The sequence below is a fragment of the Prenolepis imparis genome, unplaced genomic scaffold (genome assembly GCF_030444845.1).
Source record: "Prenolepis imparis isolate NDT839.2.m4 unplaced genomic scaffold, iyPreImpa1.0 SCAF_216, whole genome shotgun sequence".
Taxonomy (NCBI): domain Eukaryota; kingdom Metazoa; phylum Arthropoda; class Insecta; order Hymenoptera; family Formicidae; genus Prenolepis; species Prenolepis imparis.
Genome location: NW_028141374.1, coordinates 1 through 60,729, shown reverse-complemented (window position 1 = coordinate 60,729; position 60,729 = coordinate 1). Strand labels below are relative to the sequence as shown.

Here is a 60,729-nt window from a genome sequence, read left to right as displayed (position 1 = left end):
AAGCAGTGGTATCAACGCAGAGTACTTCTCTCTCTCCCTCTCTCTCTCTCTCTCTCTCTCTCTCTCTCTCTCTCTCTCTCTCTCTCTCTCTCTCTCTCTCGCTCGTTAGGTGCGAATTGGGAAGGCAAGCGTGTTCCTAAACATACCGCCCGCCTCGAATGTTTTCATTCGAAATTAATGGTGATAACGTAGACTATAGACTGTACAATAATAATATATCGTTCATGATTCGATGTACATACAGATAGGCAGAAGTCGTTACAATGAATCGCAATAGATACGAACTCAACCTTTCGTGGCTTTCGATTCGGGTTTTTTTTTGAAGTTTGAATTTTAATTTGAAGTACCGCCCGCCGTGGTCGATTCCTTTTCGGTTTCGGTATTGATATTAACCGGAAGGAAACAAAGCTGCGCTATCGGACGCTTAAATTCGGAAGTCGCTGTCTTGACCGTTACAACGCGGATTAGATTATCAATGCCCGGATGACATGCAATGATGCGGCCGAGCGTCCAGTGACTCGGGGGGGCGTTGGAATTTCGCAACAGTACTATTTGTCCGATCTTAATCAATTTTTGGATAACTCGCCATTTCGGGCGTTGATGTAAAGTTTGCAAATAGTCATGTTTCCACGACCGCCAAAATCCTTCGCATAATCGCTGTATTAATTGCCAGCGAGATAAACGTTGTTCCGGAATTTCGAGGACGCTCGGTTCGGGGGGAGCGATTAGTGCGGTCCCGATTAAGAAATGCCCGGGGGTCAAAGCCCTGTAATCGTCTAAATTTTCGGAGACGGCAGCGGTCGGGAGTTAAGACACGCTTCGACGCGACATAATAAGGTGGTTAACTCCTCGAACGTAAGAGTATAAATTCCTATACATCTTTTCAAATGATATTTAACACTTCGAACGGCGGCTTCCCACAGTCCCGCGAAGTGGGGAGCGGCGGGAGGTATAAAGTGCCATGAGACACCTTCGCTCGCTACATGATTGATAAAATCGGGATTACGCACCGCAGCCTGATATGAAGATGTTAATTCGCGGTCGGCGCCTTGGAATGTCGTACCGTTGTCGGAATACATTGCGGTGGGCAATCCTCGACGAGCGACAAATCGATTGTAGGCAGCTATGAATGCGTTTGTAGAGTAATCGGATACAAGTTCGAGATGAAGGGCCCGTACGGTCATAGAGATAAAGAGAGCGATATATGCTTTATGGGATTTGTGACCGCGTCCGGACGCAACGCGAACCGTGATCGGACCCGCGTAATCGATTCCGGTATGCACAAATGCTCTCGCTACCTGATTCACGCGACATTTTGGAAGTTCACCCATGAGCTGCGACGGAACACTCGCTCTGGCCCGCGTACATTTAACGCAACGGTACAAAACTGATCGGACGGTGGCTCGCGCGCGTAATAGCCAGAATTCTTGTCGCATGCGTGCGAGCGTTAATTGAAGACCGGCGTGATGACCTTGGATATGAATGTCGGATATTAAGGATGTGACTAACGGATGTGAGCGCAAGACGACTGGGTGTTTTGCCGCTTCCGGCAAATCAGCGTTTTCCAGTCGTCCTCGCACACGAATAAGGCCGTCATTGTCGAGGTATGGACTGAGCGGAGTTAGCGAGCTTGATTTTGAGACGGGACGGGATCTTTGAAGATTCATGAGATCCTGCTGAAAAAGGTTGGCTTGTAGTGTTTTGAGCCAAAAAACCTTGGCGGAGTGGATTTCGTTGGGTTGCAAAATTAGCGGCGAATTGAGTTCTCTTTCATTCGAACTAAGAGTAGGATTCAATTTCTTACTTTGTAGACGGGAAGTAAATCGCATAACAAAGGCAGTTACGCGAAGTAATTTCACCCAGGATGAAAATCGAGATTGAAGGTTCCAGGGTTCGGAGACGTTTACAGAGGTAGCTTGAACAATAATTCGTTCCTCGAGCGAGATATCCTTGTTTAGTTGCAGAGAGAGGTTTGGCCACGACGTTGAGTCATGCTTTAACCACGCGGGTCCGGACCACCAGAGGTGATGCGTTAAAATCTCCTTAGGGTTGATGCCTCGTGAGGCGCAATCGATTGGGTTATCTGTCGTCGGAACGTGTTTCCACGTTGCGTTACCTACTAATTCTTGTATTTGAGCGACTCTATTTGCGACAAAAGTCTTCCACCGAGAGGGCGATTGACGTAACCAGGCTAGAACAATCATAGAATCGGTCCAACAATAACACTTTGCCGCGGGGCATTGTAAGGCTGAGCGCACGAAATATAGTAATCGGGCTAAAAGCAAGGCGGCACAGAGCTCAAGACGCGGCACGCTCACGGTTTTAATTGGAGCTACCTTTGATTTCGCGACGAGCAATGAAATGCTGGGTCGGCCGTCAACGGAGACAACGCGCATGTACACGGCCGCCGCTTTCGTGGAAGCGTCCGAGAATCCGTGGAATTCAAGGTGAATTACGTCAAGGCCGTATTCTGTCCATCGAGGAATTATAACTTTTTCGATTTTAGGTAGCTGCGAATAAAATTCAAACCATTTCTCAAAAACTTTAATAGGGACGATGTCGTCCCAATCGCATCTAAGCGACCACAGATGTTGTAGCAAAATTTTGGCTGTGATTATAATGGGTGTCATCCATCCGAGAGGATCGAAAAACTTCGCGATAGTTGACAGGATTTGACGCTTCGTATTCCCGGGGGTGCTTGTCATCGCAATACGGAACTGAAATGAGTCGCGATCGGGATGCCATGAAATTCCTAAAACTTTCAAAGACTCATCAATCTGTAAATCCTTACCACAGGCCAATCCGTGATTCGATGGATAAATGCCTTCTAATAAAGTGGAGCAATTACTGGCCCATTTCCGTAAATGGAAACCTCCTTTTGCGAGAAGCGATATGAGTTTTTCACGCGTTTGGCAAGCTAAAACTCGATCATCGGCACCGAATAAGCAATCGTCCACGTAAATTTGATGTTGTAAGACGGGGAGCGCTAACGGGAAGTTCGAACCTTCATCGATCGCAAGTTGATGTAACACGCGCAGTGCTAAAAATGGTGCGGATGTGGTGCCGTAGGTGACCGTAAGGAGTCGGTACTCCTCGACCGGAACGTCGAAGGAGGCTCTCCATAAAATTCGTTGATAATCGCAGTCACGCGGATCAATTAATATTTGCCGATACATCTTCGCGATATCTGCGGAAAAGACGTATCGAAACTGACGCCATTTCAATATGACGGCCGCGAGATCATTTTGTAGTTTTGGCCCGCATAACAGGTAATCATTTAACGAGGTGCCGTTTGAAGTGCAATTCGAGGCGTTAAAAACAACACGGATCTGTGATGTCGTACTGGTGTCACGAAATACCGCGTGATGAGGGATATAATATAGTTTCTTTGGATCCGGGGTTTGCGAACTCGAAAGTCTTTCCATATGTCCGAGGGTTTCATCGCGGAATTCATTCATTCGGGCTCGCTCGCTCGTTAGGTGCGAATTGGGAAGGCAAGCGTGTTCCTAAACAAATAATAATAATAACAATCATAACAGCAATTATTCTAGAAATAACAATTATAATCGAAATAATAATTATACTCATAATCCTAATAATTATAGTAATAATCAAAATAATAATAATAATTACAATAATAATAATGATTGAACAATAATAATTATGCAAATAACGTACCTTCGCAAAATACGGGAAACCGCTCAGGGGTCTCGAACAACGAGGTGACTCGAGGCCATGGCAAAGCCCTGTCAATAAATCATATGGAGAGCGACCCAGGTCCCTCCACATCCTTAGGGGAGACGACGGAACAGTACCAGCTGTCGAACTCGAATCTCCATCCTTCAGGGGACCCATAGCTTTTATGCTCGATACAGGAGCACAACCTAATATTATAAAAAAGGGATGTATTAACTCCGAAATTTATCAATAATAAAGATATAATTCAACTCACCGGTATCACTGAAAACATTGTCAATACTTTAGGCTCCATAGTAGCTCACATCTCTTACGCACCGGTGACGTTCCACGTTGTACCCGACGAATTTCCTATAATAACACAAGGAATTCTAGGATCAACATTTTTTACAGAACATAATGCATGTATAAATTACGGAAATGAATCAATTACATAGCATAATTGTTCTTTTCAATTTAAAATAAAAGAATCAGTAATCATACCTTCACGTACAAATTTAGGAATCACAATTCGCATCTCGAATTCTGAGATCAAAACAGGTTACATTCCTCGCATGAAAATGGATCACGATGGAGTCTACGCCGGAGAATCGGTTGTAACCTGCATAAATGATAAAGCATATATTAGGTTTATAAATACTTTAGACGACCCAATTGAATTTCCCATTCCTACAATTAAAATTTTAGAAATTGCGGAAATTAAAAAAAAAACCGCCTAGTAATAATAATAATAATAATAATAAAATTTCAGAAAATTTACCTCAACCTGCAGCAGAGACTGCCCCCAAACGCTGAATCCGCTACTGATACGCAAATCGTGTCCAATCAACCTAAAAACAATTATAAAGATAACTATAAAAATAATGCCAATCAATCACGCAGTAAAAAACAAACGCAAATTAATAAATGAATGCATTTCTCACCTTACTCCTTTTGGCGCGCAAACGCGAGCCGCTGATTTAAATCGACATCCCCACGGGCAGGAGCACTGTCTTCCTTCTGGCGCATCAAGGTGTATCGTCGACCCAGATCGACATCCCAAAAATACCTCCCCTCTCCTTGAATCCTTTCCTGAAACGAAAACGATTTCTCAATTAATAAATGTCTCTACACATGAAATTCCCTCTACTACTAATACTTACTCACGAAAAAGTGATCTCCCTATATCCACAAAAGATGGATCTCACATTTCTTCAGCAGACGACTCCGACGTATTCGCTCTGTTGCAACCTCTCTTACAAGGTGATGACCTGATGAAGCCAGGCACTCCTCTCACAAATTATTCTTCCCCCTCTCCCCCTCTCGCAATCGCGAATTATTCTTCATGTGTAGCTGAAACATATAAACAAAGAAATCAAATAATGGAAACAAATGAGAATTTGCAGACAAAGATAATTGTCGAGAATAAAACAATTTCTATTAGTACCAGCAAAAAGGATGACGATATAGAAAAAAATAAAAATTTTCGAAATAATAAAATTTCTTTCAGATACAATAATGCGTGCAACTATAACGAAATTTTGCGGAACAATAATAACAATGATAATAATGATATTATTAATAATTTCAGCGACATATTACGAAACGACGACACATACGACGACGAACATGCAAATCGAATAAAGGTTAATGAGTATTACGATAATCTTCATGACAAAAAAATTGAGATTACAAAATACGACTTAGACCCCGGTGAAAATATTAATATCAAAAGAATAGACGAGATTTTACAATTATCATGACTCGATCATCTTAATGGTATAGAGAAAGAAAATTTTGCCATCCTAGTGAAGCAGAACCGCGATGTATTCAAATTATCAAATAATAATTTAAAAGGGTACGATTATACAGTGACACACGAAACAGGCAGCTCTAACAAAAATGCAGATGCCTTATTGCGAAATCCAATATTTAACATTACTCACTTTTCAACATGTCCTGTCGTAAAACAATCCCGAAATTTTTTGAACCTGGAACACTTGAAGATTTCAACGACGATTCCAACGAAGAAACCTACGAAGAAGCTCTCGAACCGTCACCGAAATTTTCGACGAACAACCCTCCCGCGTTACGCCACGAAGATTCAGACGAAGACTCCGAGACATCAAAAGAAATACTTATGATTCCACGGGAACGACCGCCTGCTAAACCACCCGAAACAAAAGAAAATTGTTAGATTCGCCGAAACCGTTGATAAATAATAACAACTTCTAAGAATAGAAATGTAAAAATTCAATTAGGAAATACTATAAAAATTGTACACACGAATAGAATAAGAAAAGCGTACTATAACGAACCAGGATGATATCTTATTTGTTGCAGATGATTATCTCAATATATTTCGTCCTCTTGACTCGTTTCTGCGACGCTCTCATAGGATATGACTGCGAAGCGCCGTATGATAATGGCACCATCGTGTCGTTGCTCGAAGACGACACATGTCACTTAAACGAAGGAGACCTATCCCGCGATGTATATGTTGAATTGCTTTATCATCCCAGAGTCGCTACTGTAGATGTATTGACCTGCGGGATCGAAATAGAATACATTATAGATAATTCAGATTATGAAAATTCAGATCATAAAGATATCAATTTTGAAAACATGTTAAGAAACGAGCGACATTACGCACCTATTAACGTATCTTCATGCGCATATATACACGCACATAGAAGATTTCACTTCGGAAATTTCACCTTTCATGGCCTCTCCATAAACGACGTGAATAGCCGTTTAATTCCTTTAAATGATAATAATAAAAATGATATTCCGTCGGAGTACCTGAAAACAAAACAAAATATAAATATTTATATAATTTTTAAGTATTACTCTGTAAAAGTAGATTTATTAACTAACAAAATACTACTGCCCATAGGCACTACATGTATATATACTCACCTCGAATGTACAGATGAAGAGGGATATCAAAATTTTTGGTCCCCAGTATTTTTCAACGGATGTGAGAAATTATCACACTCTGTAGTTTATAGAGGCACTGCCAAGAAAATGCAATCCAAAGGACATCCTACTGCTTATGCGACGATGCATAGTAAAACGCAGATACTCCTCTTCATTCGCACTCCGCATTCCATTTGTAATGCTACCGTATTCCAAACGGAGCATTCACGAATCGTTATAAAGGAAATAAGCGACGAATATCTGAAAAATCAAAAATATGTCAATAAAATAAGATTTCTCGCTTATTCTAATACAAACAGTTATATAAATGTAATTACTAACAATAATTTAGATATTAGAAATGTTTATATGTCAAATAGCATAGATAAATGTATTAAAAAGGAAATGGAAATACGTACCTCAATAATAATGTCTCAAAAGAATCCATCATTACTCGCATACACACTCATGGGCATGCCTGGATACTCCACATATATAAGAGGCGAAGCTGCACAACTTTTCCGCTGTACCCCTTTTTTTTTGCGTGAGGGGAATCTGTTAAAGATTTCCCCATTCCCCGGGAAAGGAATGGGGGGTATGTGGGACTCCTTCTCATCCCAGGGAAGACCGAAGTCTTCCCCGTGATGGGGTGAAGTATACCGTACTAAACCCCTCACGGGTGTCTCATCTCGGGCGTTAGGTAGGGGACGCGGAGGATGCTGGAATCCCATGCCAACTCCGCGCCCCCCCCCGCCAAAACCTCTCAGGAGAGAGACTGCCCGAGAGCAATCCCTCCCCCCGCCATTGTGCGGCCACCGCGGTTGTGGCGCGGGAGGGACACCGCCTCCACGCCACGCCCTCTCAAAAAGTTTGAGGGGTGGGGTCACTGCTCGAGTATTCCCGCTCGAGTAGCGGCTCCCCGTTCTCCGAATTGTGGCTCCTTCCACTTCCTATAAGGAGTTTGGATTCGGCCATCAATCCGGGGAACCCTCACCGAAAGGCCTCCTCCAGAAGGGTGGAGACCTTTCTTACGGGTGTGGTGCCCTCATCCCGGCGCCCTTATGGCGAACCGGTAAGAGGGCCCCACCACCCGCATCGCCCTCCTGGGGGGGACCACGTGTAATGGATGCCAAGTTCTTGACTTGGTTTCCTGTGGTCCCCCCGAGCCCCCCTCGGCCGGGCCTTCCTCGCTCCCTTAAGAGTTGGAGGTCGGCTGACGGTCGAAGAGGGCAGCCGCTGAGATCTTCCCCAGGAGGAAGACCCCAGCCGGGAGAAGGGGCCGGTCGGTAGCTGACCCCGGGGACTAGCCCCGCGATCCGCGCCCGACCAACCCGCTCCTCCTTCCTCCTCGGGAGGGATAGCGTGCGATGGAACACCAAACAGGTTTGGCCTCCTGCTATCCTCCCGGGACCGGTGTCTATGGACTCTTCTCCACAGTCACCGGTCTCTCTTGGAGGAGGACACGTCAGGCACTACACCGACGTGCCCCCTCCCCTTCTGCCCCCATAAGGGGAAGGGAGTCGGACCTTCGCCGTGCGGCGATCCGTACCTCGGCCTTGATCGAGGGCAAACCGCCGGACCCCCAGCCCGGCTCCCTGTGCCCGGGGAGAAGTGTGCGAGCACACCCCCTTTTTTTCTCGCTGTGGAAACCTTCAGAAGGTACCCTTGCCCCCCCGGATAGAGAGCAAGGTTTATGTGGGATTCCTTCTCCTCGCCCCAGGGAGAACCGGAGTTTTCCCTGTGGCGAGGCACAGAAGGGGACCGCACTAAAACCACAGCGGGTGTCCTTCCCGGGCGTTTAGGTAGGGAGGATGCTGGTTGCCCATGCCGACTCCGGGGCCGCCGAGACGGAAAGGCGGGGGGGCCTTTCCGTCTCGGCGGAAGACCGCAGGAGCAGCCTTCCCCTCCGCCATCGTGCGGACTCCGCGGTTGCAACGCAGGGCGACACCAACCTCACGCTGCGCCCTCCCAAAGAGTTTGGGGGGCGGGGTCGCGGCTCGAGTATTCCCGCTCGAGCCGCGGCCCCCCGCCTCCAGGGCTGTCGCTCCCTCCGCTCCCCGAAGGGGACGCGGATTCGGCGGTCAGCCCTGGAGGCCCGCTCCATATGACCCCCCTCAGAAGGAAAGAGGTAATCTCTACAGCGGGAGAGCCCCCGCACCGGTGCACTAGGCTCCCGGTAGGAGGGCTCCCTTCGTTGCATCTCGTCCGTGAGGGGAGGCGCGCGCCTACCCGGGTGCCGGGCCCGAAGCCCCGACCCCCGAGCGCGCCCGCCCCCCCCCAGGCCCCCCCGGTTGCCGCTCCCACCGCCCCTCTGGGGGTTAGGCCTCGGCGACAACCGAGGGGGTTGCCCGTTCGGGGGCCGGGGAGAGGAGACCGCGCCCTAAGGCGCGGCCCAACCCCCGATTTCCCGAGAGATCACCGGGGGGATCTGGGGACTTAAGTGTCTCCGTCTCCCCCCTCCGGTGACCTCATCCCGCATCCTGACTGGATGCGGGTGTTAAGGGGACATCCCCCCGCCGCACCCCGACCACAGGTGAGCCCATGGCCAAGGGCGCAGAGGGGGGAACGCCCCCGACTGTCTCCTCCTTGTCACCCTCCTCCTCTTCCTACTCAAGCTCCACTCCTCATCCTCGCTGGTCTCTCGCCCCTCCATCTCTCTCTGTCTCCTATCCATCCTCTCTCGCTCTCTCTCCGCCTCCTGATGGATGGAAGGCGTTCTCCTCCTTCTGCAGCAACGTCATGCTGCAGAAGGAGGAGAACGCCTTCCATCCATCATCATTGTCTGTCACTGCCCGTATTATTGCGGGCAGTGAAAGATCCGTCCCAATTGTGGCCACGAGCTCTGATCTTTCGTCCGCCCAGGCAGCACATTCCGCTAGTGTGTGCTAGGCGGAGTCCAGCTCGTGATTGCAATGGTGGCATCGTGCCGTGCGCTCCTTCTGTATACGACCCAAGTACTCGCCAAAACAGCCGTGGCCTGTGAGCACCTGGATCATATGATATGTGACACCCCCGCGTGCCCTGTCTAGCCATTCTTCTAGACAGGGCAAGATGGCCCCGACGCTGCGCTGACCGGGTAATCGTGGTCGAGTAATCTTTCGCCCCACTCCCGGATCAGCGCCCGCCGTGTGTGGATCCGTAGGGCCCGCCGGACACCGTCCGTGACTGGAATGCCCGTCCGCTGATACTCCCGTGTACGCCAATAGACATCGGCGTACATGTGGGCGAGCAATTCCACGGGGGGTACTCCAGAGAGCACCCCCACAGCCGTCCAACTTACCGTACGGTACCCCCGGCAGACTCTGTTCGCCACCCGCTTTTGCAGCTGATGCAAAGCATCTTTTGCTCTGCGGGTGACGTCCAGTCTCTCCGCCCATACTGGGGCACCGTACAGAAGCATCGAGTGGACGGTGCCTGCGTACAAGCGGCGAACATTTCCGTCTGGACCCCCGAGATTGGGCAGCAATCGGCTAAGTGCCATCGCTGTCCGCTCTACTCTCGGGGCTATGCGACGGAAATGCTCGCCGAAGCTCCACTTGCCATCGAGGTGGAGACCCAAGTATTTAATTTGGGTCCCCACCTCCACAGGGGTGTCCTCCACGTAGATTTGGGCTCTTGGCGGCGCTCCACGGCGGCCGTTATGAATAAAAACGGCCTCCGTTTTCTGGGGCGCCACCCTGAGCCCAATCTGACTTATGAGCCGCACGGCACGAGCCACCGCAAGGTTGGCTCGCGCAGTCGCCTCTTCCCACGAGGACCCCCCGGCCATCACGATTGTGTCGTCTGCGTAGCAGACTGCGTGACAGGGGCAGGGCCGTCCGAAGAACGACGTCGTATGCGAGGTTCCACATTAGGGGTCCTAGCACTGACCCTTGTGGAACCCCGCATGTCATTCTTATGTGTCGCTCTTCGGCATTACCGTCCGTGTAAGCCAATTGCCTATCCCGGAAGTAGTCCCCGAGGATTGTGACCAGGTACGGGGGTACCCTATGGTATGTTAGAGCATCCCCGACCCGGCTCCAGGGCAGGGTGTTAAACGCGTTGGAGATATCCAACGATACCGCTAATAACACCCCGCCCCCTCTCGTTACGGCCTCCGCGATCGAGCGGATGCGCAAGATCGCGTCAATAGTCGACCGCCCGGCGCGGAAGGCGTATTGATCGTTGTTAAGATTGGGACCCTCCCGGGACAAATGATGGACGAGGCGATCGGCAATAATCCTTTCGAGGATTTTGCCCGCCTCGTCCAAAAGGCAGATTGGTCTATAGGCCGAGGGGGAATCCCCCGGCTAGCCCTGCTTGGGAAGGAGGACGATGTTAGCCTCCTTCCACTCTCGTGGGAATCGGCCCATGCGGAAGCACTCATTGTATAAGTGTCGCATGGGCTTGGCGAGACCCCGATGGGCTAAAGCCCTTTCCGTGGACGCCGTCAGGACCGGGGGCTTTACCCTTTTTTATTTTTCTAACGGCGTCTTTAAGTTCTCCTCCCGTGACCCCCATAGTCTCATCGTCCCACTCCCACTCCCGCGCAGGAATCGGGTCCACCTCTTCCTGTCTGCGCGGGAATAGTGCGTCGACAACTCGACTAACGAACTGGGGATCGAGAGATTCCGTCATCGGAGGCGCCCCGCCCCGCAGTTTGTTCAAGACTATCCGGTATGGGCGCCCCCACGGGTCCTTATCTAGGGAGGAGAGCAACTCCTTCCATGCCCGGGCTTTTGACTTCCTTATGAGGACGCGTAGGGCGTCCCGTCTGTGACGGTACGCGTCCCACGCGTCCTCGTAGCTCTCGGGGTCTGTCTGCGCGGACCGCTTCCTTCGCCGAAGGTGCCTTCTTGCGTGGTCGGAGGATCGCCGGGCCTCGGCGATTTCCTCCGACCACCAATATGCCTTCCGTGGGGACCTGGCCGTCACCTTGGGCATGGCTGCGTTGCACGCTTTTTCAATCGTGTCTTGCAGCCATCCCCGATGTTCGTCCAGGTCCCCCTTCATGTCCTCGCCATCGACCATGAGGACAGCTGTGGACAGGAACGCGTCCTGGTCCATCTTGCGTAGGGCCCACCTGTGAGAGGCAGCCTCCCGGAGTCGGCGGCGCTCCATGACTTCGCGGGGGTAGGCGTCGACGGAGAACCCTATATACCGATGATCGGAAAGGGTTTCTGCCTCCGTCAACACCCGCCACCCACGAACCATTCTCTGTGCGGAGCGGGCACCTATGTGAGATCCACAATTGACCCGCCCCGCATTCTAACGCAGGTGTTCTCGCTCCCTGTATTGCAAGGAGCGAGATCGCACCTCGCCGCCATCTCCAGGAGTTCACCGCCCCGCCAATCTTGGCGTGGGGAGCCTCAAACGCCAGATTTGGCGTTGAAGTCCCCCGCCATAATCACGGGGGCGGGGCGACGGCTGTTGATCTGCCTCTCTAGGGCGCGTAACCTCTCGCCGTAAGTCTGTTTATCTGGGCGACTGGGTAGACTGGGCGAGAGGTACACGTCCACTACTACGATGGACCCCCACTGGGCCACCACGTGTCCCTCCCCGGCTTGTATGAACCTAAGTGGGGGAGACGTGGGCGCGTTCCTTCGGGTGATCGCAGCCAAGCCGTCCGTACTTTGCACCCAATTTGTCTTTTTGGGTACTCTGTACGGCTCGGCTACGATACCCAAGCCACAGTCTTTCTCCGCCAGATTATGGATGAAGAGGTCCTGGGCGTCCCTCGCGTGGTTGAGATTGGCCTGCAACACTTTACAGGCCATCTTGCCCTGTCCTCATGGCCTCCTTCTCCGCCGCGACCTCCATCGCGGTGGGGTTTCCTTCTCTGAGGTCTTCCCGCAGGCGCTGTTTTTTACTTCCGCCTGCGGGAAGCACCTTCTCTTCCATTCTCTTCGAGCGCGTCCGCGGAGTCCTCCTTTCCTTGGGCTCCTCCTGTGTGGGAGTTTCAGTGGAGAGGGGTGTCTCCTCGGGCGCGTTCTCCTTCTTCTTCTTGTTGGCAGTCGCCTCTTCCGCGTTTTTCTTCTGTGTCGCGGGAGCGGCTGTTGCAGGGGCAGAGGGGCTTCCGGTCACTCGGTTGAGTGGGACCCCTTACTTCCCTTTGTGCACCGGTGTGCACGACTTGCCGCCCGCGCGATGGTTAGCGGGCAGTCCTCTGTCGCTGCACACCGGGCACTTTACCTCCGCTGCACAGCGTACTGCTGTGTGTCCTTCTTGGCCGCAATGGTAACATCTACCGCTGCGGTCAACATTATTTGGGCACCGCGCGCGCACGTGCCCACCCTCCAGGCATTTGTAGCACTGAAGGGGGCGTGAGTCTAGTAACTCTACGCGCGCGAGTGCCCAGCCGATTTTTAATTGGCCCTCCTTTATAATCTTGTTTGCTGCCTTCAAAGGGCAGCGAACCCACACTACTCCCATTCCGCCTGGGGTCTTTTATCTCCCCCAGGCGGATTTCCTCTTCCTCGCACTCGCCCACTCGGGCGACTGCTTCTGAGATTTCGGGGGCTACAATAGATTCATCGAGCCCCCGAATCCTTATCTCTGCGTCCTTCTGGGGCCTTTGAACCCGGACCCCTTCTTTACCGGCAAGGGCCTGCCTCAGGCTGGTGGCCAGTTTGGTTTCAATCCTTGGCTACCCTTGCCGGGCACTTCGAACATGAGAGCTCCGGTAATAGCTCTCCGGATCTTGACTCCGGAGATACCGAGGCTCTCAAGTTTAACTTTTTGACGCGCCTCCCGAATGGTCTCCTCGTACCTTCCTGGGGGGCACGTCACAGTGACTGCAGCCAGCTGTGGCTCTTTCCTTGGTTTAGCTGGCTGTTGTCTCTTCTCCTTCTTCTTCGAAGGGGGTTTCTTGGCGGTTGTAGCCGCTGCTGGTGGTGCTGCTGCCGCCTTGCCCCCTTTTCCCGCCAATTGGGCTTTCTTGGCCTTTCGTGAGACCACTTCTGTCCACGTCTCCGCAGACGTTGTTGGTTGCTGTTGTTCCCCTTTTTGCGGGACAGCCTTCTTCGTCTGCAGAGGCGTGGTTTTATTTTTGGGAGGCTGCTGTTTCGCTGCCTCTGGTCCCTTTGCCTTTCCTCCTCCGCCAGTCACTTTACTCTGTATAAGTGTACGTGTGGTGGCTGGTCGCGCGGGGGGTTCAAGGTCGTGACAGGCATAACCTTTATTTTCTTGTCGGGAACCTCGACGCTCTTTATCTTGAGCTTTGTCGAGGCTCCCTTGCCCGCTGCTTCAGTGACCGGGGGGACACCTTAGCTGGGGCTTTAATGCTTGTTGGATGCGGGATGACTTTTGGCTGTTGGCGTTGCTGCTGCTGCTGCTGTTGTTGTTGTTGTTGCTGCTGCTGCGTCTTGGCCGCCTTCTCCGCCTCCTTCCTCTCTCTGTAAGAGGGGATGAGCTCCTAGTCTTTGGTCCAGGATGCGCTCTACTATCCCCTCTAATTTCGCAATAAATGCGATCTCCCTTTCTCGGTCCTCGTCCTCTTTTCTGGTCGTTCCGGGGGGAACTATTAATTCAGTTCTACCCTGGACGATGTGGAGGGTTCCTCTTTCCTCCCTTGTTGAGGCCTTACTTGGTTTGAGAGGGGGGAAGTTCTTTTCAGTAAAATCAAGTTCTCCCCCCTCTACATCAACGTCCATTTCCTCGTCCCTTGTCCTGTCTTCCTCCTTGGCTGTTGAGGTCTCCCCACTCAAGGGTGGGTATGAGATTTCATCAGCCGTTTCCATGGTCGACGGGGCCTCCCCATCTTCTGGTGGAAGCGAGGCCCCGTTGACCCAATCCCTGGTCCTCTTCTTTTTCCTGTCGAGTGATACTCTCTCCTCGCCGAGCGGTTTGCTAAGAGGGGGGGCTATCTCTGCCATCTCCTCTTCCCTTTCCCCATCTGTTTTCTTCGACCTTTTCTTTCTTCTCTCCAACGTTTGACGCAGCTCCTGATTCTCCATTTTCAGCAGCTGCATCTCTCGGCGGATTTCCTCTAGCTGCTTGTCCAGGGGTACATCCTTAGGGTTCTGGGCTTTTATGGCCAGGATTGTGGCCGCCGCGCACATATCCGCGGCGGAGTCCCTGGCCATTTTACTCAAGGAACCCTTCATGGTGCCCGAGCTGACGGCTACCTTATATAAGTTGGTCGTCCTCTCGGACACCACCGCCTCCAAATTCGAGATTGGACTATTCTCGAATTCGTCCTCTTTGTCCTTAATCCTCTCCAAGAACAACTTTTACGATTTTGACAGAGCTGGCTCGATGAGACGATCAAGGATTTCCCTCTCACTCTCACTCCTCTCCTCCTCCTCTTTGGCTTCCTTCGCCATTCTCTCTTTCTTCTTGTCCCACTCCCCGGTAGTAGTGGGACATCCCGGCCTCCTTTTTACCGGGATGGAAGGAAGCCCTTCTTCCTCCTCTCCCTCCTTTACTGACATCTTCCGCGATCTTTCTATATCGGGGGAGAAATCCATGAGGACAGTGGCTATCGTGTCCTAATGGATCCAGCTTCGCCTCCGACCTAGAAATTCCTCTCTTCTCCGCGAGTATGTTGTTCCTCGCGGCGGACCTATCTGCCCTGGTTTGGCGTACACGCCTCTCCAGCCTATTTGGTCCTCCCTCGCTGGCAGCTCTCTCCGAATATGCTGAGGAGAGGCTGTTGTTTGAGTCGACGCGTACTAGATTTATTACTGGTTGGCGTACAACTCTCTGCGAGGTACTAGCGTCTGCGTTGACAGTGCAGGCACTGTTATTCTTCTCTGCGCGTGATGCAGAGGCCTCCCTTCTGCGTGTGTTGCGCGCTCCTCCCTCCTCTGTAATCTTGTTTTGTGAGATCTTCATTTTAATTTATCCCACTGTCCCTGCGGAGCTCCGCCAGCCGGCATATCTCCCACCGGCCAGGGGATGACCCGAAACATGACCGGCATCATCCCCTAACCGGGCCCTGGGTATCTCCGGGGAGCTGGCTTATGTCACAGGATTGTGGGGAATACGCGCACCCCCACCACTGGACTCCGAGCCCCCTACTCACCATAGGCTTTCAGGGGTCCCCTGCCTCCGACAACAGGGGCACTCCGCAGGGTGGCGCCACGCGGGGGGCCCCACGGACGATTGGGGCTGGGTCGCCGTTCCCCGGCCCAGCCTTACCCGCCGTGGCGGCCAGCACGTCCCTCCCGCCATATGGCTTTAGGAGGGACTAGCGCCTTTTCCGGCCGGTCGGTTCGGAAAGGGTAACGGTCCCGACCGGCCGGAAATATTTCTCGCGTCGCCGGGCCCCGCCTCGGAAAACGTCCGAGCGGCTCCGGCGACCAACCGGGGAAGGGCCTCCGGAGTCCGAGGACTCTCTTGGCTCCATGCTCCGGTCGTTAAGCCATCACCCCCCCTCCGACCCGAGCCCGGAATACGTCCGGGTGGCTCGAGGGTGAGGCCCGGACGGCGGATCCGGAGGCTTCCGGATGCCCGAATATCTTCGGACATATCTCCCCGCCGTCCTCCGTCCTCCTGGGATGAAGCGCCAATGAGAAGGACCACGTCCCCCTCACCGCCAGAGAAGATTTCCCCACTGTGGGACGCCGCTTCGCACCGAATGCCAGACCGCGAGCGACGGGAGATTTCCCGCCGCCCCAACCCCAGACACCCAGGCGACCGGCACCCACATCCTCTCCCGTCACCACGGCCGAAGCCGTGATGACTGGTGGGAAAGGACTGGTGCAGCAGCGCCGTGCAGTGTCCTTCCCACCAAATCCTCCCGCCCCCCAGAAGGAGAACTGGTGCAGCAGCACCGTGCAAGTTCTCCCCTATCGGCTCTGAGCCAGCCGGGCGTTTGAATTCCGGGTCGCCATCCCTTACCTACGGTCCATCCCCTCTCAACAAACGAGGGGAGGCCCCCTTTCGGGAAAGTGGGCCCCGTCCCTCCAAATAGGGAGGAGCCACCCCAGGCGCGGGTGGTCTTTCATGTACAGCCGAAGCCGTACGGGTCACTGTTAGCACCCCAATGCAGACTATCCTCTGCATTAGGGTGAGCCCTCTCACCACGACAAGGTCGTGACCCTCGAGAGGGTCTCCTATTCTCCTTCGTCTCTCGTCTCACCTCCTTTCTCCTTTTCCTTCTCGCTCTCCCTGTCTCCCTTCTTTCCTCCTTCCTTCATTCCTTTAACTCATCCTGTTCCCCCTCCTTTCATCGACTCCGTTTATCCTTTTCTTCCACCAGTTCCAAGCAGGCATATGGGGTGATTGGTTCGAACTGGATTCAAACCCGGGACCACCGCATGTCAGCCAGATACTGAACATGCGGGGCCACTTTTCACCCCTCGGTGATTCATTAATAATTATTTAATAAATATAATAAATTTTAATAAATAATTAATCTCTATATTTTGAAATGCAATTATAATTTAATATTTTTCGTAAATATATGTCATAGTACATAAAATGTTTCGGAAATATTTAGAAACAAATATATTTTGTTCGATGCTTTATTGTTCAATTTATCAAATATATCTAACAAGTATAATTCGGATTTAGAACGATCGTATCACAGGATCGAGTAAATAGAATAACAATAATGTACAAAATAATGAGAGGAATCAGTTAGTGTAAAGAAAACATAATTGTTTTTAAGAAAAAGTATGCAGCTGTTAGTTACATATTTTTGTAGAAGATATTTTTGAAGATCTAAATAATTCAGATTAAGAAAGCGCGCAGCAAAAATTTCGAATTGCAGGATCGATTTATTAATTATAATAAGGATAAGGATATTCGTGATATCGCAATTGTTTTATAAATAATTAATAATTAATCTATACTTTATATTGTTTGTATAATTTAATATTCCGTATATGCATATATAGATATATGTATGTCCAGGGGCAGTTTCCGGGACTTTTGACGTTTTGTATAAGCAGATTCCAAGACATTTGGCATTTTCCAGGACTGTCCTGGAAAAAATTTAGGTTCTACGACAGTTTCCAGGACGTTCTGGAATCTGCCGTATGATATACAAAGGCAGATTCCGGGTCTGTACATCCAGATGTACGTACATTTATATGTATTGTGACGTGGCCGTCACGACGCGAGTCACTCCGAAATCGCGGGGCAAGGGCCGAGCGGCCGCGCCACGCGAGAGAGAGAGCACGAGAGCCACCGATTTTCCCCGGAGAGACGGCTTGCGATACCGAAATCATATTATTAATTCGCGTTTATTTTTATTTTTTTTCGTACACGGAGCGTTGTCGAGAGGACCGAACGAAATAATACAGACAGCAGGACAAGGACATAAAAACCATCCGAAACAACACTATTGAAAAAAATTGGCATTTGGACGAATCAAGGGCACGGCCGTTACAGCGCGGATCACGCCAATCCTCAAAACAGGGCAATGACATCGCAGGGGCGATCAGTCGTGCGAAGCGATAATTGGGTCGCGCAACCCCTTTCGCGCAGGATTGAGTCCTGATATCGATTCGGGGCAGTAGATTCGACACTCTTGTGCTGCCTGTCCTACGTGGTGCGTGCCCGTTACCGAGCGTCAGCTGATCTCGAGGCTACCGAGATTCCGAAGTCCCGAAGACGCAAGGGTGCTCAGGAAGAGAGAGTATTTATCGGTGAGGTTACCCGTGTACGCTATATTAATTACGTTCATGTATGTCCGAGCCTTAGCCACTCTAGCGTCGTCGCGAGCTGTTCGTGTGACTATAGATTAAAGGAATTTGAGGGCTCGGCCCGACCTTTAGTGCTTTAGCGTTTGCGAGCGATCGACGTTAAGTGGCGAGAGTTTCCGAGACCGTCAGTCCGTCAATTAAAGTACGCGTAATTATCGTCTCTCCGGGATTCGGTCGGGTTTACGTATCGCGACTGTGCGTTGTCGCGTCGTAGTATAATTGTGTCGTGCGATTGAGTAAATGTCGTTGTAGCGTGAGGATTTCGTCGCGGAATTATTTATCGATCCGAGTGAAAAGCGTACGGAAAGAGAGTTCGTGTAACGTAGTTATGATAGCGAGAATACATAATATTCGCGACCATCGGCGAGAGAGCGCGAGCGTGAGAAAGAGCACGCGAAAGCGCGAACGCGAGAGTGAAAGAGAGCGAGATCTCGGCCACGGGCTGTCGGAAGGATAGCGGATGGCGCCGCGCGAGACTGTCTCCTGATTATTGTTAACCGGCTTTAGTTTGGCTTTTGATTTCGCCTGCGTAGCGTTGTTCTTATTACGAGTTGTTATTGTTCGTCCCGTGGTTCTATTATTATTTTTTTGTAAATCTCAGTTACCGTTAGTAATACTCGAAGCGAGGACTTCGTATTCTTTTCGCATTGTCATAACACGTTATTTTCGTCTCAATTTTGTATTATTTGTTAATTCGTATATTTCTTTATAATTCTTTATATTTCTTTTTATAATAAATTTCTGTTATCAATAGTATTAAATATATCAAGTCTATTTCGTGTCTCGTCTCGTCCCGTAGATTGTAACACTTGCGTTTAACATTCGCGATTTTACTATTCTCGAATCTATTGGTTTCGCTGCAACACCACTCTGCCCCTCTACCGTTAGGAGAGCTGACCGGCCCGTAGCGGGTTTTCGGCCAAGATTTCGCGTCGGATTATTTCGCAGATTGACGCGCGAAAGATCGCGTCTGACGCCCTAAGCATCGTTAGTAGTAATTACGGCCCTTGTCTCCGTTGCGGTACGCGCGGAGCGATCAACACCTTAGCTCACCCGCGCGAATTAATTAATAAATATATCTGTCTCGTTTTTGTAGACGACACGGCTCCATTCTTCCGATTTGCCGCGCACGAATCGGAAGAAAAAAGTCGTCGCAGTATATACATATGTATTTGGCGGATTTGATTACATATTATAAAATTATTGCACATAAAAAGGTGAATTATCCAAATATAGTTTACCTTTATATGTAAAGTTATAATAATTGATTTATTTTTGTAACTTATGCTTCAAACGTATATGACATAATGACAGTGAGAAAGACAGTAATGTTTCTATTCAAAACATGACAAAGTGACACAGACTAAATAAGTATATACAGGGTGTCGCAGAACTGGCGAAGAAGCTTTCAATGACAGATTCTTCATGAAATTCTAAGTCGAAAAGTTCTTTACAAAAATGTGATCCAATGAATAGAATTTGAATGGTGAGGCATTGAAGTTGACGTATGGGAGCGCATGAAATTCGCGCGGTCAGGAGCGTAACGGCCAAGCTCGGCACGGGTACAACTTATAACTCGTGTATCGCGCCGATGCGTGTTTATCGTTACTCTATAATATTCTGTTATTAATAATATGAATTAATTATTCTCATTAATAATAATATTTATCTTTATCAATTAATAATTTTGTGTACTTGACCTACTGGTTGAATATCCTTAAACTATGGGATATGCGAGATATTGATTAGACTAACTTAACAAATGACAAATTTAAAATAAATTAATAAATAACAAATTAATCATAATTTTATCAATTAATTAATTAATTACTCAAATAACTGAAATTAATAAATAATGAGTAAATAATAAATATTGAAAAATAGAAAAAAATAAATAAATAGTTAATGAATAATTAAATAATAGTGTAATATTGAAATAAAGTTTCAGAGAAGAATATAAAAAATTTCAAATAGTTTAAGGATATTCAACCAGTAGGTCAAGTACACAAAATTATTAATTGATAAAGATAAATATTATTATTAATGAGAATAATTAATTCATATTATTAATAACAGAATATTATAGAGTAACAATAAACACGCATCGGCGCGATACACGAGTTATATGTTGTACCCGTGCCGAGCTTGGCCGTTACGCTCCTGACCGCGCGAATTTCATGCGTTCCCATACGTCAACTTCAATGCCTCACCATTCAAATTCTATTCATTGGATCACATTTTTGTAAAGAACTTTTCGACTTAGAATTTCATGAAGAATCTGTCATTAAAAGCTTCTTCGCCAGTTCTGGGACACCCTGTATATATATATATATATATATATATATATATATATATATGTACTGCAAGATATAGCGCAAATTAAAAAATTTTGAGTGTATATCGAAAACAGGTCCTGGAACATGCCATATGTTCAAGAATGCAAATAAATTTGCAATATTCTAAACATAAGACTATATCGCTTTAATATGATGAAACAGCATAATATAAGAGAAACTTGAAAGCAATTGAAACTTAAAGCCTTAATTAAGGCTTTATTAAAGGCTTTAAAAGCTTAATTAAAAAGTCTTATTAAAATCAACTAATAACATCAAGTTTTATTAAAAAATAATAAAAATCTAATCATTCTAATCAATATCATTGATGTTTTTGTAATATCAAGAGAAAAGATAAATAAACTTTTTTGTTTTAATTCAAAGCTTTTAAAATCTAACTATATTATTAAAATATCGTTCCGAGGTAAGTATTTATTATACATAATTTAATATCTTATTATATTAATTCATTTCAATTTTGTTATTGCCGGTAAAATACAGGAAGCTGTATTCCATAATTTATTCCGATTTATTTTATGTGAAGATTTCTTGTGTGATAATTTGCAATTTTACAAAAAATATGAATAATAATTCATATTGATTTGATTGTTATTAACCAATAATATAGTAAACAAAAACATTCTTTATTAAACATTTATCACATTTTAAGCAATATCATACAGGACATGACTGGCTATCTTAGTTTCCTAAAAAAATTACACATTAGATAATATTTTAATGAATTAAATATATCTTGCGACAAAATAAAGAAAAGTACAATATTAAAAAAAAAAATTTTATCGGTTCTGAAAGATGCCACATATTCAAAAATGCAAACTTACTATATTGTAAAAATAAGAATATATCGCTTCAATTTGATAAAACAGAATATTATAAAAGAAAGATGAATGCTGCAGAAGCTTATTAGAAACTTTCTGAATATAAAATTGATATCAATTTTTAATAAAAAAAATAAAAATACAGTCAAATCAAAATCAGTGATATTATTATACATTATAATATTGCGAGAAGAAAAAAATAAACTTTTTGACTAAATAATCGTTTTAATCCAAAATTCGACTCTTAATATCTAATTATATAATTGAAATATCTTTTGAAGTAGTATTGGTTATAGTTTAGAATTATGATTTATAATAGATTGGCACTGTAAATTTAAAAAAATTACCGGTTCCGGAAACATACCGTATATTCAGCTACACCTTTGTTATAGCCCGAACTATAACCAGTAATTATTAGGAATAAGAATATTATAAAACATTTTTACTTATAAACGAGCGCTCTAGCCAAGCGCTCGTCGAACGAAAACGCTAACGCAGCGAAACACGCACGAAGCACGGAAATCGCGAGCTGCAAGCGAAGGCCAGGGACTTCGACCTGCTTCGCTTGCATTTAGACCAAAAACGCGTGAATATTATTAACCAATCGGGGACTTGTTTCCAAGGGCCTCGCCCGTTGAAAATCAAAGAACAAAAGAAGATATAAGACGGAGAGCCCGCCCGCGAAGGCAGTCTCGAATAAAACTCCTAAACACCAAAACGGAGTCGCTAATAAGAATCCGGAACATCAGGACGAGACTCACTAATAAAAATCTGAATCATTAAGAAGAATTACTAATAAACGCTCGCTAGCCAAACCTCGAATGTTACGCGAATATTTAATTAAAGAAATAACGAGAAATAAAGTGAAACCAAATTTAATCAGCAATAAAAGTGTATTTTAAGAGAAAGAAAAGAGTACAACACTCCTAACTTCCTACGAAGTCCTGCACCCAAGGATCCTCATCCTTAATTCGGCGCAACCCCAGTGCCTTGCTCGAGGCACACAACAATTTGGTGGCAGCGGTGGGATCGCGCCGACGGACCGCCAGGACCAGCAGGAACCTGAAGACCTGAAAAACAATACAACCAAAATTAGAAAAATCAGGCACGTCGAAATAATCGACGGACAACACAGAAAGCAGCATACTAAAAATTAAGACCCGCAATACACACATACACAACGTGTGGAAGCAGGCACGTCAGTTAGAAAAACAGCTGACGGAAATAAGCAGAAGCCACAGTGCAGTGTGAGAAGGACGGACAACGCAAGCAATACGAAGAGCGATAAGCAAGCAGCTGAGTATCGAGTAGGATCGCCAACGTCCCAAGGACAACGCCGACCTGCGACAATCTCACGGACAACGCGTCATCACGGAGCGACGACCTGCCGTGTCAAGCACGAGCATCGAGCCGCCAGCCGTTATCAGCCCACGAGCGATCGAGTTGCATTAGCAGCAGCCAAACCGTACCGAGCGATAAAGAGCGTAACGATGCGAACCGTAATACTGTAAGTCCGATCCTTATAATATTTCTGCGTGAAAGTCGGAAGGACACGAAACCTCCCGGCAACCGATATTAAACAAGTCGTGGATACATAGCGATTCCGCGAAGTGAGCGATTCAAGCGTTACCATTAACTTTAGAAAGACTCGAGCGAGTTCGTGAAAATTAGAGAGCGAATACTCAAACAGAAGCGAAGTTGAATTACCCGCGAACGTCACCGTTAAACGCAAGTTCCCTTTCGATAGTCTTGACGAAAGCGTACTAAAGGCACGAACTGACAGTAAGCGCGAAACTAACTATTATAAAAATACTCTTGTAAGGGAGAAACCCCTCTAGCGTCGAGAAATAAGCCCGAAGTTACTCAATGTCGGAACGACCTAAAAAACGCGTCTCATTTAAGCCACGATTCTGGAGCGGACCAGCTCAACTTAATCGTAGATTCGGTTCCGTAACACCCGTACAAGTAGCCGAGGAAGCGGTACGCGACATTCGCGATAACGTACGCACAAATTTAGATAGACGTTACTCGGACGCTAGCTCACCAGAATCAGGTGCCGAACCTATCGAGGAAAACGTACGTCCTTCTAATTTAGACGAAAGAAGACGTCCCTCGGATCGCGCGTCTTCCGAGCGAATTTCGGTTAGGAGAAACTATTCCCCCGTATCAGTCGACGATAGCGTTTTAGGCACGCAAAGCGAGGACGACATGAGACGAAACCCTCCGACGCGGAATGCCCCCCCTGAAGATGTCGACAGGGAAATCGAACACTTACGATCAATAATCGACGGTAATGCCGCCGCGTGTTATGCAGACGCCGGACGTCCAGTATCCGATCCGAATAACGCCCTACTCACTGAGCTCATACAAGAAATCCGGGAATTGAGAACAGAAGTAGATTCCTTACGCGACCAAATAAACGATCGCCCTGCAAATATGAGAGAAGTACGACAGACGCGATACGGGTACCGCCCCGAGGGAAACCGATACACGGATCGCCGCGAAACATACAACGACGACCCCAACGCAACGTACACGTACGGAAGATCCGAAAATGATATCAGGAACCGACGCAGTACCTCTTCGCGATATTTAACCCTGAAAGAAGCAAGGACAATGATCCCAGACTTCGACGGAACTTCGCAACAGAAGCTTCAAAAATTTTTAAACGCGTGCACATATGCCATGCAGAACATAAATCCCGCGGACGAAGAGTCATTAATTCAAGCAATATTATATACAAAATTAGACGGAAAGGCCATGCAAGATTTTGAAACGCATGATATCCAAACGTACGAAGAACTCAAACAACAATTAGAAGAATGTTACCAAACAAAACAGAGCACGATGCATCTACAATTAGAATTCAACTCGTTAAAACAAAAAACGAACGAAAACGCGCATGATTTCGGCCAACGCGTCGACCTATTGGCCATGAAGTTATACAATTCCATGATTGAAGGGAAAGACCACCCCCCCATGTTTAAACGCGCTATTCACCAAACAATCAAACACCAAGCATTGATTAACTTCCAAATCGGGCTCCGAAGCGACCTCAAAATTCTCGTTCGAGCGCAACGATATACGACACTGCAGGAAGCGATAACCGGCGCGGGCGAAGAAGAAAAACTTCTCGAAAACCCTCGGTCTCAGGACAAACATAAAGCCGAATCAAGTGACTCGCAACCAATTCCACGTACACAATGTTATAAATGCGGAAAATCGGGGCATTATGGACGCGATTGCCGCAACAGTACATACGCACTCCCCAAACCGGACAAGCCCCCTCGCGCAAATACCGTAGAGAAATTCTGCAATTATTGCAAAAAACGCGGACATAATCGCGACGAGTGTTGGACTTTAAATGGAAGGCCGGAAACAAATACACCGGACCGCGATAAGGGAACCGATAATAAAAAATCGCGAAGCATTAATAAAATTGAAAACCGTAAGAAACCGCAATCGCGAAAAAGAGATACCGAATCCGAGTATAGCAGTGACGAGGAAGAACAGCAAGAAGAAAAGAATAAAAAGACACGCGCGATAGAATATCAGGTAATACACGTGCGACAAATGTCTCGTGGAGCAGCAAGCCTGAACTTGATAACTCTACCTATATGCGAAGTAAAGAACGGCAAAATTAACATGCTCTACGACACTGGAGCTACTGTCTCTCTAATAAAGGTCAAACATTTAAAAGGCAAAACAGAGATATATAACGACAAAATTACTTTGATCGGCATAACCGGGCATAAAGCGCGAACAATAGGAAAATTTTACGCGACTATCGACCTAGGCAGCCGAAAAATCAAACACGCCATTTATGTCGTAAAGGACGACTTCCCAATGGAATACGAAGGGATCATAGGAATGGATTTTCTACAAAAACAAGTCGCGTGCGATTACAAAAAACAGGAGATTCAAATAGGAAATGCCATATTAAAATTACGACCGTACAATAAAATTCAATTAAAACCGCGTAGCGAAACAATAATACAAGCGGCAACGAATCGTAATAAGATAGGCGTGATAAAGGCCGAAGAAACAGCACCGGGAATATATATCGGACGAAGCCTGGTAAAACCAAAAAATTTTGTGTGCCCCGTCAGTATAATTAATATGACCGATGAAACGGTAGAGATTAGTACGCCGCTCGTAACCGTAGAAGACATATGTGAAGATAACGCACACAAAATATATACAATACACACGGGCGACACTCATGACTCAAACATGCGCGCCGACACCTCGCCCGTCAACGTAATTACCAAAAAAGAACTCCAACGTTAACTACATAGTAAAAAAGGGAAGAAAAGCAGTGTACATGCATGCGAATAGACTAAAACTAGTTATAGAAAACTAATACTTACTTCACCTGATAATAAAAATTGCGAACCAAAACCATTAAAGATAAAATTAACACTTAATATATTATCACAGGACACTCACACTATTAATCTGCAACGCTGCAGCATCGCTTAGAATTAACAAAGCCAAAGTACTAGATTTTAGAAATAAGAAACGATTATAATACTATAATGTAAACGGGAATTATAACTGTACGTAGCATTAGAAATAATCTTAACAAAAATAAGATAAGAAAGCGAAAAACTTCGTACCTCCGTTTTTCTTTTTTTTATGGGGGAGGGATGTTATAGCCCGAACTATAACCAGTAATTATTAGGAATAAGAATATTATAAAACATTTTTACTTATAAACGAGCGCTCTAGCCAAGCGCTCGTCGAACGAAAACGCTAACGCAGCGAAACACGCACGAAGCACGGAAATCGCGAGCTGCAAGTGAAGGCCAGGGACTTCGACCTGCTTCGCTTGCATTTAGACCAAAAACGCGTGAATATTATTAACCAATCGGGGACTTGTTTCCAAGGGCCTCGCCCGTTGAAAATCAAAGAACAAAAGAAGATATAAGACGGAGAGCCCGCCCGCGAAGGCAGTCTCGAATAAAACTCCTAAACACCAAGACGGAGTCGCTAATAAGAATCCGGAACATCAGGACGAGACTTACTAATAAAAATCTGAATCATTAAGAAGAATTACTAATAAACGCTCGCTAGCCAAACCTCGAATGTTACGCGAATATTTAATTAAAGAAATAACGAGAAATAAAGTGAAACCAAATTTAATCAGAAATAAAAGTGTATTTTAAGAGAAAGAAAAGAGTACAACACTCCTAACTTCCTACGAAGTCCTGCACGACCCGAGGATCCTCATCCTTAATTCGGCGCAACCCCAGTGCCTTGCTCGAGGCACACAACACCTTTAAAACACAATATATCGTTGTAATATAAAAATTATAATACGGATTAAATATATAATATTCAATATTGAACAATTCGAACAAGAGAGAGAGAGAAGGAGAGGGAGAGGGAGAGGGAGAGGGAGAGGAAGAGGGAGAGGGGGAGAGAGAGAGAGAGAGAGAGAGAGAGGGAGAGGGAGAGGGGGAGAGGGAGAGGGAGAGGGGGAGAGAGAGAGAGAGAGAGAGAGAGAGAGAGAGAGAGAGAGAGAGAGAGAGAGAGAGAGAGAGAGAGAGAGAGAGAGAGAGAGAGAGAGAGAGAGAGAGAGAGAGAGAGAGAGAGAGAGAGAGAGAGAGAGAGAGAGAGAGAGAGAGAGTCCACACTCACACATATTATATAATTTTATTTATTTTAACTTTTATAAAAACTTTTATAAAAAAACAAACATATTTGAGATGTTCAGCATAATATGAGAAAACCTTAAAAGATTGAGAAGTTTACAAAAGCTATATTAAAATAAAATATCATGTTTTAATAAAAAATTATTTAGCTCAAACGAGGCCTCCATTGATTTTACTAGAAATAAGAGTTATATATATAGAAGGATACAAATAATGAAAATTTAGTCAAACTAAAATTGTTGATTTGTTAAGAAAATATATGAGAGAAAGAGAAACAAATTAACTAATAATAAATTATTAATCTAACTATAAATAATAATTAAAATAATCTTCAAATCGTTTTAATACAGAGACTAACTCTTAACATATAATTATATAATTGAAATATCTTTCAAAGTAGTATTTATTTGTTTAGAATTAAGATTTATATAGAAAGATAGGCATCTCGATTTAAAAAAAATTTAAGTCATTGCGATTGACGAGTCGACCATACGATTTCCATCAATTGATGGATCGCGACATCGCGAGGCAATTATCGACAACACCCATCGAAATTTAATTCCGCGTGCGACCGCGATCGGCGTTCGACAGCGACAGAGACGTACCGCGATCGCTCTCTCGACACGTGATCACGAACGCTAGCGGACGTATGTCCGAAACGTCGTCTTTTGCTACGTATTAAACCAAAAGAATATCTCAGTTTGTGAGGGCGTTTATCATAGAGTTTTGCGACGACCGCTCGATGCCAAAACTGCTCCGTTATCCCACGAAAAGAGCAACGCCAAGCGGTCACGTAAATTGCACAGGTATCACAACGCGGCATGCGATTGACAATAGTGAGACACGTGGTAGTCGTCTCCAAAGCGCATAAAGGCTAATCCAACGCGAATCTCGTTTCTCCGACAAGTGTTCACTGAGGCAAGCCTTGTTACGATCGAAATCCTGCGATTAAACTTTGACAAACCATAAGCTTTACTCTTCCTTGTGAAATAAATAAAGTGAACGATGATAAGAAACAAAATCCGTGGTGCTTATTCTCGCCTGCCATTTCCGGAATCTGTGTGTTCGTCCTCCAAAAGCAACGATTGATCCGGCCACCTTGACGGGAACGTGCTTTCTCTGGAGGTGGTTGATGACCGTCGGACTTGACATTCATTCAATGACGAACATAAAATTGGTCCTTCGAGCCGGATAAATTTCTACGGTGAGTTGAGTACCCACTTCTTAACCGAGTTTCGGATCACTTTCTAATAATTGTGTGCTTATCTAATTTGAGAGAACGCGACGCGGCGAGTCTGGCAGAAGATATCCGCCGCTGTAAAGGGAAGATTCTCCGGGTCGACAAGATAATCCTCCTTAAATCAAGCAAGAATTTCCGGTCGTGTTGAAGACCAGACTTGCGCCAAGATTTCCGTTCGCTCGAGTTAACGATTCTACAAGGTAACGAGGGTTCGATTACATCGTCACAAGATGGAGGAACTCATCGAAAAACAGCTAGCTATTATGAATTCTATTGAGCGTGCTTTAATTAATTTTAAGAAGATCGGTAAGGCAAAATTATCCGCTGCTGCGGTAGAACAACGTATGATATTGTTAAAAACGTCTTTTAGTAAGAGTGAACAAAATCATGCACAACTTCTTGCTTCATCGACCCCAGAGCTTCGGAGCAAGAATACGTATTTTACCGAGGAACAGTTTTTGGATTGCGAGGAGCTCTTTTTCGAAGCCTTGGATTACATGGCGGACCGCCTTCAACAACTAACTCATCCAGCTCAAGGTTCATCACAAGACGGTTCAAATCGCAGCACTTCAACAACCACAGAAGCACGTGCCGCGCCGTCTCTTCCCCGCATCACCCTCCCCAAGTTCAGTGGCGAATTCATCGAGTGGGAGACGTTTCGAGACCACTTCACGTTCGTAGTGCTTAATAATGTCGATTTGTCCGACATTACGCGGATGCATTACCTCTTGTCATGCTTGAAAAGCGAAGCGAGCGATTTAGTTAAGACTTTACCAATTACGGAAGCTAATGTTAAGGTCGCGTGGAGAATCTTATCATCACGATATGATAATCAACGCCGGCTCGTCCACGAATATATAAACGCGTTGCATTTAATGCCGAGCATTACGACGGAGTCAGCATCGGAGCTGACCACCTTGCGTGATAAGACCTCAATGACCATTCAAGCACTGCGGAACCTCGGTCGACCAGTCGATTATTGGAATGACTTCTTAGTTTACCTTATATCTCAACGTTTAGATAAAACAACTCGTAAAGCATGGGAGTTGCATCTAGGCAACGCCGCTGATTATCCATCGTACGAAAACCTTGATGAATTTCTCGCGGCGCGAGAATTCGAGCTCTCGAAAACATTTTACCATTCACTCTTCCTCAACGAAAAATCAATAACAAAGCGGTTGTACAAAGTCACGTCGCAATTACCTCGAAATGTCCGATTTGTAAACAACCTCACGTATTGTCCGCCTGCACAGACTTCGAAACTAAATCAATCAGTCAACGACGCGAGTTTGTAAACAAACTGCGTCGTTGCTTTAATTGTCTAAGCAGCAAACACTTGCGAAAGGAATGTCCTAGTAAATATTTATGTCGGCTGTGCCAAAAGTCACACCACACTTTATTGCACGATGACGCTCGACCGTCTCTATCTGATACAAATTCAATGATACCTACTGAAGGTAAACCCGCGGAAGAAAATAAAGTCACTTCGCATTTGCTCTCAGATTCACGCGTAAGCAATTCCGGTATTTTGTTAGCCACCGCGTGGATTAGAGTAAGTAGTTCCGACGGACGATATGGTACGTTTCGCGCTCTGCTCGATCAAGGTTCAGCAGTTACATTAGTAACGGAGCGTTTAGCACAGCGATTACGCTTAAAGAGAAACCACGTTTCGATTGCGATATCCGGGGTCGGAGGCGCCTCGATTGCGACCCAGCATGCGGTAGGCGTCACTCTTTCGTCGCGCTCAGGACGAGATCCGTCGTATTCCGCCTCCACGCTTGTCCTGAGATCACTCACAACGTATATACCCCCAAGAGCGAATAGTACTCAATCGTTAGACTATCTGAAAGGATTGGAACTTGCTGATCACACTCCCTCTAGTACCGATAAAATTGATATTATCGTTGGTGCGGATTTGTATGGATCCACCTTGCTAGAAGGAGTTCGTCGTCGCGCCTTAAATGAACCTGTCGCTCAGAACACAATCTTCGGCTGGATTTTATCCGGACCAACCTTATTAGACGTTTCATCTCAGCGCGTTTTAACAGCGCATCACTGCTGTGCGTCTGACGACCTGTCAACGCAATTGCGGCAGTTTTGGGAAGTTGAAGAACCTCCTTTTTGTCCTCACTACTGAAGAAAAACAATGCGAAAAGCACTTTCGAACGACACATACACGCGACTCTTCCGGCAGATATATTGTAAGACTCCCGTTCAAACGGGGTCCCCCGATCGACATCGGAGAGTCAAAAGCTTCCGCTATGCAATTATTCCGTTCAATGGCAAACAGGCTAAAACGACATCCTAATCAAGCAAACGACTATCATACTTTCTTACGCGAATATTATCATCTTGGTCACATGACGCAGGTCTCATCGGACGAGTCTAGCGCTTCACAAGTCGTCTATATTCCCCACCACTCAGTCGTTAGCGATACAAGCTCTACAACTCGATTACGCGTTGTCTTCAACGCGTCTCATAAAACAACTAACGGTCTTTCATTGAATGATCACTTATTGATAGGTCCAAAATTGCAACAAGATATTGTAGCAATCCTCTTCCGCTGGCGTCAACATCGCTATGTATACACCGCCGACATAGCAAAAATGTATCGCCAAATTCAGGTGGATACACGCGACACAGATTATCAACGCATCCTATGGCAATTTCCCGAGGACGAGGTCGTCAAGGAGTACCGTCTGCGGACGGTAACTTCATGTTCATTCAAGGTTCAACTTCAAGGTTCATGAATGGAACCGCATGTGCACCTTACCTAGCTCTTAAGGTGTTAGATCAACTTGCGCAGGACGAGGGTAGGCGTTTCCCTCTAGCTATCCCCGCACTTCAAGAAAATATCTATGTCGATTGTTTGTTCGGCGCTGATGACAAACCGCTCGTTACCCAAACTCGAAATCAAGTGACGCAGCTGCTTCAAACAGCTGGTTTCCAATTACGTAAATGGGCAAGTAATTGTCCAACGCTAGTTAGTGATATTGATCTGACTGATCACGGATTAGCTAGCGATAAACTCTTTTCAGAAGAAAACCTCAAAATACTAGGTATTGCTTGGAATCCTGAACGAGACGCCTTCCGCTTTCAAACCTTCATATCTCAACCTCTCGTACCAACCAAGCGTACCATTCTCTCTACAATAGCAAGGATGTATGATCCCCTTGGGTGGGTCACGCCCGTTACAATCACAGCTAAGATTATTATGCAAAGACTTTGGCTACACGGCAGTAACTGGGATGATAACCTGCCCGACGATTTACTAAAACAGTGGAAAGCTTATTGCGACGAACTCCCCCTGTTGCGTCAAAGTCAAGTTCCTCGTTGGACAGGACAAGGAACGGAAAACCTTCATTGCGAACTTCATGGATTCGCGGACGCGTCAGTCTCAGCATACGGCGCGGTCATTTATTTACGCATTTGTAATCTAGACGGAACAGTTAAAAGCACCTGCTAGGAAAATCTAAAGTCGCTCCTCTCAAACTCATGAGTATCCCACGGTTAGAGTTATCAGCCACCTTGTTACTAGTTAAGTGCGCGGTTTACATACAAGACATTCTCTCGTTAAAAGGTGTTCCGTGCCACTGTTGGACAGATTCAATGATAACTCTCGCTTGGATTCGACATCATCCTGCAAAGTGGAAACCTTTTGTAGCGAATCGTGTTAGTGAAATCCAAACACAGCTTCTTGCCGCGATCTGGCATTATGTTCCTACGACCACAAATCCAGCCGATTTAGCCTCACGCGGACGGTCAGTCGCGGATTTGGAACATTGTTCTCTATGGTGGAATGGATCGGAGTGGTTGTTGCTGTCTCCCGATCGTTGGCCGGTCGCCGCAGGGGAATCTCAGGAAACCCTCGCCGAAATAAGGTCCCTCGTTGCCCATCACAGCGTTCCACTCGACGACTGGGATCTCGCGAAATGCTATTCGTCATGGCGAAAACTTTTGCGCGTTACCGCCTACATGATGCGCTTTATTAAACAATGCCAAAAAAATCAATCTCGCGTAAACACTTCGGCGTTATTCGCTTCATCGATCGCGCTCTCCGTAGCCGAGCTCTCTCAATCACGAATTTACTGGCTTCGATTTATCCAAACAGAGCTCTTTTTCGACGAACAACACCGATTGCAATCGCATAAGGCCGTTTCAAAACGAAGTCGATTGGCGGCGCTCGCTCCGTTTATTGATGAAAAAGGGTTAATTCGTGTAGGCGGACGATTACGATACTCCGAGCTTTCAGACGAGGCAAAACATCCCATTATTATTGCGTCACACCCCCTGGTTAAATTGATTGTGCAAGCTATTCATTTACAAGCCCAACACGCAGGCCCATCGCTCACGTTGTAACTGTTACGAGGCGATTATTGGTTGCTACGCGCGCGGCCGATAATCCGAACAGTGGTGCATTCTTGTGTAAGATGTGCGCGGTACAGATCCGAAACAGCTACCGAATTAATGGCGGATTTACCCTCTTTTCGCGTGCGTCCCTCGCTTCGCGCGTTCATTCATTGCGGAGTGGATTACGCTGGACCACTCCTTATTCGCTACGCTCCGGGGCGGGGTCAAAAGAGTCATAAGGCGTACATTGCATTATTTGTCTGCATGGCCACTCGTGCCATACATCTCGAGCTTGTAAGCGATTGCACGACAGCTGCGTTCCTAGCAACTTATCAGCGCTTTTGTGCCCGCAGGGGACATCCCCAGTTTATGTACTCCGATAACGCGACCACTTTTCGAGGCGCTCAGCGTGAGCTCTCATTGGCCTGGCAGGCAACAATCAAAGACCCGACGCTCGTAACAAAATTATCGGAAGACGCCGTAGTGTGGCGTTTTCTCCCCCCGTCCGCTCCGCATTTTGCGGTTATGGGAAGCCGGGGTACGCAGCGTCAAGTACCACTTAAAACGCGTCATCGGTACACACACGTTAACATTTGAGGAGATGGCGACTTTGCTTTGTCAAATTGAGGCATGTCTCAACTCTCGTCCCATCGCACCAAATTCGGATAACGTTGAAGATTACACAGCATTAACTCCAGGACATTTCTTAATTGGATCCGCGTTTAAATCGGTGCCCGAACCAACATTACTCCACGAAAAGGAAAATCGCCTCACCCGCTGGCAGTTACTCAGTCAGCTGCGTGACCGCTTCTGAAAGGCCTGGCTCAACAACTATCTGCATTCACTCCAACAACGACCAAAATGGCGTACCGTTCAGCGACTAGCGCAAATAGGACGAATAGTTCTCTTGTAAAACCCGTTAACTCCTCCAAGTCAATGGGAACTCGGACGAATCACAGCGTGTCATCCAGGTCCCGACGGGATAAATCGCAACTGTAAAAACAGCGCGATCCGTTTATAAGCGACTCATTACAAAGTTGTGTTTCTTGCCAGTGGATATCAATCACGAGAGCGGTGAACCTCCATGCGCGAACACTTCAGAGAGTGCTTCGCCTTCGTTGCAAACGCAATAGGGGTCTACTTCAAGACCAACGTCATACGATTCGCGCTAAACCAGAACCTTAATCCCGGTAACCAGACTCGTACTAAGTAATACATTTAAGATAATTTTGTTTATTGTTTCATGTTCCTATTAAATAATTTAATACTTCTATGTTACGCATCTGGTCATGGCGAGCGGTGCCGCACCTGCACGATACTCAATTATACAAATCGTCGGATTCAATAATCCGAAGCGGGCGGTTATGTTTAAGATTAGCCATTTAAAAATTGTCGCGTGAGAGAATTGAGTGTACTGTAATTTCGAGTCATTGCGATTGACGAGTCGACCATACGATTTCCATCAATTGATGGAAATCGTATGGTCGACGCGTCAATCGCCATGCGACATCGCGAGGCAATCATCGACAACACTCATCGAAATTTAATTCCGCGTGCGACCGCGATCGGCGTTCGACAGCGACCGAGACGTACCGCGATCGCTCTCTCGACACGTGATCACGAACGCTAGCGGACGTATGTCCGAAACGTCGTCTTTTGCTACGTATTAAACCAAAAGAATATCTCAGTTTGTGAGGGCGTTTATCATAGAGTTTTGCGACGACCGCTCGATGCCAAAACTGCTCCGTTATCCCACGAAAAGAGCAACGCCAAGCGGTCACGTAAATTGCACAGGTATCACAACGCGGCGCACGCGATCGACAATAGTGAGACACGTGGTAGTCGTCTCCAAAGCGCATAAAGGCTAATCCGACGCGAATCTCGTTTCTCCGACAAGTGTTCACTGAGGCCAGCCTTGTTAAGATCGAAATCCTGCGATTAAACTTTGACAAACCATAAGCTTTACTCTTCCTTGTGAAACAAATAAAGTAAATGGTGATAAGAAACAAAATCCGTGGTGCTCATTCTCGCCTGCCATTTCCGGAATCTGTGTGTTCGTCCTCCAAAAGCAACGATTGATCCGGCCACCTTGACGGGAACGTGGTCACCGTGCTTTCTCTGGAGGTGGTTGATGACCGTCGGACTTGACATTCATTCAATGACAAACATATTTAAAAATTTTTTATCAGTTCCGGAACATGCCGTATGTTCAAGAATGCAAATAAACTTGCTATATTTTAAACATAAGAATATATCAATTTGATAAAATAGAATGTTATGAAAAAAAACTGAATGCTGTAGAAGCTGAAGCCTTCTATATAAAATTGATATAAATTTTTAATAAAATAAGAATAAAAATCCATTCAAATTAAAATCAGTATAATATCATTACATTATACATTATAATATTGAGAGAAGAAAAAATTAATCATTTTTAATTATTATTCTTAAAATTGTTTTAATCCAAAATTCAACTCTTGATATCTAATTATATAATCAAAATATAATTGCAATATCTTTAAAAGTATAATAGTATTAGTATAAAATTAAGATTTATATAGATTGGCACTGTAAATTTAAAAAAAAATTACTGGTCCCAAAACAAGCTCGTATATTCAAGAATGCCTATAAATTTGCTACACCTTAAAACTTAAAACATAAGAAAATATGGCTGTAATATAAAATTTATAATAGGAATTACATATATAATATTCAATATTGCAAAAAAACTCTCCTTGTCAAGTTCTTCATATTATATAATTTTATTTAGTATTAACTTTTATAAAATCTTTTATAAAATAACAAACATATATTTGTATATTCAGTAATGCAATGCAAAATATTAAATTAATAATTATAAATATAAATAATTAATATTTATAAACATAATACAAATAATTACAGGAATAATGCAGAACATAGAAATAAAAATATAATAATTATTTATCTTATTACTTAATACTATATGAAATATAATATATGATAAATGTATGTTACTTTACTTAAAAGATATTAGGATATTAAGATTATTTTAAATGTAGTTTTAATCTTTATTACTGCATAAAAAACAAATATACTTGAATATTGAGAATTTTAGTAATTAGAATGCAATGACAAAAACTTAAAAACAAAAACTTTATGAAAATTAGTTTTACCGAAGTTAAATCATAAAGGTATATAAATATTAAATTAATAATTATAAAAATTAATAATTAATATTTATAAACATAATACAAATAATTACAGGAATAATGCAGAACATAGAAATAAAAATATAATATTAGTCATCTTGGCCATTAGAAATAGATGGAACTTGATTTCACAACATACTAGGTTTTCCATTGACCAATTTTTATTTGCGTTGGAATTCATCATCGATTCCACTAGTTTTAGTTTCAACGGGGAGTTTTACGAACAAATATTTGGTATGCCGATGGGGTCCCCTCTTTCTCCTGTTCTTGCGGGCATGGTCATGGATGACCTTGAATCTCAGTGCTTTTTAACACTACCATTTAAGATTTCTATCTATTGCAGATATGTAGACGACATCTTTGCAATCATTCCAAGGCATGGCATTAATGAGATTTTATATAGTTTTAATAACTATCATCCTAGATTAAAGTTTACGTATGAGCTTGAAAAGGATGGCTCGAATTTCTGGACACTAAAGTCATAAGATGCAATAATAACCTTATCACTAATTGGCACAGAAAACCAACCTTTTCGGGTAGATATATTAATTATTATTCTAGCCATCCACACAAATACAAAATTAATACTATAGTTAATCTCACAGACAGAGCGATTTTACTCTCTGATAAACGTTTTCATGTTAAGAATATTTCGACTATTAAACAAATTTTATTTAATAATAGTTACCCTATACAATTATATAATACGATTATCAATAAAAGATTAAAATATCTATACTCAATGAATGAGGAACGTACAAATATTAAAAAAAGTTTTGATCCCTCAAAGTGTGTGGTTTTTCCATATATTAAGGGCTTAAGTGAGGAGATTTGTCGAACGTTAAATAATTACGGCTTAGAGATCTTACACACAGTACCAAATAAACAAGATACTTTGATTAAAAAAGGTAAGGATCAACTTGAACCTAACAAAAGAACGAATATTGTCTATAAGATTTCTTGTAATGACTGTGGGTCTTGTTACATCGGGCAAACAAAACGACATCTTGAAACACGCATAAAAGAACATAGAAGTGATATCAAGAAACACCAGAGTAATCATTCCATAGTTAGTAAGCATAGAGTTTCACAAAATCATGAGTTTGATTGGACGTCTGTATCAATCTTACACAACGAATGTAATTTGAAAAAGAGAGAAATTAGCGAAATGATCTGTATAAGAAAACATAGAGACGCTATTAACTTGCAGAAGGATACGGATAATTTGAACGCTATTTATGACACTATTCTTAACGTATTTTAATATCCTTGACTAATGAATATTGTTATCGTCATGTTTGTATTATGTTAGTGTTTATAACACTTTCACATATCTCAACATTCTAACTTATACCAGCATAGGTTAAACTTATCTAGTCACAGTGTAAAATGATGACGGAATTTCCACTCACGTACGGTCATTTCACATACTGACACAAAAGAGTTATAGAATTTGCGGATTGTAAGGTATTATTTGTTATAGATATTATATGTTATATTGTCTCATATCATTATGTAATTCATGTCGTAGACAGATACAACGACTATAAGTCATAATTTTTCTTTGTTATTCAGTCTGAAGAGGACCCGATATAGGGTCGAAACGTAACGATATTTAAATAAACGCATTATCACTAGCCAGTTGGTCGTTTAAAAATTCTTTAACCTTGAAAAATATAATAATTATCTATCTTATTACTTAATACTATATGAAATATAATATATGATAAATGTATGTTACTTTACTTAAAAGATATTAGAATATTAAGATTATTTTAAATGTAGTTTTAATCTTTATTACTGCATAAAAAACGAATATACTTGAATATTGAGAATTTTAGTAATTAGAATGCAATGACAAAAACTTAAAAACAAAAATTTTATGAAAATTAGTTTTACCGACGTTAAATCATAAAGGTATATCATTTTACTTAAAAGTTTAGTTTAGTTTCTTTAAATTGATTGTGAATCCATGATTTTATCACATCCGGTTTTCTATCTTTTAAGATGTTATATGTCATTTTAACCTTTTCTATTTCTGGCAACGGTGGCAATTTTCCTTTACGTATATAATTTGAAAAATAAGCTTTTGCATCTGCTATCTCTTCATTTGTCCACCGTTGTTTCTTTTTATATGGTTCACGGGCTGCAAAGCAAATATAATTTATAATATAAAATTAATGAAGTAGATTTTGATATACATAACATCTACTCATATAGTTATATGATTGATTTTTTTGTTTCTTTTTTTTGTTTCCATGGACTATACTCTCATTAGAGCTGTTTGAGCTCGTGTTCATTACATAATCTGATATGTCACTATCCGAGTGATTTCCTATTAAAAATGAAAGAAAAATAATTATAATATAGAAATAGAACAGTTCTAATATAGTTATAATATAGTTATAATATTGAAATAATATGAAATCAAAAAGTATATATAAGAGAGAAAAAGATAAATCTAAATTTTGAAATATTTATTTTGTTTAAGCTAATATTCTTATTTAAGTATGAATATCTAATGAAAAAAACTTTTGATTGTCAATATACACATTGATAGAAATTATTGTGATATACATGCACTTACGATAAATTAGACCTTTGTTTTTGGAATATATATTTTGTTTTTTTCGTGGATTTAAGACCTGTTTGCTTCCTGTGTTAAATGCAAATATTATTAATAATTTTTCTTTAAAGAAGTTCATGTTTACATAAAACAGAAATATTAATAATCAAAAGTAATTAACATAATTTACCTTTATCCTTCTTTTTCTGTATATTCTGTATTTTTTTTATTGTATTTTATTTTTCTTTATTTTGTGTAATTTTCTTCGACTTTGTTTTCTGTTTCTTTTTTTTCAAATTTCCTTTTTTTCCTTTTCTTCTATTGAAATATCAGTAGATACTTCACTAGATGCTTCATCAGCAGATGCTTCATTTATATCGACAAATATCTGTGATACGTCTGATAAACAAATATACAATTAGTGGTAATATATACAATATATAATTAGTGGTAATAAAACTCTTAAATTAATGATAGTTAAACTCTTAATTAAAGTTATAACAGTTGCTAACCTTGATTATTGAAAGAAAGATTATTGTTTTCACTGTTCATAGTTATATTAGTTTCGTTAGAAGCTGTATCCGCGCCTTGAGCTTTTTCTAAAATCTTTGACATTTCTAATATATCAACTTTAGCAACGGATTGCCTATAAATCTCCTTATGAATGTGTTCATGATGACCCATAAAGTTTGCTACCCTTGTCACTTGATTATCTGACAAGTTCAAATCCACACATTTTGTTGCAACATGCTTGCGTAAGGCAGTACCACGAAGCGTGGAAATATTTTTTGCTCCACATTCACTTGCAAAATCTCTCATTAATTTACAAGCTCGTAAATGTTTATAGTGTCTTTTATTAACACTAGGTAATCCGAACAAGAAAGGATTACTTGGTGGCACCTTAGCATCCTTCCGAAATTGTAACAAGAGTTCAATACTTTTTAACATTTGCGTATCTAATAGCACTAGAACTGTTCTATTCAATTTTCCGCGAATAGTGAATCTAACATAGTTATGAGTTTTATCAGTTTGTTTGAAAGATTTACACATTGCATTTGTCCCACAGGCACACTGATAGTTTTTATAGTCATTAATTAAAATCCTTTCTGTTTCTCCGGCTCTGCGACGATTAAATACTTGAATGGCTATGGTTACCTCAGCTAATGATTTCTAGGTTCCATATGAAAATTCTTTTGATAATGTTTTACTATTCTTATCCATCTTTTTTTTCAAATAATTACTCAGAATTTTAATATCACTTGTTCGAGGCAATACTATTTTTTTTTGTCGTTTCATTTTTGTTTGAGATTCTATTACTACTTTATTTACAGTTCCACTAAAATCTACATCATAAATCTTCATAAAATCTTCAACTTGTTTTCGCTTTATTAAATCGTTGTCCATCATATATGTAACATCTAAGATTTTACCGATCTTTTTCAGGTGCCGAGAGTAAATGCATTAGTTGGATGTTTATACATATTTGTTTTGTAATCAAATTCTGCAACGTTATTGATTGCCTCAATGACTATTCGATAAAATTGTGGAGCATATGCAGCAGCTAAAGTATTAATATCGGGATTTCGATTTCTTAAAGCTAATACTAAACGACCTAGGAGACGTAGTTGAGCCCGTATATATTAGTTATTCTGATGTTCATGAACTTGGCTTTTGCACATATTACTTCCATACAGAATAATTGCACGACCATATCTTGTAGCTTTTGTTATTTCATCTTCTTGTAAAATAGGCAATATTTCTACTCAATATATCTCTCTTATTCGTCTGCTTGCTTCTGGATGATATCTGCCAAGAGTTCTTCGAGCATCTTGTAAAATTCTTCTAGAAGAATTCGAATTTGAATTCTCATTCTTATTACATTGTTGGACATGATGTCTTAAATTATTTCGTGCATAAAACCCTTTACAGTAAGGGCAATTAACAAAATTCGTACCATTCTGTTTCGTTTTTTGAAACGGTCTCCTAATAGTTATCAACCTACCATGATTATACTCCTTTGTCGCGTTGAAAATAAAATTTCCTTCTTTTCTTATACTAGCTATTTTATGCAAACGTTCAGCACAACCTTTTGGTAAATTTAAGAAATCTTTCACTTGATTCTCATCACGGTGTTTATTTTCCAAATGACGCGCTATTTTACTTTGTAGAGTATGGCAAAATATACAAAAATTCTTTTTGTTGTTACCTTTAGGACCTTTTGACATTTCAGCAGTTAATTCAAAATCATTACATGCACTATTTCCAGGAACATTAAATTTGAATTGCCTATATTCATCATTTTCGGATGCACTGCTTATTTCATTAGTATTATTTTTCATATTTGCCATTATTTCTGTATTATTAGATTCTGATAAACATTGAGTTTCATCAGTTGGTTTGTATTCACTAATATTTTCAGTTATATTTGTTTCTAAACTCTCATTATTGCTATCTAAAATAAAAACAAAAATATCAGTATCAAAAGTTAAAATATCTAGTATGTACTCGTACATAAGTACAACTAAAAGATATTTCATTCTAAGCACATTAATTTCTAAAATAAATTAGTAATCATAATTTATGAGCATAAAGCAATATTGTTAGCTAACATTTAAAATCTTTATATTTAAGATTATTTATTTTTTACCACTTACTATAGCTTGATAAATTTGAAAATGATACAGACTTCTTGTTAGAATTTTTATTGAATTTCGAATATTTCTTTCTTTCTGGAGATTTAAGTATTACTTGTTCATCTTCTTTTTTATCAATTTTTGTTGGTGTTATTTTTAAGATGGTATATGGTGTATTGTATATAATGTTTTCAGTAATTATACATTTTGCACTACTTCTTTTGAATTATTATTGCAATCATAATCATCAAAATGTGCGATGCTCTTTTCATGATGTATATCTTTAGAAGTAGAATGCAAAAGGCTCTTATCTGAGATGTTTTTTATTTTAATTAAATTTTCATCTGGATTTGTGATGTCAGTTAATTGTTGAAAACAATCTTCATCTGGTTGTTGAAAATTGCATGATTTTTTCTTTGATTCTACAGTCACGTCACTTTTTTGTAAATTACAGAGTACTGTTTCAACTTTATATATCTGTTTTGACTGTTCATCTATATTATTAGTTTTATTTAAAGAAACACTATTTTTATATTATTACTGCATTCTGTCGAACGATATACATTTGATACACAATTTTTTCTTACTTTATTATTTTTTATGTCGTCCTTAATTTGATCTAAAAAATACAAGTAATCATAAAAATAATTACATTATTTATATCAATATTTATACCAATTTAATATATAGAACATATTTTATTTTACCTTTAATTTCTGCTTGAATAATAGGAGAATCATTTTTAATTGTGTTTCGATTTTCTTTACCTAATACAGTTTCCATTGATATTAGCTTTTCTTTATTTATGTACATTGGTGAAACTTCATTTTCAGTATCAATAACTTTATTATTTATATGATTGTTATTTAAGTTCTTTTCAGTCAATTTATTATCTGCGTTGCAATGTGTTTGTTGATCAATATTAAGAAGTGACTCACATATTGTTTCTGATACTGTCAAGGATGTGCAAATAGATTCCTCATTTAAAAATGATATTAAACTCGAATCTATAATATCACTTATATCGTTTGTTAGATGTATTAGCTTGATCGCATTCTGTTCTTTCGCTAACATTTAAAGTATTATCTGGTTCACAATTGCTACTTGTAATGGAAGTGTTTTTAGTCACATTTATATTATATATCTGAAAAAATAAAAAGTAAAAAGTTTAAATTAGTTAAGAACTCATAATATTCAATAGTCATAATTATTAGTTTTTCCTTTAATTAGGAAAGAATATATATATATTTAAAAATATACATATATTGACATTATTCACAATTAAAAATATATATGTAACATTATTTACATTGGATGTATTGATTTCATCATTGTATTCCATTTCTTTATTTTCAATACCAAAAGTCCTTTCATATTTATTGCTCTCCAAAGAATCATTGTCAATCTCATTTGTATACTGTAACTGTAACAATTAAAAGTATAACTTTGAAAATTATAACCTAATTTTTAAACTTATAATATTATGTTACAAATTTTATGATATCGCTTACCTTTTTGTTATTTATAATTGTTTTACTTGCAGAATTCTTATCTATATAAAAATTATTTTGTGTATCTTTTACTATAAAGATTTTATCTAATTGTAAGCTAGTCTCTTCTTTTTTATAACTTTTTGCAATATCTATTAGTCTAATTGATAAATTACGCATTTTCAAAGTTCCTTCTGGATTAACTATCGATCGCCTCGAATGACTAATGTCTTTATTAATTGTGGATCGCAGTTTAGTACCTATAGAATAGTAATATTTGTATAGCCATTAGTGAATACATGTATAAAAGCAGTTTAATATTTATATAAAAGTATTGCACTATATTGAAAACTAAAGGAATATTAATTTTATTAGGCTACAAACATAAATACTATAAATACTATAACCTCTAAAATATTGTAGTATTAAAAAATATTACATGAGACAACGTAAATTATAAATCAGTTAATAAAATGTTTTCTTACGTTTTGCTTTTGGCATTTTTATTTTTTTTTTCAAACTTATAAAATATAATTATGTCAATGTTAAGCAATTTTTAATTTTTTCTAAAAATTTCGAGAAATATTGTTTTATAGTCTGTGACACCTTAATCTTACCTATCATTTTTTACAAACATTGATTATGTAAAAACATGATATTAGTACAATTGCTTATTGCGTATACTCAGTGAGCGACTGTTCGTAATTGGCATGCTTAACTCATTTTTTACCAACATTGATTATGTAGAAACATGATATTAGTACAATTGCTTATTGCGTATACTCAGTGAGCGACTGTTCGTAATTGGCATGCTTTAACGAACAGTCGCTCACTGAGTATACGCAATAAGCAATTGTACTAATATCATGTTTCTACATAATCAATGTTGGTAAAAAATGAGTGCGTTTTGGTAAGACACCGCTACCGTAACGCTACAGTAGCGCTACAGTAGCGCTACAAGAGAGCGTTCCGGCAAGATTTCGCTACAACTGTAGCGGTCATTTTTTATAATTGCCCGGGACAGACGCAATACGTTGATGGACATTAGTGATGGACGTTAATAGTGAAGATATTACAACAGTAATTTATACCTACAATAATAAAGACTACGAAGTAAATGAGTCACATGAAATTCACTTGAAACTACAAACAGGTAAGTAAAATTGGTGATGAAATACATGCGAATTTAAAGTTATAACTATGCAAGTAGAGGTTATGAGCAAATTTATCTATAAAATTTTGATAAAATATTATTTTATTCCAGATAAAATTTACTGTGCAGAATATTTTGCAAATTTATTTGCTAATGATGCAGCAGAATCGATCATTAATGACACCAACATTGATGACACCAACATTGATGACACCAACATTGATGACACCTGCATTGATGACACCAACATTGATGACACCAACATTGATGACACCTGCATTGATGACAATGATAATGATAATAATAATGATAATGGTAAGCATTAAAGTTGTTAAATTAATCGTTTACTTTTGTTTATTATTATTACAATATATTCTGAGTTTCAGATTTAAAAGTACAATGGAACCGTAAATTAACCAAAATTTTATTGGCAAAATATCTGGAGCGGCTCCCAAAATTTCGGAATCCCAAAATAAAAAAAATCGCCTTTGGAAGGAAATGGAAACCGAAATGAAAGCATTGGGATATACCAAGATAAATGCCCATAGCATCGATCGAAAAATTCGAAACATGAAGTCAACATATAAACGGATAAAAAATAATTAAAAAAAAACTGGGAGAGGCCGTGAGGACTGGGAGTTTTACAACGATGTAGACGAAATTTTCAATAAGGATAAGTCTGTAAATTTCGAGGAAGGAATCTCATCAATGGATAGTGGGCAAGATTCTACTTACGAAGCTATAGATTTTTCAAAGCGCAGGTTATCATCACCAACATCAACATTATTTTTCCAACCCTTAAATGATATTAATAATTGTAAATTTTTTTCGAATTATATACATTGTGTTTCATCATCTTATGACTCATTTTCGGACAGTGACTTAGAAAGTAGCATGGAGATACCATCGACATCATCGGATAACGTGCCTCATGAACATTCTTCTATTTCAAATGATGAAACAAGTTCTCATGACACTTCCACGAGAGATTCGAATGAAGGGGTATCATTAAATAGGAAAAAACTGTATAGCCAAAGAAATAAAGTCATAGAACTAGAATTAAGAAAAATCAAGATTTTAGAAAGTATAGAGAAGAAGCAGAAATCTGAAAATATGATTGAAAAGCAGTTAGAAAGATTTGCGACTGCAATAGAGGAAAAAAACGAATTAGCTAAAAAGAAAAACGACCTATTAGAAAAAACGGAACGATTTATTGTATATGTTATTACAATCTAATAATAATAATACTTTGTCTAAATAAAAATCAATAGAACAATTAAAGCTTTTGTTATTTTTTAATTAATTAAATCTTATTTTAATTATATTATTTATTGAAATCTGTTCGCGATTTCTTGTCTTTTCATTCGGCCATTATCTTGAAATTCATCATTATTATCATTTTCATCGCTGCCATGATCCTTATGCTCAATATTTTCATTAATATTTAAATTTTCTCTCATTTCGATTTCATTATGTAATATAAGGAAATTATGAAGAGTGCATGCAGCTGCAATAATGTAATTTGCCATTTCAGTACTTTGCACATCAAGATACTTCAGTCTTCGCCACTTTCCTTTCAGCAATCCATATGCTCGCTCTATTATCGATCGAATCGAGGAAAGTCTAGTATTATACGTAGATTTTTCTGGGGTTAAATTTCCATTGTCTCGAAATGAAGTCATCACATTTTGAAGCAATGGATATGCAGAATCACCTATAATATGTCGTTGAGGAGGTAAAAGTGGATTTACTTGGTCTGTCAGTCTGTCGTAAATAATACTACTCCGAAAAACTGCTGCATCATGTGCACGTCCAGGCCGACCGATGAGGCAGTCGATAAACTTTCCTGTATGATCACAAATACCTGTAATAAAATATAATCATTGCAAAAATTGCCTACAAAAAAAGCATTTAAATTCTACCTTGCAAAATAATAGAGTGAAATTCTTTGCGATTGTAATAATCATTTGCATTCCTGGGCGGTTGTTTAATTGGAATATGACAACCGTCAATGGCTCCTACAACACCTGGAAATCCTCTTGATCGAATTCGAAAAACCTGAAATCGACAACTCAATTTTAAAAATATTAAAAGAAAATTAATAAGAAAAATATTATAAGAAGTATTCAAAATACTGTAAACTGGAACACACAAAATAACATACCCTTTCACTTTCTTCACATTCCGCATCATTTGGCCATCTTATAAAACGTGGCATAATTCTTTTTAGCGGCCAAACCACTTCTTTAAAAATGTTCCAAGCTACACCTTTGGAAAGGCCAAATCTATCTGCAACAGATCGAAAACTTTCTGGCGTGGCTATAATCCATAATGTTAAAAATAATTCTTTCGATAATGGTATATCATTTTCTCTTTGCCTAATTAGAGGTCTCATTATATTTTCCAATTCCTGAAAATAAAAAAATTAATTATAAAGAATGTAAATATTTAATAGTGCCTACTTTGGTTAATATATAATAATAGATATAAATCAATATTTACCATGTATGTTCTTCGATGCATTCTAAAATGCGAATGGAATTGATTATCGTTATAACGTGGTATTACTTCTTCAAAATAATTTAAAGTTACAATTTCATCATTCTGTTTTTCAGGATAAAACATTTCATGATATATTTCACCTGCATTTTCTAGGGCATGCAGGACCTCGGGATCGTTTCCTTGTTTTAAAAAATGGATATAAGATCATTAAATTTTGTATTCTTTAAAGATTGCCATAATTATTGTTACAAAATCATCTATTTTTATTTACCTCGCAGGTTAGGTAAAATGAGTCCTACTTCTTCCTCTTCATTATCTTCATCTGATGAATCTTCATCGAACAATATTTCATTTATAAGCCAATCTTCAATATTCATTATTCAAATCACTTAGCGAATGCGACTCTAATTAAAATAAAATTTTGACAGCAGTAACGCTAATTGAGTATAGCACTGCTATACCCAGTTTTACTAACTTTATCGCTACAATCAGCTACAATTGTAGCGAAAAAACTATAGCGCTACGGTAGCGGTGTCTTACCAAAACGCACTCATTGATAGATAAGAATAAGGGCTACTGCACACAGGACACGTTGACGCGTTATGGCTTCTGCAGCCAGCGCGATTTCGCGACATGCGACGCGCGATATCCAATGAGCGTACAGCTTTCTCGAAAAAGCTCATTGGATATCGCGCGTCGCCTGTCGCGAAATCGCGCTGGTCTGCAGAAGCCATTACGCGCGGTGAGAAGGCGACGCGATAGCCAATCAGATTTCTGCCGCGCGTCAAAGTTGGATTCGATCCAACTTTTATTGGCTAAAGGTGCCTTTTCATACGCAGCATGCAGCAGCAGCAAATCTGTCACGTGATTAAAAGTCACTAGAGCATATTTGCTGCTCATGAAAAGGAATAGCTGCAGCAGCAGCACTGATCGGCAAGATGTCATACAATCAAAAATTGTATCAGTGGCATAAAGAATGTGAGAAAACCATTCAAGAATATAATATTGAAACTTTACGAAGACAAAAAGTTGCAATTGCAGCAGCAGCTAGTGCAATTGTAATTTGGGCTAATAAAATTTCGAAAGAAAAGCGGCATTATAAAAAAAAACGGATTTGGGTGACTGAATTGTTTCAACAACGTCGCCGTAATGGATTTTATTATACAACTTTACCTATATTAAAGTTGGAAGACTTGCGTTTTCGAAATTATTTTCGAATGGATACTACTCAATTTGAAGAATTATTGCAATTAGTAGGTCCAAAAATTACTCGACAGCATGTCATTCGTGAACCAATAAAAGCGGAACAACGATTATCAATATGTTTGAGGTTGAATTTTATAAAAAATAAAATTAAATCTTAACTCATATATATTTCTAAACATTATTTTATGTAACAATATGTAAGATGTGATTTGCCAGTCGAATTTTTAAACAAGGTTTAAGATTTTATTGACCAACACTGACTAAAATTAATTCTTATATTATAAGACCTTTATTTGGGAATAATCTCAATTCGAGATTTATTTCCCGACTCCCCTCTAACCCCCCTATAAATCGTTTCCCGATTCAGCGACTTTCGGATCTATATTTTTCTCGCCTATAATTTTATAGGGGGGTTAGAGGGGAGTCGGGAAATAAATCTCGAATTGAGATTATTCCCAAATAAAGGTCTTATAATATAAGAATTAATTTTAGTCAGTGTTGGTCAATAAAATCTTAAACCTTGTTTAAAAATTCGACTGGCAAATCACATCTTACATATTGTTATTTACACACCTGGACCTAATAATGGTGTTGATTGAAATTGTTTATCAAGGCAGAGAAAAGTATAGAATCGAAGGGTCTGAATAGCTCAGTTGGTGAGAGCAGTCGCCCGGCAAGCGAAAGGTCTCGGGTTCGTTTCCCGATTCAGCGACTTTCGGATCTATATTTTTCTCGCCTATAATTTTATAGGGGGGTTAGAGGGGAGTCGGGAAATAAATCTCGAATTGAGATTATTCCCAAATAAAGGTCTTATAATATAAGAATTAATTTTAGTCAGTGTTGGTCAATAAAATCTTAAACCTTGTTTAAAAATTCGACTGGCAAATCACATCTTACATATTGTTATTTACACACCTGGACCTAATAATGGTGTTGATTGAAATTGTTTATCAAGGCAGAGAAAAGTATAGAATCGAAGGGTCTGAATAGCTCAGTTGGTGAGAGCAGTCGCCCGGCAAGCGAAAGGTCTCGGGTTCGTTTCCCGATTCAGCGACTTTCGGATCTATATTTTTCTCGCCTATAATTTTATAGGGGGGTTAGAGGGGAGTCGGGAAATAAATCTCGAATTGAGATTATTCCCAAATAAAGGTCTTATAATATAAGAATTAATTTTAGTCAGTGTTGGTCAATAAAATCTTAAACCTTGATTATTTTATGTATTATTATAGATATTTAGCAAGTGGAGATAGTATGACATCGATGTCATATCATTATCTTGTCAGTTTGACAGCGGTATCCCAAATTATTGCCGAAACATGTCAAATCTTATGGGAAGTATTATCACCACTTGTATTGGTGCCATGTAATGAAGCAAACTGGAGAGCAATTGCCCATGATTTCAATGAAAAATGGCATTTTTCACATTGCATTGGAGCTTTAGATGGAAAGCATGTTGTCATACAGGTATGAAGTATGATGATGCCATGCAAGTACACTGCCTATATTGCTTTAGGATTTTACTAAAATATTTTTTGTTTATATTGTCTAGAGTCCTGAACATTCTGGTTCAATGTATTTTAATTATAAAAAAACTCACAGCATTGTGTTATTAGCAATGTGTGATGCTAATTATCTCTTTACTTTGGTTGATATTGGAGCTTTTGGACGTCAAAGCGATGGTGGTATTTTCAAGCATTCTCGAATGGGTCAATTATTTGCACAAGGAAAAATGCATATTCCACCTCCGGATGAAATTTATGAAGGAAGTACTAATTATCCGTACGTAATAGTTGGAGATGAAGCCTTTCCATTAAGTTCGTATTTAATGCGACCATATCCTGGCCGAGAAGGATTATCACCGGAAAAGAAAGTCTTCAATTATCGACTATCTCGTGCAAGAAGAATGATCGAGAATACATTTGGTATATTGGCGGCTCAATGGCGAATTTATAGAAAATGTACAATTGCTAAAGTAGATACTATTGAAAAAATGGTAAAAGCAACAGTAGTGTTACATAATTGGCTTCGCAAACAAGATCTAACAAGAAGAGAAATATTTATAACTCCAGACATGGTCGATAGAGAAAGAAATGATGGCTCAATTATACCTGGTACATGGAGAAGTATGATTGAAAGTAATAATACAGCGTTACAAAATATTGCTACTTGTTGTATCATACATATTCAAGGGAAGCTGCAAAAATTCGAAACAAATTTACTGAATATTTTAATGAAGAAGGGGCCATTCCATGGCAATTTGTACAAATTTATCAGTAAGAAATAACAATAAAATAGCAATAGGATTTTTTATAAATAAAACTATTATTTTTGAAATAAAAACAGAATGTATTAAAAACTCATTTATTTTAATTAATTTATAAGGAACATCATATAATTACATTCAGTCTTTAATTGCGTATATACACAATGGTATGTATTTATGAAATTATAAACTGTAAAGTTATATTTAATAATTAATATTTAATGGCTGGATTCCATAAAAGGTTTATGCGTGCATTTTCTATAGGAAACATTAAGTGTATTAAATGCTTAAAGTAAATGCGCGCATATGCACGCATATGAAAACAGTCAATAATAATAATATAAAATATAATTGGCAAAAGTTGAACTTAATATTTTTATATTTCATAACTAAAAATTTTTTCATTTTTTAACTAATTCAAAGTTTTTTAACTAAACATTTTTAATTATAATAGTTCAACTAAAAATCAAAATTTTATAAACTAAATATTTTAAACTTTTTTAACTATATAAAACTTTTATATTTTAAACTTTAATATTTTAACTTCTTTAACTATATATACATATATACATATATATATATATTAAACTTTTGAACTTAATAATAAAAACAAAATAAAACGCTTACTGTAAAAATTTACAGTTTTGCATACATAAAAAAGTTATTAAAACAAAATATTATTAATTTTATCATTCACGAATAATATTTCAAATATTAAAGTTCTCCTTTCTCGTTCCGGCAGTTTTCGTAATTGAACAGATATTATAAGCATCAATCCATCGACGTCATCCTGTTTGTCAGGAAGTGGTAACATAGGCAATTGCACAGGTTCGGGAATTGCGCTGATTGTAGTAATTGCATCTGCAATTTTGTTGAGTGCAGTTGATGCTGTATCTTCCATCGGTATGATTGCTTTTATTACAAAATAATATACCTGTTTAAGCATTTTGATACATATTAAATACATTTTAAAAACCAAAAAATACTTACACATTCGTCCTTTCTTTGGAATTGGTGGTATATTTTCATTGTTTTCGCTGTTTTCCTCATTTCCAGGAAGATTATCACTTGTATTGTAATTGTACAATATTTTCAATTTTTATAATAATTTGAATATATAACAAACAACTAAATATAATAGCACAATAGCAAATACTTTCAAATAATATAATATTTACTTCTTTCTATAAATGGTATCGCGCAAAAAATCCATTCGGTCAAAATGTTTCCATTTTCGCTTCAAAGTAGGTCGTTCTGCCCCACTTGGTAATTTTTCTTTAGCCAACTCACGAGAATAGCTATCTCGTAGTATCTTTCATTTTTTAGCAGCTTATTTTGGATCTAAACGCCCTATAAAGTAAAACATAAATAAACAAAATTAGTTATTTTTGTTAAATAATGTGTGTGTGTGTGTATATAGTGTGTGCTTGTGTGTTGGATTAATATTACGACTTTCATATCTCCCAAAGCCTTTGAAACTTCTATCCACGTTTCATTTATTATTGCTCTATTACGTTGTTGAAGAGGAATACTATAATTATATAATACTTCGTGTTTAGAAACTTCTTCGATAAGTAATTCATCTATATCCATGGAATCAGAAAAATCATTAAACGTCTCCGATTCTTTGTTACTTACAATAGGTGTTTCATCTATTACAATGTTTTCTTCACCATTATTCATTGCACTTCGTCGTATTATTGTGTTATCCTCTATTATAAAGAATTATATAAAATATTACAATTATGTTAAATGTTATACACTTAGAGACCTTTTCTGTAACTTTTAACAATATTATACATCACTGCACAGTTTTTTGTATCAAAATAGCTGTGCAATGATACATAACATCATTAAAGGTTACAAAATAGGCCCCCTAAATTAAATTTATCTATAATTTCTTTATAAATTTACATTATTTTCATTTATACTTACCACATACTGGATAAAAATATCGATTTTTATCCACGTAGAATTTTTTGAATCCTGCTAAACATTTATGTTTGCGAATTTCAGGTTCATCTACAATTTCTTCGCAAATTCCACAAGTGTTAACAAGTTGAATCTAAAATTAAAAAAAAACAATTAATAAATAGTCAATAGAACTTGTTAATATTATTATCCCAGTCGACACTGAGGTGCCTATTTTGTAGCTTTTAACAATGTTATGCATTACTGCGCAACTTTTTTGTATCATGAAATAGCTGATACATAACAACATCATTAAAGATTATAGAATAGGCCCCTGAGTATCAATTTCATTATATGAATATGTGTGTGTGTGTGTAATTTTGCACTGAATAATAAGTGTTTTCCAGCAACGACCACAGGGCGATACAGAGTATCATTCTATCTTGTTGTTTACTGATATTGAAAAAAGAATGATACTCTGTGTAATACTGTGTCATTGTTGGAAAGCACTCAATGTATAAAAGATTTATAAGATCTATAATGTAACTATTACTTGCTAAAGAGTTATATAAAAGTATTCAATTGCTATTAAGAGTTATATAAAAGTATTCAATTTTCTACTGAGCAATTTGGAAGGTATGTATGAAAGCAAATGAACAATCTCTGTACTTTTTCTCTATATTAATTACATATATATAACCAATAAATTTTTTGGGCAATATGACCAAAAGCAATATGATCAAAATGATATTATTTTGACTGTAATATATTCCTCGGATCTTTGTTCTCATTTCAAGATAATAAATATACATATAAATATACATATAATAAATATACATATATTATTAATAAATAAGTATAATATGTTATAGCCCGAACTATAACCAGTAGTTATTAGAAATTAGAATTTACTGAATATCTTTATAGAATACTGTAAAACATTTTTGCTTATAAAAGAGCGCTCTCGACAAACGCTCGTCGCGTGAAAACGCTAACGCAGCGAGACACGCGCGAAGCACCGGAAATCGCGAGCTGCAAGCGAAGGCCAGGGACTTCGACCTGCTTCGCTTGCATTTATGCATTTAGACCAAAAACGCGTGAATATTATTAACCAATCGGGGACTTGTTTCCAAGGGCCTCGCCCGTTGAAAATCAAAGAACAAAAGAAGATATAAGACGGAGAGCCCGCCCGCGAAGGCAGTCTCGAATAAAACTCCTAAACATCAAGACGGAGTCTCGAATAAAACTCCTAAACATCAAGACGGAGTCTCGAATAAAACTCCTAAACATCAAGACGGAGTCGAATACAATTCCTAAACATCAAGACGTGGTCGCTAATAAGAAACCAGAACATCAGAACGAGACTCACTAACAAAGACCTGAATTATTGAGAGGAATACGAATATACGCTCATCGAATGTTACGCGAATATATATTTAAAGAAAGGACGAGAAATAAAGCGAAACCATATTCAATCCGAAATAAAAATATATTTAATCAAAAGAAGAGAGAATAATCTTCCTATCTTCCTATGACGTCCCGGTCGACCCGAGGATCCTCATCCTTAATTCGGCGCAACCCCAGTGCCTTGTTCGAGGCACACAACAAATATAATAAATATACATATGTAAGGGACGGTTTAGGGAGGCTAGGTTAACCAGAAACGGAAATCCCTGGTGTCAGGATGATCAGGGAAAGGAGTGGTGAGCGTGACAGTGTCGAATCAAGATAAACCGGTTAAAGCAATACGTGACTTATATTTGGTGTTAACAGTACCGAGGCCGGACATTGAGTGTCGGTCGAGATACCGCGCGCAAACATGGCGGCTACAGAAGCTACTAGCGCCCACTACACACATACACGAGCGCCCTCTACTTCCGCTTATCAAGGCATAGCCTTACAGCTCGGCCAGCCTGACAAACACATTCGTCTCGAATGTTTTTACAAAAAGAAATAATTACTTATAATAAAATGCTTATAAACTAAAACGCACAATAAAATTAAACGGAAAATAAAATTCTCAAATATAAAACAAAAACTGATGACAAAATGCTTAAAGCATAATATGCTATACTAAAGACTGAATACGAGAAATATAAACAAATATTTAACAAGTCCTAAGGGTTATATAAATCGCCGACTAAACGGTATTAAACCGGAAACGTAAAAATTAAATATAGGAACTGAAGAATGTAAAATTTTGCGAATTGCGACAATAGTAATTTAAAAGTAAAATCTTAAGACTAAATCACAATGTATCTTTGGTCGTAGTTTAATAACTAATGATATAAAAACCTTAAAATTAAGAGTATACAAAGGAAACGCATTTAAGTTATAAAACCGATAGGTTTTATCCAGGGTTTGATACGATCCGGGGACAATATCGAGTTGTACGGTTTGGCCGTAATATTAAAACCTGGAATGTCTTGAATGACATATCTATTTTTATTTAAAGCTTTGGTCACCATATATGGACCTTTGTACTTTGGTTTGAGCTTTTTTTCTTCATCAGGTTTGATAGCTGAATCTTTTATTAACACGTAGTCTCCTTCTTTATACTGAGAAGGCTTTTTGTGTCTTTTGTCATAATACAACTTGTTGTAGTCTTTAATCTTATTAGTAGATTCAACGGCTAAATCACGACTAGAATCGCGAATATTTTCTAAATCAAATTCGACTTTGGCAACGTTATCAAGAAATTTAACTAGATCAGAATCTAAATGTTTACCTTGGTCTACACCAAAAAGAATTTTAGTAGGAGAGGCTCTCAACGACGAATGATGGGTATTATTTATAACGTATTGGACTTGAGACAAGTATTTGTCCCAATCGGACTGCTCCTCGACGATTTTACTAAGGGAAGATTTAATAAATCTGTTGATACGTTCAACGAGCCCATTAGCCCAAGGGGCCGCTACCGCCACCAAACGGTGTGTAACTTTATAATCGTTTAAAAAGTTAGCAAATTCCTGGGAGGTGAAAGCAGTGCCTCGATCTGAGATCAGCTTTGCAGGACTGATAATATTTTTGAAGAGAACGGATAAATGCTTGATCACTTCTTTAGAAGTGGTAGACTTTACTGGAAAAAGCCATGTAAATCTTGAAAAGGCATCTATCACAACCAAAACATGTTTAAAGTCATTACTAGAAACTTTAAGGGGACCCATATGGTCAACATGTATAATTTCCATAGGGGAAATAGGAGTATCAGTAATTTGCATTTCACCTTCACGGGAGTTTACCGTCGAATTTGCCATTAGGCACGTTATACAGTTATCTATATAACTTTTAACTCTTTTTCGCAAGGTAGGGAACCAGTAGTTAGCGCCGATTCCTTGAATCGTTTTCTCGTCACCGCAATGAGCCATCTCGTCATGGTATGTTCGAATAATGTTGACGACCATGGCTTCAGGAACCACGAAACGGGGCTTATCTATTCCCTTTCTGAAAACAAGGCCTTCGATAAGTTCGAATTTTTCATTATCTTCAAATTCAAGATCCTTAGCTATTGATTTTATTTTGGGATCTTGCAATTGTCTATATTGCAATTCTTTTTCAAGAGGAAAGGTCTCTACATAATTAACAGCGCGGCTGAGAGCATCGACATGCGCCATTTTTCTACCGTCGCGATGAATAATTTTGAAAGTGTAATTTTGCAGTTTAAGAATCCATCGAGCTATGCGCGGATTAATATTGGCTTTATTCACTGCATAAACTAAAGCATGACAATCTGTGATTATGGTAAAGTATAAACCATATAAATAGACATGGAACCTTTCGATTGTTTTCACTACCGCGAGCATTTCTAGCTCAAAGCTATGGTATTTGGCTTCTGCCTGATTAGTAGCTTGACTATAGTATGCTACTGGGGTCCATTGCCCTGATTTCTGCTTCTGCAACAAAATACCTGCAATTGCCAGCGCGCTAGCATCTGTGTGAATTTCAGTTGCCAAAAATGGATTATAAACTGTTAGAATCGGGTATGACGTAAGCTTTTCTTTAAGTGATTCAAAAGCTATTTGGCAATTTTCATCAAATCTAAATAGAGTAGATTTACATAATAGGCACTGTAAGGGTCTAGCAATTGAAGCGTAATTTTTAATGAATTTCCTGAAATAATTTGTTAAACCAAGAAATCTTTGAACGTCTATGATTTTTTTAGGTAAAGGAAAATTTCTGACTGCCTCAACATGGCGAGAACTAAGTGTAATGCCATCGGCGGAAACAATGTATCCCAAATATTCAATCCTTGTTTTCAGAAAAAGGCATTTACTGAGATTTAATTGAAGATTGTGTCTCTTTAGTTGAAGCAAAACGGATTTAAGTACATCTAAATTTTCTTCAATAGAGGAAGACGGTATGAGGATGTCGTCTATGTAAACTAATACTTTATCCTCCCTTATCAAAGGCTGAAGTATTTGCACTAATCGTTTCTGGAATTCGGCTGGAGCCACAGAAACCAAAAGGCAATCTATTAAATTCAAATTGCCCATCCGGGGTGGCAAAAGAGAAATACTTGGTGGCCTCTGGATGCAATTTAATATTATAAAATCCGTCTTTTAGATCCAAAAGAGTGAAGATCCATTTATCATTTAACCGCGAGAGACAATTCTCGATTAACGGGAAAGGATATTTTTGCTTGATAGTTCTGCTATTCAGTGGTCGCAGGTCCACGCATAACCGCATAGAACCATTTTTCTTTTTAACGGGTACTACTCTGGCACAGTACGACGATGAACTATACTTAATGATATCGCGCGCAAGAAGGTCGTCTGTGATCTCTCTTATTTTAATTCGCTCAGACCATGCAAATCTTCTAGGAGCATAAGCGTAAACAGACTCGTCTTTTAAAGCGATTTTTACTAAATAATCATCGATAATTGGTTCTACTGATGCATTTCCCTTCTCGAAATGTTGAAATTAGACTTTGATCAACTGAGGCATCAAAATCTGTTTTAATTTCTGAAAATAAATTTTCAAGACTACCAGCAGAATCATTGACGACTTCGGTCAACGCGATTTCAGAGAATAACTGAATTCTGTTTTTTATTTCGTCTTTATTTAATTTAAGAGAAACGGAAATCTCATGTTGAGAAAGAAAATCACGACCAATAATAACGTCTGCTGTCGTCAAATTATTTTTTTAAACGTGTAAATCAATTGATGCTACAATGTTAGACAAAACCTCTAATACTATATGGGTGGAAAAAACACCAGAAATATCGATAGGATGATTGTTCAAAGCCTTATATAAATGACTAGATCTTTTGAGAGAAATCGAGGACGAGTTAAAAAGTTCTTTAAAAGCAGAAAAACTAATGAAAGAAATCGGACTACCAGTGTCGATTAAAGCGGTCAATTTACAAGAAATATCGTTAATATTTAAAATATTTACAATGGAATCGTCTGTAACGATTTTCCTACCAGTATCGGTGTGCACGCACGCAATCAGCTGATCAGATGAATTCTCCGTAGACCTTTCTACTGCGGCAATAGGAGCGGGTTGAGACGGCTGCATCACCTTTTGACCTTGGTCCCTCCTCTCTAATTTAGGACAGTCAGTCCTGGTGTGGTTCTTACTGTGGCAATACACACAGTGTGTATCACCCTTGGAAATCTTCGATTGCTGATTAATTTCCCTAGGCTGAATGTCTGACATCTTTGGTTTGTCAAACCGGGAATTCGAGTCCTTGGATTTCTCGAATTTATTGGACGACTGGAATTTCCTAAGAGAATCACCACACGAGGCAGTGATGTGCTGCATTTCTCTGAGAAATTGATTCAACGAGTCCACTCGTAGAGAGGCTGCAACACTTTTAATGGAGATATTATTGACTCCATTAATTAAAAGTTGAATGGCATCAGGATCTTCCAATTTAAGGCATCGCATTAGGGCCAGTTTGTCCATAGCGTAGTCCTGGAAGGATTCCGTAGCAGAATTCCACCTTCTAGCTTCAATTCTTTGCATCGCCACATTGAAGAGTACCTTTCTTTTGAAGCGATCTAAAATTGCACTTCTAAAACAGAACCAGGAACGGTTAATGTCACCTGAGCTCAAGTCTAGCCATCGACGTGCTGTTTTGTCCAGCTTAGACGTAGTTGCAGACAGCATAACGACGTGAAGCAAGTTATGTATCTCTGCCACACTTTCAACCTTCTCGATCCACCATTCAATATCTTCGTCCTCTGTGCCGCCAAAGGAAGGAATCTGGGACATCAAAAATTTCACTGAATGTCCTGTTGACGCTGAAGCAACTTCTGTAAAACGAGAATTGTTAGCGAAGCGTTGCTCTTGGGAATGTGGCTGAAAGATTTCTTCTCTTGACTGGGTTCTATCTTGCGGAGGACTTCGATTTATGGAAAGAGATGTGAATAGCTGCTGCATCATTTGCTGTTGCTGTAACATCTGTTCTTTATGCATTTTTATTTGCTCAGACAGAAGCGAACAGAGTTGTGGTAGAGAATTGTCCATAGAAAAATTATTTCCTCTATGTGCAGGAAAATCTTGTTCAGGTAAAGTAAAATTGGTACTACCTGAAGCAGAAGCTCTGGACGAGCCGGTTCCCCAATAGCTTCCTGAGGAATGTCCTGCTGAGGCTCAAGTAATGGGGGCCCATTTCTCTCAAGTTGATCCAGTAACAAATCAATGCATTGCGTGCGATTTCCTGGAATATTAGATAATCCATAGCTACGGGCTTCTTCTTGAAGTTCCGAAAGGCTTAATTTGGCGAAACGATCTTGCGGTAACATCTTCAATGATGAGACGCAAGAACACTCGAAGAAAAGTCAAATCACTATGTGAATAACGACGACAAAGACTATAAGAAACAACAGAAGCGTAAAACGACAAATACGACAAGAGCGATAAAACGACAATTTGTTATTTTTAGCAATTCGCGCGCGCACTTTTCCGATTTCCCGCGTTCACTCTCCTTTGTCTCTTTGTCCTTTATGTTACGGCTAGCAACAAGTAGAAATGGCTGCCTTCTGCGCCACGTGCCCGGCACATGTCCAATATGGCAGTCAATTGTAACGGCTAACGTCCCGCACCGTAATTGCAATGGGACAGCCACCAACGCAACTTCACCACGAACAAATGGCACAGAAATGAAAACAGTCCCGACTTTAGTCAATGGGCACTGAATAATGTCCGCGATTTCGCTCAGAATGATCGAGATCAATGCGGACGTGTCTTGAGACGACGAACGATGCACTTTCTTGCAACGTGAAAAACAATAATGACGTCGTTTGAACACCGCGATAAAATAGTCACAGACGCACTGCGAAAAACAGTCGTCGACGCGGCCACACGATAAAACAGCTACCGACGCGGAAAACGCGGAAAACGGCAACTGACACGCGACCGTGGGAAACGATGACTGACACAGCTTTTCTTCGTCAATTGCAACTAACGCGATAACGACGGACTCAACACCGTTAAGAGACGCGATAAAACAGTCACTGTCGCTATAAATGCGACAGAAAGCGACCATAGACGCGATGACGACGCGAAATTCAGACGCACACGCATACGACCGACTGATGCAATCTCCGCGTACAAAAAAAAACGATTCGAGCACTCACGCAAAATGGTTAGGATTATCCCACTTCTGAGCTGTAAGGGACGGTTTAGGGAGGCTAGGTTAACCAGAAACGGAAATCCCTGATGTCAGGATGATCAGGGAAAGGAGTGGTGAGCGTGACAGTGTCGAATCAAGATAAACCGGTTAAAGCAATACGTGACTTATATTTGGTGTTAACAGTACCGAGGCCGGACATTGAGTGTCGGTCGAGGTGCCGCGCGCAAACATGGCGGCTACAGAAGCTACTAGCGCCCACTACACACATACACGAGCGCCCTCTACTTCCGCTTATCAAGAGTACTCTGCGTTGATACCACTGCTTATGCCATTTTTTATTGATGATGATAGCGTGTCTTTGTCTTTGCTGCTTTGCTGTTCGTTCAATTGAACTTCACAGCGATGAAGCAAAATATGGTGAAATTTATTTTGCAGCATCTAGTAACAATTCTTCAACCAATAGCAACGAACTGCTGCGGCAGCATGCTGCGCATGAAATGGTACCTTAACGCGTCGCCTTCTCACCGCGCGTAACGCGTCAACGCGTCCTGTGTGCAGTAGCCCTAAGGTGTCACAGACCCTATAAAATAATATTTCTCGAAATTTTTAGAAAAAATTAAAAATTGCTTAACATTGGCATAACCATATTTCATAAATTTGAAGAAAAAATAAACATGCCAAAAGTAAAACGTAAGAAAACATTTTATTAACTAATTTATAATTTGTTATCTTATATAATATTATTGATTCTACAATGTTTTAAAGATGTTAGGCTGATGTCCCATGAAGCGGATTGCGCGGAAGCGTAACCAGCGGATCGCCAATAACCGAGTTATTCCGATAGAGCCCTTCGTCGAGCTCTGTGGGAATAATTCCGTGATTGGCGATCCGCTGGTTCAGCTTCCGCGCAATCCGCTCCATGGGACATCAGCCTTATAGTGTTTATAGTGTGTGCAGACTAATAAAATCAAAAAGTATTTCTTTTTAAATATAGTGCAATACTTCTTTATAATATAATATCTAAATATTTAATTGTTTTTATACAGGTATCACTAAAAATCGCTATACAAATATTACTTGTTTATAAGTACTAAACTGCGATCTACAATTAATAAAAACATTAAACATTCGAGTCGATAGATGATTAATCCAGAAGAAACTTTGAAAATGCGAATATATCAATTAAACTAGTAAATATTTCAAAAAGTTATAAAAAGAAAGAGACAAGCTTATAATTAATTAAAATCTTTATAGCAAGAAATACACAAAATCAATTTTATATAGACAAGAATTTTGCAAAAGAAACAATTATAAACAAAAAAAGGTAAGCAATATTATGAAATTAGTAAAATAATATAAGGTTAAAAATTTTAGGTTATAATTACCAAGGTTATATTTTTAACTAAATGTGATTCTTAAATACGGCCAATAGAGCCAAGCACGAAAATCAAATCTAATTTCTCGGAACTGTTCTCTTGGTTTGAGATTACTAAGTTCGATCAATTAATAATCCTCGAACTTACAACGGGAGAATAGGCGAGAAAAATATTGGTCCGAAAAGTCGCTGAAGCGGGAATTGAACCCGCGT

The 60,729-nt window shown here is 40.4% G+C and overlaps 5 protein-coding genes across 5 annotated transcripts; 3 read left to right on the top strand and 2 right to left on the bottom strand.

Moving 5' to 3' along the window:
- Positions 1 to 1,010: 1,010 nt before the first annotated feature.
- LOC145948038 (uncharacterized) lies at positions 1,011 to 5,631 on the bottom strand (the record flags this gene model as incomplete). Its single annotated transcript, XM_083057804.1, has 6 exons — positions 5,622 to 5,631; positions 4,620 to 4,767; positions 4,457 to 4,526; positions 4,002 to 4,047; positions 3,679 to 3,884; positions 1,011 to 3,506 (listed from the first exon to the last, which is right to left on the bottom strand). Coding segments are annotated over exons 1-6 (2,976 nt in total), but the record flags the coding sequence as incomplete, so codon positions are not given.
- A 6,311-nt stretch (positions 5,632 to 11,942) lies between these two features.
- Positions 11,943 to 12,350, bottom strand: LOC145948037 (uncharacterized). Its single transcript, XM_083057803.1, has one exon. It carries the CDS (start codon positions 12,348 to 12,350, stop codon positions 11,943 to 11,945), a length of 408 nt encoding a protein of 135 aa, XP_082913929.1.
- A 17,387-nt stretch (positions 12,351 to 29,737) lies between these two features.
- LOC145948035 (uncharacterized) lies at positions 29,738 to 30,433 on the top strand. Its single transcript, XM_083057802.1, has one exon. The coding sequence runs from the start codon at positions 29,738 to 29,740 to the stop codon at positions 30,431 to 30,433; it is 696 nt and encodes a 231-aa protein (XP_082913928.1).
- A 142-nt stretch (positions 30,434 to 30,575) lies between these two features.
- LOC145948034 (uncharacterized) lies at positions 30,576 to 31,046 on the top strand. Its single transcript, XM_083057801.1, has one exon. It carries the CDS (start codon positions 30,576 to 30,578, stop codon positions 31,044 to 31,046), a length of 471 nt encoding a protein of 156 aa, XP_082913927.1.
- On the top strand, positions 31,043 to 31,762 carry LOC145948033 (uncharacterized). Its single transcript, XM_083057800.1, has one exon. It carries the CDS (start codon positions 31,043 to 31,045, stop codon positions 31,760 to 31,762), a length of 720 nt encoding a protein of 239 aa, XP_082913926.1.
- The last annotated feature ends 28,967 nt before the right edge of the window (positions 31,763 to 60,729 follow it).

Coding starts and splice junctions, on each gene's coding strand:
- LOC145948034 (XM_083057801.1), top strand. CDS start 30,576: ATGGCAAACAGGCTAAAACGACATCCTAATCAAGCAAACGACTATCAT.
- LOC145948037 (XM_083057803.1), bottom strand. CDS start 12,350: ATGGCCTGTAAAGTGTTGCAGGCCAATCTCAACCACGCGAGGGACGCC.
- LOC145948035 (XM_083057802.1), top strand. CDS start 29,738: ATGATACCTACTGAAGGTAAACCCGCGGAAGAAAATAAAGTCACTTCG.
- LOC145948033 (XM_083057800.1), top strand. CDS start 31,043: ATGAATGGAACCGCATGTGCACCTTACCTAGCTCTTAAGGTGTTAGAT.